Genomic DNA, 72,089 nt, shown 5'->3' on the forward strand with positions numbered 1-72,089 from the left:
GGTTCATTGTCTCCGAGCGGGCATCGAGGCCAACCCGGAGAAGATCGCGGCCATCACCAGCATGGGGCCCATCAAGGACTTGAAAGGCATACAGAGAGTCATGGGATGTCTTGCGGCTCTGAGCCGCTTCATCTCACGCCTCGGCGAAAGAGGCCTGCCTCTGTACCGCCTCTTGAGGAAGGCCGAGTGCTTCACTTGGACCCCTGAGGCCGAGGAAGCCCTCGGGAACCTGAAGGCGCTCCTCACGAACGCGCCCATCTTGGTGCCCCCCGCTTCCGGAGAAGCCCTCTTGATCTACGTCACCGCGACCACTCAGGTGGTTAGCGCCGCGATTGTGGTTGAGAGACGAGAAGAGGGGCATGCATTGCCCGTCCAGAGGCTAGTCTACTTCATCAGCGAGGTACTGTCCGAGACCAAGATCTGCTACCCACAAATTCAGAAGCTGCTGTACGCGGTGATCCTGACGCGGCGGAAGTTGCAACACTACTTTGAGTCTCATCCGGTAACTGTGGTGTCATCCTTCCCCCTGGGGGAGATCATCCAGTGCCGAGAGGCCTCGGGTAGAATCGCAAAGTGGGCGGTGGAAATCATGGGCGAAACAATCTCGTTCGCCCCTCGGAAGGCCATCAAGTCCCAGGTCTTGGCGGACTTCGTGGCTGAATGGTTCGACACCCAGCTCCCAACAGTTCCGATCCAGCCGAAACTCTGGACCATGTTCTTCGATGGGTCGCTGATGAAGACAGGAGCCGGCGCAGGCCTACTCTTCATCTCGCCCCTCGGGAAGCACCTACGCAACGTGCTACGCCTTGATTTCCCGGCGTCCAACAATGTGGCTGAGTACGAGGCTCTGGTCAACGGGATGCGCATCGCCATCGAGCTAGGGGTCCGACGCCTCGACGCTCGCGGTGACTCGCAACTCGTCATCAACCAAGTCATGAAGAACTCCCACTGCCGCGACCCGAAGATGGAGGCCTACTGCGATGAGGTTCGGCGCCTGGAAGACAAATTCTACGGGCTCGAGCTCAACCACATCGCCCGGCGCTACAACGAGACTGCGGATGAGCTGGCGAAGATAGCCTCGGGGCGAACAATGGTTCCCTCGGACGTCTTCTCCCGAGACCTGCATCAACCCTCCGTCAAGATCGACGACACGCCCGAGCCCGAGGCACCCTCGGCCCAGCCCGAGGTACCCTCGGCTCAGTCCAAGGCACCCTCGGCTCGGCCCAAAGCACCCTCAGCTCGGCCCGAGGCACCCTCGGTTCAGCCCGAGGCACCCTCGGCCCCCGAGGGTGAGGCACTGCGCGTCGAGGAGGAGCGAAGCGGGGTCACGCCTAATCGAAACTGGCAGACCTCGTACTTGCAATATCTCCACCGAGGAGAGCTACCCCCCGACCGAGCCGAAGCTCGGCGGTTGGCACGACGCGCCAAGTCGTTCGTCTTGCTGGGAGATGGGAAGGAGCTCTACCATCGCAGCCCCTCAGGCATCCTCCAACGATGCATCCCCATCGTCGAAGGTCAGGAGCTCCTACGAGAGATACACTTGGGGGCTTGCGGCCATCACGCAGCACCTCAAGCCCTTGTTGGAAATGCCTTCCGACAAGGTTTCTACTGGCCAACAGCGATGACCGACACCACTAGAATTGTCCGCACCTGCGAAGGGTGTCAGTTCTATGCGAGGCAGACCCACCTGCCCGCTCAGGCTCTACAGACGATACCCATCACCTGGCCTTTTGCTGTGTGGGGTCTGGACCTCATCGGCCCCTTGCAGAAGGCACCCGGGGGCTACACGCACCTGTTGGTCGCCATCGACAAATTCTCCAAGTGGATCGAGGTCCGACCCCTAAACAGCATCAGGTCCGAACAGGCGGTGGCGTTCTTCACCAACATCATCCATCGTTTTGGGGTCCCGAACTCCATCATCACCGACAACGGCACCCAGTTCACCGGCAGAAAGTTCCCGAACTTCTGTGAGGATCACCACATCCGGGTGGACTGGGCCGCCGTGGCTCACCCCATGACGAATGGGCAAGTAGAGCATGCTAACGACATGATTCTACAAGGACTCAAGCCTCGGATCTACAACGACCTCAACAAGTTCGGCAAGCGATGGATGAAGGAACTCCCCTCGGTGGTCTAGAGTCTGAGGACAACGCCGAGCCGAGCCACGAGCTTCACGCCGTTCTTTCTAGTCTATGGGGTCGAGGCCATCTTGCCCACAGACTTAGAATACGGTTCCCCGAGGACGAGGGCCTACGCCGACCAAAGCAACCAAGCTAATCGAGAAGACTCGCTGGACCAGCTGGAAGAGGCTCGGGACATGGCCTTACTACACTCGGCGCGGTACCAGCAGTCCCTGAGACGCTACCACGCCCAAGGGGTCCGGTCCCGAGACCTCTAGGTGGGCGACCTGGTGCTTCGGCTGAGACAGGACGCCCGAGGGCGGCACAAGCTCACACCTCCCTGGGAAGGGCCGTTCGTCATCGCCAAAGTTCTGAAGCCCGGAACGTACAAGCTGGCCAACAGTCAAGGCGAGGTCTACAGCAACGCTTGGAACATCCAACAGCTACGTCGCTTCTATCCTTAAGATGCTTTCAAGTTGTTCATATACCTCGCTCCCACGCAAAGTTTAGTCATCAAGGAAGGGTCAGCCTTGCCTCGGCAAAGCCCGACCCTCCCTCGGGGGCTAAAAAGGGGGAACCCCCTCTGCGTCGAAATTTTCCTCGAAAAAAGATCCTTTCTGCCAGAATGTCTTTCGTGCTTTTCGACTACTTCGAAAGTGGATCCTGAAAACGACGGAGTACACGTAAGCAGCCAAGGCTGACCGAGCCGAGGGACTCTTACGCCTCTGGGATACGAATACCTCACTCATCACCTTCTGCGATAAGTAACTCGCGTTCGGATAAGTGATTCCACGGACCGAACAAGTCTTCACGTTCGAAAGCTCCTCTGCCGAAGCGATTCTTCGGGCCTTCTCGACTGCGTCGGTGACAGAACCCTATGGATGGGCAAGAGTGCGCGTAAGTGGCAAGGCCGACCGAGCCGAGGGATTCCTACGCCTCCGGGATACGGATACCCCACTCATCGCCTCCCGTGAAAAGCAACTCTCGCTCGCACAGACAATTCTGTTACCGACGAAAAAGTCCTGATACTCGAAACAAGAGGAAAAGAAGCGCAGCTTTACAACACGGCGAGGGTGTGTGTGGGCCTCGACGGCCGCAGAAAACACACACTACAAGATAATCTGATCCTGCAGGCTCGAATCTTGACAGTTGAAGGGAGCAGCAGCACCCTCAGCGTCAACTACACCTTCGGCGAGGTCCGACCTAGCCTCGGACGGCGACGCGGTCCGAGGATCTCCACTCTGAAGGACGACGTCATCATCACGCCCGGGCCATCGCCGCCAGGGTCTTCTACAAGAATCCGGCTCGAGCAGGCGGCTCGGCTGGTCACCCCGAGGCCTCGGCCAGCTGTCCCCCGAAGACATCAGCCCGGCCCGAGGCCTCGACAGATCAACTCCGGCGTCGGTCCTGCTAACGGACGACCTGGCCAGGCTCTGGCCGACCAAGTCTTCTTTTCGAGCCAACTCTGCCTCTGTCCGTGCTGACACCGCTACCCCTGGCTTCGGCTCATCGAAGAGCGGTCGAGGGGTTCCTTTAACTAAGCAAGAGAAGCCTCGGACAGCAAGGCCGACCGAGCCGAGGGACTCCTACGCCTCCGGGATACGAATACCTCACTCGTCACCTTTGCACGGGGCGACTCACGCTTGGTGAAGCGGTTCAGACAACCAACAGGCGAGTCTTAGTGCTCGAAAATGAGGAAAAAACACGGCTCCGCGCCAAAAATACATACATGTTCAGGCCCCGACAGCCGCAATGAACAAAACACTGGCATTCAAGATGCCATTACAAACGGAACTCCGGTTCCGTCCCCGCGGGTATGAACAACCTCCACACCGGGGAGCCTGCGGGGCGACAAGTTCCAGGCGACTCGCCAGCGACCTCTGCAGCAGCAGCTATGGTCCCAGGACGGACGCGGCCACCGAGAGGCGGTCGTTCGTGTCCCCACTCAAGGGACGCGAACCAGACATCAAAGCCAAAGAGCGGGCCGCTCCAAAGCGCACCGGCAGGTCCTCGCTCCTGTCCTCGCCACGAAAACGAGGAAGAGGGCGGAATGTTGCATCCTAGCTGGGCAGCAACAGTTCGCCTTCCCCGGCATGGCTGGAGGACACCTCCTCCGCAGAGCTGGGGGATGGTTTCCACCACCAGAAGCTGGAAGAGGAGGTGGCCAGCCGACCCGTGCGCGAGGTAGAGCCCCGGCTCGCCTCGCTCTCCACCCCAGCAAGGATGGTAAGCATCCTTGAAGCTGAGGGAGGGGCGGGGGCTGCAGCCCGGCTTGCCTCTCCCCATCCAGGGGCCAGTGGTCACCGTCCTAGGTGACCACCGGCGAGGGGGTGCAGCCGGGCCGCGTGATGAAAATCCTTGAAGCCGAACGATGGCTGAAAGGTACCAACTCCCACAGAGTTGCATTCCTCCAACTGCAAGGCGGAAGGATTGCAGGTGTCCCCCATCCAGGGGCTCAGAAGGTGGAAAGACACGATGCATAAGGGAGCGCGAAGACATGGTCGGCTTTCAAGGGGGTCACCCTCCTTTTAAAGGCGACTCTCCCTACTTGCGTCCCCAGCCATCATGGGCTAAGTCTTCTCCAACACGCTCCAAGGTCCTCCCCCTACGGCGCAGGGGCTGGGTCCCACGCGTCATGCAAGCTAGCCCAGAGCAGAAGAAGACAAACCGCCGCGCGCGGTGCATGCAACCGCCCAGCGGTTACGAGCATTCCTCCACTTTCGCCCAGACCAGCGGGCGAAAGGGCGGGCAGCCATGCAGGCGGCATGCAACCGCGCCAAGTGGGCGCGCCCCTCTGACTTCCAACGCACCCAACATGGGGGCCCACGCCCACGCGTCATGCAACCGGCGCGCCGGTCGCTACGTGCAAGCAACTGCACCGCCACTCGCACCACTGCCACGCCTCCTCGACTGTGGAACCAGTACCGCGACTCGAGGCAACCCTGCGTACGACCCAGCAGTGCCAGCCAGGTGCGACGGTTAATACGGCCAAAAATGGGCCGGCAGTAAAGGCGGTGGCAGGCGGGCAGGAGCAGCGGTCACGTCGTCAGCCAAGCTCACGTCTCGTCCAGAGGCAGCGGGAGAACCCTCTCTCACGGCGTGAAGACGGCGCGCCCGCGTTTCGTTCCTCGAACGGCTCGCGCACACGCAACGGCCGCCCCGCGAACTACTCGCCCCGTCGCATTAACTCCGCGGCGGGACAGGCGGCGCCTCTGGCAGGGGAAGCGAGCGACGCTTCGCCTTCGCCATAATGAGCGCGTCCAAAAAGGTACGCCGCGTCATTCGATTTCACATCCTTTTCCTTTTCCTCTTTCTCTCTCTTACAACAGGGACCGGGAAAGGGGGATACCCCGAAAAGGATCCTTCTCCGTGAAGGAAACAGGCTCTGAGCCTCCCTACTGATCAGAGGTTCGAAGGCTGGCCCCTCGGAGGGGTTTAACAGCCGCCTCAGAGCGCGTGGGCCCCGCACCCACTACTGGTCAGAGGTTCGAAGGCTGGCCCCTCGGAAGGGTTCAACGGCCGCCTCAGGCTACTCGGGCTCCGCGCCCACTACTGATCAGGGGTTCGTAGGCTGGCCCTCGAAGGGTTCACAGCCGCCTCAGACACAGAGCGAGGGATGGCCATGGGTACGTTCGATACATAACCAAGGCTCGGGCTACGCTCCCGAGGTACCCTAGGACATTTCCGAGACCAGCGGGAATGATCTTGTAATGGAATCCCATCAGAGGGAGGCATCGAGCCCTCGGACCCCATCGACAGGGGACTGGGTCCGGCAGATCACCCGCAGGTACTTTTGAGTGCGCCTCCGGGCCTCTAGCCGACCCCTAACAAATGGGGCACGGGCGTCCACTCGGATTACCCGCCAGCAGCTCACCGGAGACACCATGTTTGGCGCCCTCCGAGGGCAACATGGCGCTTTCCCCCCTCCTCCTTGTGGAAAGGCGACGCAGGGGCGTATGTAAAAAAGTCGAGTCTGTCCTTGACCGTCCTCTCGCCCTGTGCGGAGGCTCGGGGGCTGCTCTCGCAAACCCGGCTCCGGCCAAACCATTGACAGCGTCAACATACCAGCCCGAGAACTTGGGACCCGACCGTGCGCCCGGGCTACGGCCAGCTCGCATGAGGGAACGACCAGACCAGCCGAAGCATTGCGCGAGGCATTAAGACCTCAGAGGAGCCAAACCACTCCTCCGAGGCCTCGGGGGCTACACCCGGCGGGTGCGCTCGCGCGCACCCACCGGAACAAAACGCAACCGAGAAAGGCTGGTCCCCTTGCAAAAAAGTGCGACAAAAGCCTCCAAGCGAGTGTTAACACTCCCTTCGAGGCTCGGGGGCTACTGTCGGGGACCATAATTAGGGGTACCCTCAAGACTCCTAATTCTCACCTGGTAACCCCCATCAGCACAAAGCTACAAAGGCCTGATGGGTGCGACTAAGTCAGGGATCGGTCCATTCGAGGGACTCGATCACGCCTTGCCCGAGCCCAGCCTCGGGCAAGGGCAGCCGACCCCGGAGGATCTACGTCTCGCCCGAGGCCCCCCTCCAGCGACGAACATACTTTCGGCTCGCCCGAGGCCCAGTCTTCGCCAAGAAGCAACCCTGGCCAAATCGCCACGCCAACCGACCAAATCGCAGGGGCATTTAATGCAAAGGCGGCTTGACACCTTTATCCTGACGCACGTCCTCCAGTCGACAGAGCCGAAGTGACCGCAATCACTTCGCCGCTCCACTGACCGACCTGACAGAAGGACAGCGCCGCCTGCGCCGCTCCGACTGCTGTGCCACTCGACAGAGTGAGGCTGACAGGCTGCCAGGCCTGGCCTCAGGCACCGTAGGAAACTCCGCTTCGCCCGACCCAGGGCTCGGACTCGGGCTCAGCCCCGGAAGACGACGAACTCCGCTCCACCCGACCCAGGGCTCGGACTCGGGCTCAGCCCCGAAAGACGGTGAACTCCACTCCGCCCGACCCAGGGCTCGGACTCGGGCTCAGCCCCGGAAGACGGCAAACTCCGCTCCGCCCGACCCAGGGCTCGGACTCGGGCTCAGCCCCGGAAGACGGCGAACTCCGCTCCGCCCGACCCAGGGCTCAGACTCGGGCTCAGCCCCGGAAGGCGACGAACTCTGCTCCGCTCGATCCAGGGCTTGGACTCGGGCTCAACCCCGGAAGGCGACGAACTTCGTTTCGCCCGATCCCAGGGCTCGGACTCAGCCCTGGCCACAGCCGACAGTCTCCGCCTCGCTCGACCCAAGGGCTCGGACTCGACCTCGGCCTCGGAAGACAGACTCGACCTCGACCTCGGAGGAGCCTCCACATCACCCAACCTAGGGCACGGACCGACCACATCAACAGGAGGCGCCATCATTACCCTGCCCCAAGCTGACTCAGGCTACGGGGAACAAGACCGGCGCCCCATTTGGCTCGCTCCGCCAGACAAGTAATGATGGCGCCCCGCACGCTCCATGACGACGGCGGCTCTCAGCCCCCTTACGGAAGCAAGAGGACGTCAGCAAGGACTCAACAGCCTTGACAGCTGTCCTTCCGCCAGGCTCCAGCGCTCCTCCGACGGCCACGACACCACACGAACCGGGTGCCAAAACCTCTCCGGCTGCCACGATGGCATGTACTTAGGGCGCTAGCTCTCCTCCGCTAGACACGTTAGCACTCTGCTACACCCCCCATTGTACACCTGGATCCTCTTCTTACGCCTATAAAAGGAAGGACCAAGGCCCTCTAACAGAGGGTTGGCCGCGCGGGGAAGAGGACGGGGCTGGCGCTCGCGTGAGGCCGCTCGCTCCCTCCCGCGTGGACGCTTGTAACCCCCTACTGCAAGCGCACCTGACCTAGGCGCGGGACAAACACGAAGGCCGCGAGATTTCCACCTCTCTCTCTCCGGCTGCCTTTTTCCCCCCTTCACGCTCCGTCTCGCGCCGACCCATCTGGGCTGGGGCACGCGGCGACATTTTCACTCGTCGGCCCAGGGACCCCCCGGTCTCGAAACGCCGACAGGTTTCTTCAATCAATAGCAAAGATCAATACAGAGAAGATCACTAAGGAGATTTTGGAGGGTTTATCTGAAGACACTGGTGACTGTGACAACTATGATGTAGAAAGTGGGGGTGAAGACTCCGAAGATCGACCGTGGCGACCAAGTCACACAGTCTTCGGAAAATCGAGCATTAAATAGAGTCATCTTGATAACATGAGGGGAAGATATTTTCGAGACATGTCTACTGTGAGGGTAGATGACGGTGAGAAGACTGTGCCTACTCCCAAAGAGAATGAAGTCGTAATCTTCCGAAGCTTCTTAAAGGTTGGACTGCGGTTTCCCTTGAGCAGTTTTGTCGTGGAAGTATTGAAGATATTTGAAATCTACCTTCATCAACTTACTCCCGAATCAATCATAAGAATGGGCATCTTCGTTTGGGCCGTGAGGAGCCAAGGTTTAGATCCAAATGCAAAAAGTTTCTGCAACATACATGAGCTATTGTATGAGACAAAACCCTGGGGTAAAGAGCAATATCACAACAATTTTGGCTGCTACAGCTTCGGCGCCCGGTCTGGGTCAAGCTGTCCCGTGCCAACCTTTCGAAAGAGGTGGCCCGACGACTGGATGACGGAATGGTTTTATGTGAAGAATGACTTGAAAACATGGGAAGATATTAAAGATATCATTATGCGCCCTATCTGGCAACGCTTCGGCCTTTGGAGGCCGAAGGTGGAAATGAATGAAGCAGCCGAAGAATGCCAGAGAGCCTTCGGCGTGGTTTGCTCTTTTATTGGGACAAGGGATTTGGTCCAAGAACACATTGCCTTCAGAATATGGCCACTTGTAGAAAAGTGGGAAATGCCGAAGGAGACCGTTAGAGAAACTGACGAAGGTGGATTAGTTAGGCTAAAATACACATTCCAATATGGAGATAAATTCGTCGAGCCAGATGATGACTGGCTAAAAAGTATTGAGGCCATAAGTGATGAATTGCTTGGATTATACTCGAAGGCTGAAGACACTGCACTAGCAGTGGCCTTCGGAGGCCAGAAGAAGAAGAGACTCAACCGAGTATTTGATGCAATTGGGTTTGTCTACCCCGACTACTGTTATCCGACGCGGGGTCAAAAAAGAAAGAATACATCTTCTGCGAAGGAAGCTGCTTCAGCCGCTCCTAGCAAGCCGGCGCCGAAGAGGAAAAGGGTAAAGGTTCTCACACACCGACCACGTTATATTGAACCGGCCACAGTGCCTAAGTTTGTCGATGAGACCTCTTCGGCCACCGAAGCTAAAGAACCAACTCTCCTGTCAAATATTGAAGGGCCAGCCAAAGTGCCGGCGTCGGAAAAAATAGAAGAACCGAGGGCTGAAGAACCAAAGACATCAGAAGTTCTAAGTCCTTCAGCAAAAATTGAGGCAGCAACAAGCCAAAAGGGTCCAGCAGTGACCCCCAAAAGAAAAAGGATGGTTAATGTGCTAGATGTTTTGGAGACAATAAAGTCTTCAAGCACAAGTCCGAAGAAAATTGTCGAATCTTCCGAAGTGCATATTGAAGCACTTGATGCCGAAGTTTCAAAACATCAATCTGAGACTGAAGCTGGGCCTTCAGAGCCCACCAAGGTGAAATCCTTGGAAACCGAAGAAACAAAAACAGCAGAACAAATTTCGGCTGAAGAAACTGGTACTGCCGCCCCCGAAGCATCTTCCGAAGCCTTCGATTATATTTTACGTCATGCTTCGGGGAAAAATTTGACTGAAAAAGAAAAGCGAGAGGCCCAGTTTTACGCTCAAAAGCTGAAATATCCAAAGGGGGCGTTGATATTCAACGGCAGTGGAGAAGAAGACTTTTTGTATTGTCTCCCTGACAGCAAGGAGATTTCTGTCTGTCGGGAGATGAGCAAGAGCTTCGGATTCCCAATACTAGAAAACGGGCTCTCGGTGTTATCAAAAGACGATCTAGCCGACAGCTTGGCGTACAATAGCTTAAAGGTGCGAAAATAAGGTTTTTTGTTATTATGTCTTGGAATCAAAATTTTTCATTTGTTTAAACTTATTGAAACCAAACTTTTTTGCAGGGTCTTATACTTAGCAATGCCCTTAGGGCCCAAAAAGATGCTGAAGACGAAGGGTGTGTTATGGCCCTGAGCAACCTTCGTTCCGAAGTAATTGAACTAAGGAACGAAGGTCTCGAAAAAGATAAAATATTGCATTCATTGATAAATAGAATAAAAGAAGATGAAGTTACTTTTAAAGTTCAATCTGAGGCTCAGAGGCATGAAATTGAAGATCTCCGAAAACAACTAGGCAGAGCTAAAGAGGAACGCACACTTGAAGAAACAAAACGAAAAATTAGTGAACAATGGGCCAACCATTTGGAAAAAAGCGTTGAAGAGCTTCATGCATCTGAGAAAAGATGCTATGAAAAATCTGTGGAATGTGTTAAAAAAGTAAAAACCAGCTTTGCCAGCGTTGGCGCATTCTCAAGTGAGGAAAACTTCCCAAGGGGTGACCCCGAAGGTCTAATCGAATGGATCAGCCACGAGGCTGAGGCCTTTGAAGAAATTTTGAATAGCCGCGGAGACATATGTGCCTTCTCGGGTGCTAGGGGGATTGCTACCATTTTGGAGAGGAAAGGTTGTGAGCATGTGAAATTCTTGGCACAATCCGAAGCCGCCTTATCCTCCGAAGATATAAAAGACCCCTCGGCCGAAGCAAGCCTGGTCAGTGGAAAATTTTTCACCGACATCTGGGACAATGGTGGCCGAGAAATGGCCCAAGAAATTATTAGAAAAAGCGAAAAAGGCATTCATGATGCTAGGAAAGTAGCAGAGGCCGTTGAGAAAAGTGTAGAGCCCGAAGGGCAAATAGGTATTGACTAGTGGTTTTTGACTCTTTGTTGTAATTTTTTGACTTCGAACTTGTTCACGGTTTGTAATATTCACGATTTGTAATAGTAATATAGCCGTATCTTCTCCTCCCTCAGAACCTGCCGAGCCATCTACGGACCTCCACACGAAGGGGGACGACGAAATTAGGAAAATGGCTGAAGCCATCATGGATAAAGTTGTTGATCAACTTCTAAACGAAGCTGCAGAGATAGTTCTAAGGGAAGATTAGCTATTATTGTAAAAAACATTTAGAATGTAACATTTGTTGTGTGTAATATTCTGTAACTTTGAATGTAATATATTAGCTGTTTATAGTTCTATTCTTTACGGTGCATGAAACATCATATACATACCGTTTTTGAGCCTTCGGCGAAAAAACACCTTCCCTTCTTTTCATGCTTCATAAATAATATCCGTGTTCTCATAAAATCAGTAACCAATCCTCGTAAAATCAATAATCAATAGATCTTTCCATTTTAGAGTTTGATGAAGGTATAACTCTTCAATAGCTATTTTTGTGCCTTGTCACTATTTCTTCAAAACAATCTTCGAATATCAATATTGAGACCCCCTTCTTGCGTTGTTGATGCAATATGATGTATGATGTTATGCTATGCAAATGATGTAATGATGTGATGTTATGCAAAATGATATTTGCCGAATATTTTTTCACCGCAAGCCTCCCTTAGGAGCTTCTTCGCCTTTTACTTCAGCGGAATCAGCGTTTATTTTTCGCTGTAAGCCTCCCTTAGGAGCTTCTTCGCCTTTTACTTTCAGCAGAATCAGCGCTTATTTTTCACTGTAAGCCTCCCTTAGGAGCTTCTTCGCCTTTTACTTTCAGCGGAATCAGCGTTTATTTTTCGCTGTAAGCTCTGCATTCCCTTCGGAACGACTTTTGAGCAGAAAACTTACACTGCGCTCCCTTAGGAACGACTTTTTGCTGCGTTGAAGAATTTACACTACGTTCCTTTAGAATATTTTTTTGATAATTCGAAGGTCCTCCTTGCCACCATAAATTCTTAAGCTTCAGCAACTTAAGCCTATGGAGAAGATATATTCTTTCATTATGGTAGAAAGCGAAACTGTTACAAGAAATTAAAAACGACAAAAAGGACTTAACCCTCCCATAATTGTTCCTTATTAAGAAGAAAATAATACTGAATGCGAAAAGCTGCTGTTGGAGTAGGATATTTGTCAGTAAATATGCTTCGACTCTGGCACAGTGCTATTGACTGTGCGGGCTTTGGACTCTTCTCTGAAGTCCCGCTGAAGGTGAGTGTGCTGACTCCCTTCTGGCTGCTGGCCTCGTTGCGTTGGTGGTGGAGGTGGAGGCTGTTGCCAAGATGCTTGGGGTTGGCTTGCCGAAGCAACGGAAGCTGCAGGGTGGTTGCCTACATATTCTGGAATGTAAGGCGAATGGTACGAAGTAGTATGCATGACTTGCTTCGGCTGACTCTGTTGTGCTGCAGCTTCTGCTATCTCCTTTTGCTTCTGGATGGTGACATGGCACATCCTGGTGGTATGGCCGTTGTCCTCACCATAGAATAGACAATAAATTTTCCTTGGCTGATCCCCAAATCTTCCTCCGAAGCCCCTGGCGCCTCTGCCCCTTGGAGCTAGTGGCCGAAAAGAGCATTGCTGCTGCCCCGAAGCTTGCGAGGAGTACTGTGGCCTTTGTTGTTGACTCCCTCTATCATCACTCTGAGTAGAGTTGTGAATTGACCTGACGTGCCTCGGATGGAATCTTCCTCCGAAGCCCCTGGTCATTTCAGAGAACCTGTATGCTTCCTCCCTTCTTTGGTGGAAGTCATTGTCAGCTCAAATATACTCATCCATCTTCTGGAGCAGCTTCTCCAAAGTTTGAGGAGGCTTCCTGGCAAAGTATTGGGCTGAAGGTCCTGGCCGAAGCCCCTTAATCATGGCCTCAATGACAATTTCATTGGGCACTGTTGGTGCCTGAGCCCTCAGACGCAGGGACCTTCGGACATACGCCTGAAGGTATTCTTCGTGGTCCTGGGTGCACTGAAATAAAGCTTGAGCAGTGACCGGCTTCGTTTGAAACCCTTGGAAGCTGGTTATCAGCATGTCCTTCAGCTTTTGCCATGAGGTGATTGTTCCTGGCCGAAGAGAGGAATACCAGGTTTGTGCAACACTCTTGACAGCCATGACGAAAGACTTTGCCATGACTGCAGTATTGCCACCATACGAAGATATGGTTGCTTCATAACTCATCAAGAATTGCTTCGGGTCTGAATGATCGTCGTACATGGGGAGCTGGGGTGGCTTGTAAGACTGGGGCCAAGGTATAGCCTGCAGTTCTGTTGACAGAGGAGAAGTATCATCAAAAGCAAAATTTCCATGATGGAAATCTTCATACCAGTCATCCTCGTTGTAGAAGCCCTCCTGATGAAGCTCTCTGTGCTGAGGCCTTCGGTTCTGGTCATCTTGAGCAAGATGACGAACTTCTTCAGAAGCTTCGTCTATCTGCCTTTGCAGGTCAGCTAGACGAGCCATCTTTTCCTTCTTCCGTTGGACCTGTTGATGGAGCATATCCAAGTTTTGGATTTCTTGATCCAAATCGTCCTCCGGAGGCGTTGGACTGGTGGCCTTCCTCTTCTGGCTTCGGGCCTCCCTAAGAGAAAGGACATCCTGATTGGGGTCCAGCGGCTGCAGAGTAGCATCCCCTGTTGCTGAAGCTTTCTTCGGCGGCATGACGAAGGTGGTGCTTGTCGAAGGTGTTCAAAACTCAAAAAATGGAAGTGAGTTCACCGGCGGTGGGCGCCAATGTTGGGGACTTGTTCTCAAATGCTAAGAGTTAAGAACAAGGCAACATGAAAGGTGTTAAGTATAAAAATCCTTCGTCCTTCAAGACATTATATCCCTTCGGATATAATGAATTCCGGATGAAGGTTATGAAGAAAGAAACCTTCGTAAGCTCGATAGATGATAAGGAAGAATTCATCTACGGAATACAAAGAATAATATAGATATTATCATCAACTTATTTTTATTTTCATTATTATATTCAGAATAACAAATTACAAAAGTACCTTCGGATTGACAGAAAGCAAAGGTACAGGCGTGATGCGAAAAGCGAATGCCAAGTCAGCGTGAACAGTACGGGAGTACTGTTCATCTATTTATAGGCACGGGACGCAGCCCATGTAGAATTACATTCATGCCCTTTACATTTATCAATAACTCTATAGTAATTCTTCGGGGTCTAATTTGCCTTTTCATCTTTAAGTCGGTTCCCCTTTTCTGTTGTCATGCCGAAGCTTTTCTACGCATAGCTTCGTGATCATCTTATCCTTCGTTATAATCGCCTTCCGTCTCACTCAAGCTTCGTCCTGACCGTACTCTTGTATACTCATAACCCGATTCTGAAGATACCTGTTCACATATTTCACTTGGAAAACATTGTCAAATCATGTTTTTGAGGACCTTCGGAAGCCGAAGGCCCCCAACAGAAAGGCTTTGACCATTTGGAGGTGCAGACGACAACCAAGCGTTGGTATGGACTTGGATAACCTATGAGTCGCTCCTCCCATCAATTAAGTTGCTTGAGCTAACGTCGTGTGGTCCTTGCGTGCTCTGCTCTGCCGTCGCCGCCAGGCTGATCCCCGACACTCTCTATATAGTGGTCGCAACATGCCTAATGTTGTGGATGGATCCAGGGGCCACGCTAGGCGTGCTGCGTGCTCCCCGGGACCACCGTGTTGTGGTCCCGCGTGGACCTCCTCCAAACCGCCAATGAGCTCGGTGTCATGCGCCGCACCGATGACCTCACTGTCACGTGGTCACGCTCGCGGTCTACAACGAGGCACTGTTCTCGATGGTGCGGCGTTGCCCAGGTGGTGCGCGACCGAGCTCGCAACAATGTCACCCTGTTCCACAAGATTTATTAGTTTTATTTGAGCAAAAGTGGAACTAGGTTCATGATATGTGTATTGATTGTCTAAATTCAACATATCAAGGTTGCTAGTGGATAATTCTTCATGCACTGCAAATTAGTGATAGTGTTCTTATCCACCACATTGATTACAGATTGTCCGACTAATTTGCGATTAGTCGGTCTGATCGGATATCAGGTCTCGATCAGAGGTATTGATTCGATCAGAGTACCTAATCGTCCCTATTGCCCGCCTAATCGTGATAAAGATCGATTAATCGACCTAGTGGGCGATCAACTGATCAACTTAATTGCGCTTTGGGTAGTCCAAAAGCCATTTTAGGCTCAAATGCACTCTGGGTAGTCCAAACGCCCCCTAGTCTCTTCAACTCCCTCTACAGGCGCCTCTTCTGCTTCCAGTCTCTTCAAATCCCTGTCTAGGCACAGCAGCTCCAAGTTGGTATGTCTGCTACTCTGCTTGCTTCCTAGAGCCTCCAACTCCATTTCCATTCTCTTCTGTTCTTCACTCTTCTCTTCTCTGTTCTTCACTCTTCAACAACAACAACACTCTAGAGATGAGCAACTCTTCCGATGGACTCATGGTCTACTACTCTACTAGTCTAGTAAGTTGTAGACTTGCAGTTTCATAGTCTTATATAAAATTGTTGTTGTTGTGTTGTTATGAACTATTTAAGTATTGAATAAACTTGTTGTTGTTGTGCTAGTCTAGTAAGCTGGATGTACTGCTGTTTTGGACTTCAAGTTATGAATATTGATATTGTTGTGCTGTTATGGACTATTTAAGTATTTATACTGCTGAAAGTCTCTATACTATATAAGTATATATCCATATATAGTGCTATATATGACTATATATATGCCTTGGAAATACACAGGACGACCAGTGGGTGATTAGAGTCGATCAGGGGAGCCTAATCACCCTAATCGATGCCTAATCGTGACTAATCGCCCAGTGGCATCGATCAAGCGATTAGGGGATCTAAAACTATGATCCACCAATATGACCTTCAGATTATATAACCTTTATTCCTATAAACAGTCAGGGAGTGATATATATCATTATCAGTGGTCATATGGTAAGGTTTTCATTACCCATTTCTAATGTGGAACTTTACATTGTCCCATTTACATTCTTTTCAAGTGAACATGCTAATAGGAGTGCGACTAAGAATTTGATATAAGTTTTTTGTTTTTGCTGTAGGTTCTACCATTGGACTTGGAACAATTGATGAATAAGAATAAAGATTTTTCTTTACAATGACAAATTCCGTATGTTGTCTATCTTTGCATTATTTTATCATGTATTTTTTGAAGTGTATCATTTTTGGCATACTTTTGTGACAACTCTAACATAATATGGCCTGGGGCTTCACTCAATCTTGGTTCCACCACTAGTTGTGGGAGTCTTGGGTCAGTCGTCGCCTCCTCTTTTTGAGTTGAATGTGAACTCAACCTCTTCATTTAGAAAACTAATGTTTAGATAGGTATTTTATTTATTGTATACCCACATTTTATTTACTTTATTTATGTTTTAAGTTTAAAAACACAAATAATGGGCACTGGTATTCACTATATAACACAAGTTAATTTCCCTTTTAAGAGGTTTTTATGGTTAACAATCAGCAGGATGCCTGATGTATATATTCTTGTAGCATATCTTTTGTATTAATTTTCTTTACCTTTGATATAATGACATATTACTTCCATGTAACAGAAAGAAAACTCTTGGTCATCATATAAGCTGCTGTAAATGCCAGATTGTCCAAGGCCAGTTCTGTGGAGATTGTTGTATATGAGGTGAGCATTTTCTTTTTAGTAATAGTAATAGAAATTTTAATTCCTCATTGTTTTGGTTAAATGTTTACTTGCTCTTCTGCTAGACAAAATTAAGCATATAATTATCAATTGTACATTAATGATCTTTTTCGTCTCTGTCATTTTACGAAGGACATGTGTTAGACGCAATTTATGACTTGCAACAAATTCCCTGTTATACGTATACTAGGTGAGATTTGCTCATGAACTGTTGGCAGCGTATCAACTCATGTAGTTTTGGCTGCTTAGCTGAACATTCTGTTCCTTGCAGAGTTGCAGCTGAAATTATTTGAACAAATTGGTTCCAAAGTTGCTACTACTAGGTCTAGTTTATGCCATGTAAATAATCTATTCTTGTTTTGTACCGATGTTGGACGGTTGGAGTGTATTTGCTATGGCTAAAGTTGAATATAGTTTCATACACAGTACTTATTTCCATGATTCTGTATGCTGTATTTATTTACCTATATATTCTCTCTTTTTTGTTACACTACACTAAGTTTTAATCATGATGCTAGGATGGTATGGAAGCAATTGTGGCAGCACCAGCTGAGGATAGACAACTTGCAAAGTCTTCTACACAAGTTTCCCATGTCTTGTTAAGCTCAAGTAAATTTCTTCATAACGTTTGCCTTCAGTCTGCCTCCAAGACAAACTCAGTTTCAACAAAGGTGCAAGGGCTCCAATCTCAATTAGAGACTTGGAGGCAAGAAAAAAGATATACATAGAAATAGAAAGCTTGAAGGCTATGTCACAAGAATTTGTAGCCATCATAACTAATCAGTCAACTGAGATCGAAGATTTAAATAAGTCACCAATAAAAAATAATACTTGATGTCCATTTGGTCTGATCATATTGTTAATATAGTAGTTGTGCTCTCAACTGTATCTTGTGGCTTCTAAACATGTTCTACATGCTTTTGGATTTAAGTTATATGATATTTAAATATTTGCTATTTAATATTTGTGTTGCATGATTTATGCTTCAATTATGTGGATGTTAGAAAGGTTGTATATACTCATGTTGTTGATGAAACTATATGCACGATTTGGATTGAAATTCAATTATATGTTGATTTTTATTAATTGATGATGAACTTAAAACATCACAATTTGTTTGACACGTCATCAACCATGTCATTTGCAACCTCATTATGCTTGTGATGAAATTAATCATCACATTTTTTGGTCATGTCACCTGCCATGTTAGACATTTGTGATGAATATATCCATCACAAAATTACCACATGTCAATGGTCTAATGCTACACTTTATGACATTTTTGGGCACTGTTTATGACGATTTAGAAAGTCATAGATTTTATGATGAATATAATTTTGTCATTATATTTATGACGGTTTTTTGTCTTTCGTCACAAAAGTTCTTTTAACATGCACCTTCTGTGATGATGGTTCTTTCGTAATGAAGTCGTCACAACAAATACTACGGCAAAAAACCTATTTTTATGACGTATTGAGAATATCATAGAAGGTCATATGTGTTGTAGTGACGCGTGAGGCATAGTCTAATGCTAATGTCTTCACATGCTAAAAAAGAAGGAAAAGTCAAAGATCACACATACCGTCAAATTCAAGAAGATAAATATGGAAGATGTCATCTGCTATGTTTGTGGCAAGCCTAGGCATCTCGCCAAAAAATACCACAACAGGACGGGCAACAAGAAGAGTCAACAAGAGTAGAATAATTATGCCATCATGGTTGTTAGTGATGCTCGGACAACAAGGTAAGGTATGGTAATACATGTCCTATTTTTTTGGTATGCCAATCTACTGAATGTTGGGTTGATACAGGGGTTAACATTCATGTTTGTGTTAACATATCTCAGTTTTGTTCTTATCGGACCATAAACGATGCCTCTGTCTTGTTGGGAAACAACTCGTATACTTTGTCTTCATGGTGTTAGTATGGTTGACCTCAAGTTTACTTTGAGAAAGTTTGTGTGACTATTGAACATGCAACATGCAATGTCTAACCCACACATTTGCGACCTAACTGAAAGGAAGTAACTGTAGAGGACCTATTTCCCTATGGATCAATCTTTTTATTGAGGAATGACCATATAGAACATAAAATCATAGCATTAAGGCCATAAAGCGACCTACACTTATATTGCAAAGTGTTTCCCATATGCAACACAAAGGCTTGGAGGTGATCTTGCTCTTCTATAAGGCTATGACCAGCAGGTCATGCATATGGTCATACAAAACACTATTTGACACTATAGAGTGCCATGTTTACATAGTATAGTTTGAAATAGGAGATGTGGATGAGTAACCTGCCAAATATATGGCTACTAAACTGGTTAAACCAAGATGAGAGCATTGATCTGGCTTAACAGTAGAGTCGCTAGAGACTGATAATGACTTAGTTAGGACACTAAGTTATTCAAAATACTTGGCTCAAACTGTCTAGGGCAGTTAGAGAGGTCTAAAAAACTTGTCGTGGTTTCGGAAACTGGGGGACAATAAGATTTGTGTTCGATGGGGGATGCTAGCGTTGACTCACTTCGAATGGTGAATCGTTGGGATTCAACGAGAGATCTGAGACAAGAGAGGTTATACTGGTTTGGATTCGCACCCTACTCCGGTGTAGTGCTGATCATAGTATTGCTTTGAGCGTGTTACAACAAGTGTGCTTATGTGCCTAGAGGAAAGAGGGCCTACCCTTTTATAGCTCAAGGGTTGGACCTTACAGAGGATATCTATTTTCTACGAGAGAGAGAGAGAGAGAGCTAGAGTGAGAGAGAGATCGGCTCCTTCGGGTAGTCGTGTGGGTCCTCCGTAGGGTCGTTTGTAGCCATGCTCCTGGTATGGCGTATTGTCTCGCTCGTTCACCATACAGATCGATGTAGCTAGTCCATCGCTGACACCTTCATAGTAGTGTGCGGTGGGTCCCATGGGTCAATACCATGGTGTGGTAGTGCGTGGCATGATTTTGTCTATCGTCACGAGCCTGCATCACCCGTCGGTGTGTGTAGGCATACACCCTGGTATGGTGTATCCGTTGCGTTCTTTTGAGAATGCGGGTCAATGTAGAGACTCCGACGCTGAGGCCCTTACGACTAGAGTTGACTAGCCCGATACGTCAGTAGGGGCTTTCTTGAGACAAGTACGTGATGTGTATCATCAGTGTTTGATAGGGACCTTTCAACACCGTACCCGAGGTCCAGACATGGTTTGGTGGTGACGCATCTTGTCATGCTTGATGTGGGTCAGCAGCATTGGGTTAGTCCGTCGATCAGGTTGACTCAGGGTCTGATCGTCTGCCTCGCCTCGCGGGGTCGCTCGGTAGGGACTTGGTCGTCTGCTCCGCCTCGTGGGGTTTGCTTGGCAGGGACTTGGTCGCCTGCTCCGCTTTGTAAGGTACGGTAGAGACTTGGTCATTCGCTCCGCCTGAGAAGGTTGTTCGATAGTGACTTGGTCATCCGCTCTACTTTGAGGGGGTTTGCTCGGCAGGGACTTGGTCGCTTGCTCCGCCTCGTAAGGTTGCTCGACAGGGACTTGGTCGTCCGCTCCGCCTTACAACATTGTTCGATAGTGACTGGGTCGCTCGCTCTGCTTTTGTGGGGGTTGCTCGACAGGTACTTGGTCGCCCGCCCCGCCTCGTGGGTTTGCTTCATAGGGACTTGGTCGCCCTTTCTGCCTCGCGGGTTCGCTCGGCACGGACTTGGTTGCCTGCTCCGCCTCGTAAGGTTGCTCGGCAGGGACTTGGTCGTCCGCTCTACCTCACAAGGTTGTTCGACATGGACTTCTTTAGTATTTGTTTGGGCACCGTTCCAGGGTGCCCAACAAAACTTAAAAGGGAAGTCCTTTACTATAAGGGATGCTAACCATTTTTTATATTTGATTGCTTGTAACATAAAGATATATAAATTATTTAAAAGTGTCCCTCATCTAATTGACTAAGGTTTAACTTAAGGGTTCATTAAGGACTAGGTTTCGAGAGATCAAATAAACTTGATGAGATAAAGAGGTTCATAATCTCAAGCAGCGTGGAGCAAAAGATTTATCCAAGCTAGGTTTCTAGACACCCATGGCTCTTTTTTGACAACTAGTAAGGTACCCGTGCTAACGAAACAAAAAATCTAAAAGGCAATAAAATTGATTAGGATAACGAGAGGTGCAAAAAATATGAATCTTTGTTTCTTATCATAAGCTCTGAAATCTTGCTAAGGTGACAAATTAAAATGAAGTGAATATACATTAAGGATAATAATTTTAAGAAAAACTTGAGTATCATTACAAATAAAATCACATCTATTAAACCATATCCACATTGATACAACAAATCTAAAAGGTAATAAAATTAATAGCCGTGGTAAAATTGATTAGGATAACAAGATGTACAATAAACATGATTCTATTATCATAAGCGTTGAAATCTCACTAAGGCGACAAATTAACAAACCTTGCAGATTGAACCACTTCTCCATTCGAAATCTCATAGTCAGCTTGTTGGTTGTCTTCATCCAAATAATAATGAGCTGCATGATTGTAAATTATATTAACCATTATCCAAATAATCGATGAATGTTTATAGACTGCTATATCCTTCCTCCCTGATCCATGACATGTGCAAAAACAATTATGCACGTATCTGTATGTTCATTATTAGCAGATGGAGTGTCATTGTAGTCAGGAGCATTGAATGTACCATGTACTGTAGGGGTTTCATTTTATGGCATAAAGTGATTCCAGCCAGTTTGGCCTCGAGGAAAAATAATGGATATGCTAATGGTCGTAACAACCATGGTATGTTTTGATACATATAGGCTGATCTCCTGTAGCATATATGATCACACTTCTATCGAAACTTCTTTGCGGGTCATTTCCTTCGAACCAGATAGCAACAACTTGTGAGGCAGTGGGTGCATTGTACCTTGCTTATGCAGAAAGAAACATGTTAAAAATCATGTATTACAAAAAGAAATGTGCTACAAGTAAACAACAAAGAAATGTGATGCATACTCATGTACCTTCGTTGGTCAGGCGTTACATTAGTGTTGAGTTCAATAACATAGTCATCTAGACTTAGAATGGCTCCAAGTCTATTGAAAGTTTGTACATATAGATTTCCCTCTAATATTGTCAAGATATTTCTAATGACATTAATATCAAGGTATGGTGATCTCCATGCCCTGTGGGCCAATGTAGCATCTTCTGTATCATAGAAGTAAAGTTGCAAATGACGAGGGCCTTGAGAACCTGACACTAAATGGTCGAGACAATGATACAAGGCACCTTGGACACGAAATGTATATATACCCGTATTAGCTGCCGTGCTAACTCGTTGGTCCAATGTAACTCCAAGACTGGTGAAGGAGAAATGATAGTTGAAGTACCATATGTTTTTTCTAAAATATTTTGCATCGTCATCTCCCTGACTGGTGAACAACCTTTTCAACTCAGTAGGCACATCAGGTATGTGCACTTTAATCTTTCCCTTTCTGCAACACATTCCACGTGGCTCAAATTGAAATTTCATGGCTCCGCAATAACAACAATCAGGTATTTTTCGTAGGACATGGTGTCTATCTGGCAAGTTATGGTAGACATAGTCATATGGGTCTTCGGTATGACTAGAGTACCCAAGCAGGGGATATGATTCAAATGCATCATCTATGTTAAAAAATAAATACACTATTTGCAGTTATTAAAAATAGAAATGAACCATTTCTGGGTAATGTGACACCCCAGGTGTCTATTTCATGATATGTCGTGGATTTATCCTAATCTTGGATGCTCAGTAAAAATTTCTATTCTCGATCGTGCCTATCTCTGTTTATCAGGCTTTCTCTCGGAAGTTCACCGAATTCAGAGTTAATCGATCGCGAGAAACAACCAATTTCGGAGCGTGTTAAAACTTTTAATTCTCAGAACTCATGCAGACTCGAAGATCATTCTCGAATTTTAAATCTCATCTGAAGCTCTTTAAATCAAACTCTCAACGACTGTTATCTGATCTGAGCCCAAATCTAGCTCCTCGAACTTCGATCTATGTTCGACTATTTTATCCAGGTCCGTTTTCTCCAACGGGATACTCAGTACGTCGCCCTCTAATTAATTCTTATCCGACTCGACTTCATACCTCTGTGTTCGATCCCGATTTAAAAATCGACATCGGCGATAATTTTAAACGTCGTGGTTTGTCTCCTTCAATCAAAAATCCGAAAGCCGGCCGTATCTCAAGGCGATTTATTTTCGAATCACGCGTAGGTAATTATTCTCGAGCGAAATCAAATTAGACTCTCGACCGAATTAATCGCTCAACCTTCCGTTCGTCCGAACTCTTTTCGCTCTGTTTTTCCGTAGCGACGAATTCCGCGAGAGCATTTTTATTCCGGAAAAATAAATTAGCGCAGCCCGATAACGTGTTTGGGCCAGCCCAACCCAGCCCATTTGGCCCAATTGAAACCCTAACCCTAGGGTTTCTCTATAAATACGGATCCCTCTCCCTTGCCCTTGGTCATTTTGCATTCCCACCCCTCCACTTTTTCCAGCTGCCACAGCCTTCTTCCTCCTCTCCCCACACGCACAGCTCTCTTCTTCCCTGTGCATGGCGCAGAAAAATCTCCCAGCCGTGCAGCAGCTCTGCGCGCTCCCCTCGGCCACCATGGCGCCCTCCTCCCTACTCCCTGCTGGCGAGCAGCAGCTCCATGGCGCCCAGATTTTTTTTCCAGCAGAGAGCTTCTTCCCTGCAGGTTGCCAGCAGCCTTCTCCCTGGCCGCCGAGCTCCCTGTTCCCCTGCTCCAAGGGCGCGCACCCACCTCCCAGCGCCCTTCTTCCCCCTAGCGCTCGCTCCCTGCAGGCGAGCAGCTCGACCCCTTCCTCCCTGCGCAGCAGCTCTGCCCACTCCACCTTGGTCAGCGCAGGGCCCCTCTGATCCGAGCTCGAGCAGTGAGCTCACCGTCGCTCATGGAGCCCCCACTCCCTGCTACACTTTCTCCCGGCCTCCTCTGCCCAGCGCCCCTTTTTCCCTGTTGGCCGTGGATGTTGGCGCCCTCTCTAAAACAGCAAGTTTCCAGCGCCCCCTACATCTCCTATGGAAAACAGCAAGCCCCCACGGCGTCCTGGTGTTCTCGCTGCTCGACTTGGCCTCGCGAGCTCGCTGTCGGGACACCCTAGCCGCTGCTCCACCGCGCGCACTACCTGCTCGACGATATGCGCAGCCGACTGCATGCTGTCTTGCTTGTGTTGTGCGCAGCCCTGCTCGCCTCTTTTCGGTGTTGTCAAACTGTCGGTGTGGAGCACTGTGTCGGGGACAACATCGTCAACTTTTATTCTGGCGTGCTGCTCAATCCGTGCTGTCCCGCTGTGCGTCGTAGCGCTGTGAATCCACGGCATGGTCTCGACGTCGCTCTCCTTGCAACGCCCCCTTGCAGCCACACCCCTGCAGCTCCCGCACGCCGCACCACAAAAAAAATCCCGCAACCACGCCTCTCCTCGCGCTTGCCGTGCTGTCGCGCGCAGCGAGAACCATAGCGCCATGACTTGTTCCGGCTCGGCGAGAGCAGCCGCGTCGTCAATCCGTGCAGCCCCGACGTCTCCACGTCTCACTTTGCCGGGTCTGCACAGCCTCTTCGCGCCATGCGAACAGCAGCAACAACTAAGTTATTTTTGGTAAGTTGATTTGTTGTTTTGGGTAAAGTTAATAAATAAATAGAGGTATGGTGATCGTGATGATTCTCGAGCAATAAGTGATGATTTAATAGTATCGTTTAGTATTCGGTAGTTGTAGATTATATAAAGGGTGCTCGAAGACTGTATTTGTCGAATATGGTTAACTAGATGCTATGCACATAATAATTGGTAACGATGATTTGGTGTAGAACGTTAAGGAGATGATCGCCTCTATGGTTAAAATGTTTGGTGGTAGGTCATAATTGGTTGTGTTAGCAACGTGGAATTATGGTAGGCATCGTCAGTATCCATGATGTATTAGATTAAGCGTTGTTATACGATAAAACTAAAAACGTGAATGTCATATGTTGTGTTCCAATTGAGTTAGCCCGTAGATTTAATATGTGTCGTTCGCAATGAATTATTAGTAGGGCCTAAATGGTGAGTTATGTGTGAACTGTGTTAGAGCCCTTCCGAGATAAATAGATTTAACCTATGCTATGTTGTCATGCAAATAACCTAGAAAGGTGGTATATGTTAATAATTGGAAGGACAGTCGTTCAAATTGGTCAGTCCAATTAAGAATGATTTTGCGTGTGAGGTGAGGTGGTGACATGCCAAAGTAGTCATCGCTTCCCTATGTTTATAAGTTGAGTCAATACCCATTAGGCGTTCATTAAATTTCACGTCGCACATAGTGTATGGTTGTATTCGTGACAAGGAGGTATAGGTTTTACTCAATTAGAAGTTTGGTTGATGTGGCTAGGAAATTTGTTTCGGTTTGGGTAATGAAGTGGTGACGTGACCAAGTAGTTCCCCCCCGGTTATGAGTCGAGTCTAGATGTGTTATGCCTTCGCCGTGATACCCATCGCATATACTAATTGGATGTATATAAAAAAAATGAAATAGGTGCATCATATGATTTAGTGGTACTGGGATTGTGATCTAAGTGCATTATATATGTGTGATGAGTGTTGGGCTTGAGGATTGTCATTCGGGCGAAGAAGGTGTAATATACTTATATGCGTAGTATGATTAAGCTAGTAATACAAAATGACATGAATAAAAATTAGTAAGTCTACTTGTTAGTCCTCATTTAATTAATTTAACTCTAAGAAATGGTAAAGTGCTAGAATGATTCAAGTCTCTAGAATGCTGCAATTCTTGAATTATATAGAAACTGGGATTTATTGATTGCTGTTTTGGGCTGCACGCACTGTTTTCGTTGTGCTGTTGGTTTGATAAACAAAATCATGTTTTCTGTAGAAAAGTCATATAGAAGAGTTGTAGATAACATGATTATCTTGCTTGTACTGAAATTTGACAGCCATAAACCTGATTGTTTAGGAGTTGTGCTTTTCACAAGCCCAGCACCTGAATCTGTCGAATTTCTGAACAGATTTCAGAGATTACAATGGTTGCTTAAGTTAATCTTGAAATTAGTTATTGGTGGTCACAAGAAAGTTGTAGATAACTTCATTATCTTACTTGTGTTAAAATTTGACAGCCACAGGTCTGACAGTTTAGGAGTTAGGATTTTTACAAATTCAGTAACTAAATCTGTCCAAATTCTGTACAGATTTCAGAAACTGCATTGTTTGCCTAATTTAATGTTACAATCTGTTCATGGTCATTATAAGAAAGTTGTAGATGCTTTTCTAATCTTGCTTGTGTTAAAATTTCATAAACACAGGCCTGATAGTTTAAGAGTTATGAATTTTACAAACTGCTTGCTGTGTTCTGTCCACCGTCAGAACAGATTTCGAAAACTGTGTTGTTTGATTTAGTTAAACATTGAATCACTTCTTAGTGATTATAAAAGTTATGTAGTGTTTTTGCTGAGCTTTTCAAAAAGTCTTGGATCACTCTTTTTGGTGGTCTGAAGATTAAGTTATGGATGTTTGAAGTCTGAAGACTGAATCTGTCCAATTCTGGACAGCAAAGCCTTCTAGTGTATTTTATCCTTAGTTAACTATTGAGTCACCTTAAGATGTTTATAAGTGATATGTAGACACTTTTATTACCTTTCCAGAAAGTCTAGGATCACCTTGTTTGGATGCCTGAATCTTCAGTTATGAATTTTTAAAGTCATAAGTCTGAATCTGTCCAAATCTGGACAGCGCTGTTGTGTTAACACCTTTTGACCTTGCTAAGTGTTTAATCGTGCTGTGATGACAATACCAATGTTGTAGAGAACTTTTTAAGCTTTCCAGAAAGTCCTAGCTTGCTATTTTTGGATTAATCTTTGAAAAGTTATGATTAAAACAAGTGACTGCTGTACTGCTGTCCTAAAAATCTGCATGTGCTCAATTGATTGTTAGTTCACCCTTTTTGGCTAAAAATGGTTGGTTAGCACTAAATTCATATAGAATAACCATGGTTAAGCTAGAGATGATATGTGTGTCTTGTTTTATATGTTTCTTCTTTAGTTGATTGTGATATAGAATTTCCATAGCCATTGATGCCTATGTCATCGGTTAAACTGGTGTTGGATGCTTTTGTGTGATAAATAGAAGAACTAATGAAAAGCCGTAGCAAATTAAATAAACGCTTGTACTTATGGGGTCGTATTTGTGTTGCGTAAGTGTACAAAATGTTTGTCGTCTTTTAGTGGTGTTAACGTTGTGCGCTCGATGATAGGTAGTTAGCTAACGCTAGTGTGTGTGGTTGCTTGGGATGTCTCGCTACTTGGTGTTTAATTCACTAGCAGGTACTTGAAATATCTTGTGCTATTCCATTATATTCATACATATGCATCTTGCACCTCATATAGGACCGAGAGATGATGGTCGAGCCAGTGATGTGGTGCCAACCACAAGACGCAGTTGGTGGACGGCCTAAAGAATGGACTTAACCAGTGGATGCTCGCCAAGCGAGTATCCTCCCCCAACAAACACTATCTAAGTGTTAAATTAAAGGCAAGCCCCGGTTTTATGCATAACCGTTATATATGCTATTTTACTGCACTTAATGATTGTAGGTTTGTGCTGTGCACTTAAGTGTAGGAGTTGTTTGAAACCCTAGTTGCATGATCTCAGGAATCCTATTGAGATGGATACTAGTATGCTAGGTCGAGTAGCTGCTTTACTAATTAGGGATCTCGGTAGAAGTCGAGTGATTTTTCTAGCACTCGCGCGAGGTCAGGAATTGCTTGTATCCATTTACATATCGTATTGATGATGGTCTGTGGACAACGGTCCATGGGGATGCGTTGTCTACGAGACGGAAATTGGAATAAGGATTAAGGTGTGGTACCGTGAGTCAAGCGTTTGAACGTACTAAGCACATGCCGAGAAATATGGTAAATCGGTAAGCCTAGTACCTGAGTGAACCTGGCAGTGGACATATCCCCTCACGCGACCTGAGACGAGGTCTCCCATTCCGGTTATGGTGGGTACAAGTGCGGTCACTGCACGACGGCAGTCGGGGTCAGTGAGGCATTGTACGCCAAGGCGGTGAGCCCTGATCTGCTGACGGGGAATCGATGGGGACGGTTGATGTGTGTGGGGACGGAGTGCCCCTACATGTCGTGTGTTTAGGTTTACCTTGCAAGGATAAAAACTCGATTCGAATCGTCTGCTTCTCGCAGCTAATGAGACTGCTTGATCCATGCTGCTACATTGAGTAATAAGTGGGAAATGAGGTGACTGGCAAAATGATGTTGATTTATAAAATGTTTGATATCATGTATGAATAGCTAGGTACACATCTAGTTAAAAGGATCATACTAAAACTTGAAAAGCTAAAACTTGATTTTAGACTCAGCTAGTGCTTTTGGCAAACCAAACCCCTCATCCAAACAGCTGCATGTCTAGAGGTAGAGGAGTAGACTCCTCACACCGGGTAAGTCTAGCTGAGTATTAGTATACTCAGCCTTGCTTGTGGCATAATTTTTGCAGGTACCTCCTTGTTTTGGTTGATGGTGTGACTTGGCCTTCGTCCCTGCCACCGGGACAGACGGTCGAGTGGGTTACTGCTTCCGCAGGAGAGGACCAGGAGGAGTAGCGTGGCCAGGCTTCGCCATGTTACTCGGTTCTTCTCCGTTAGTTATTTCCGCTGCATTAAAATTTATGGTTATTATTTCTGAAACTCCGATAATGTAATCACTATTGATACTTATTAAATTTGTGGTATTATGCTTTATTGTCTTTATCTGTGCCTCACCTTCGAGTGAGCTAGTGGTATTCGATCCTGGTTAAGTGGCTTTATCGGACTAGATCCGAGGGACTGACGGGTTATTCCTGTTTAAGTGTGTTGCTGCCCTTAAGGGTGCGACTTGGGCACTTAAGCTGGAATAATTCGGGCGGTTCCGCCACAGCTGGTATCGGAGCGAATACCAGTACAGAGAAGTCAATAAGTCATGATTACCAACCTTTTCTAAAGTAAAACTTGCTAGAAACCAATGTTGGATAGATCGTCAGGACGATAAGGATAGACCTAGGACGTGAAGCCTTAGGAAATAGATGGGTAGCTAGGTGGCTATTTATATAGGCCATAAAGGCTACTACTACTATTAATAAGGATGTTGTAGAAGCACCCGAAAAATTAGTTAGGTCTGAGAAGACGACTAGAATGAGCATGCATGCATCATGATTGTTGCATTATAATTGTCTCTTATGCATTAACATGCCTCTCTCACCTTTATTCCAATAATAATAACTTGTGAATAATGTGATGTACTGCTATGTTTGGAGCTATAAGAAGTGCCTTGTCCTGTGTTGTTATGATAATCTTGATTAGGTTGTGTTATGTGTTCTTCTTGCCATGCTGTCTAGGAGGTACGGTAACGATTTAGTACATTTTTGCCTCTAACCAATAAAAATTGTTGCCTGTTTGGCCCATAAAAAGACCCCCCCACTTTAACCAACCTAGTGGTTAGCAAGTGAAACCTCAAAAAAAAATTCATGCTTGAGCTGGTATTTTTGTTAACCCTTGTGTGTTTTACGCTTCAAGTTACGCCTGCACAGCTTATAGACCCCCACAGCTTGACCCCTAAATCGACTAAAACTTCCTTGTGCACTTGTTGTGTCAAAAAAAAAATTTTTATTGGTGTCTAGTTGCGCAAACCCTATCAAGGCCATGTCTCTTTCCATAAATCCTTGCCCCTAAAACTTCATAGCATTTCTGTCGATCATCCTAGCTGATCCTGTTTGCCTACCTCTCCTTTCGCCTGGATCTAATAATCCTTTTTCTTGTGAATCATGTTTGCTTTATCATCCGAATCTCTGGATCCCTTAATGATTCTGCCTCGTTATCTGGTTATCTGCTATGACCCGTTCTCAAGTATCGGATGTTGATCTTGCCTAAATCTCTCATTTTTGGTCATTCTCATACCCCTTCTCCGAGGATCATGATGCTTGTTTTATCAACTTATCTCTAAACGACATATCCATGTGGAGTAATGGATGTTGTTGTTATCTTTGGATCGCTCATGTCTCTAAAAAGCTTATCAATCTCGATCTCTTGGTTAGTCCCTTCTCATGTTAAATATCGTATTGATCTTTGGCTGATAATCCCGTGATGATCATAAGATAAGTCTCTGACTTGAAGAAAATTCTCATGTGATGCTCTTTTGCCAACAATCTTTGCTTCAACTCTGGTCACATTCTTATTTTCTGAGCCATACTCTCATGGGCTCCGTCTATCTGTGCTATGTGGATTTCTCATTGGTTGGTTTGGTAATAGTGTTATGACTAACGACCGATGGTGCCGCGACGAGACCGAGAGCCTACTATGGTGCACACATGGTTGAGCTACTCGGCACGCGCTGGTATCGTGGTTAATAGTCGTGATCCATTACAAGACTATACTGATGTGCTATCTTTTGTGAACATTCTCTCAAAGGGATCGCTGCATTTTGTCTCAACATGTCACGATATTCTATCCAAATCTATCTTCCGTATCTTGTCAGATCCCATCTCATGAATTTGCTTCTATCTTCAGCCCGGGAGTTACATGCTTCTCCACCCTTGAAGATCCTCATTCGAATCTCGGGACGAGATTCCGTTTAAGGGGGGAAGGCTGTGACACCCCAGGTGTCTATTTCATGATATGCCGTGGATTTATCCTAATCTTGGATGCTCAGTAAAAATTTCTATTCTCGATCGTGCCTATCTCTGTTTATCAGGCTTTCTCTCGGAAGTTCACCGAATTCAGAGTTAATCGATCGCGAGAAACAACCAATTTCGGAGCGTGTTAAAACTTTTAATTCTCAGAACTCATGCAGACTCGAAGATCATTCTCGAATTTTAAATCTCATCTGAAGCTCTTTAAATCAAACTCTCAACGACTGTTATCTGATCTGAGCCCAAATCTAGCTCCTCGAACTTCGATCTACGTTCGACTATTTTATCCAGGTCCGTTTTCTCCAACGGGATACTCAGTACGTCGCCCTCTAATTAATTCTTATCCGACTCGACTTCATACCTCTGTGTTCGATCCCGATTTAAAAATCGACATCGGCGATAATTTTAAACGTCGCGGTTTGTCTCCTTCAATCAAAAATCCGAAAGCCGGCCGTATCTCAAGGCGATTTATTTTCGAATCACGCGTAGGTAATTATTCTCGAGCGAAATCAAATTAGACTCTCGACCGAATTAATCGCTCAACCTTCCGTTCGTCCGAACTCTTTTCGCTCTGTTTTTCCGTAGCGACGAATTCCGCGAGAGCATTTTTATTCCGGAAAAATAAATTAGCGCAGCCCGATAACGTGTTTGGGCCAGCCCAACCCAGCCCATTTGGCCCAATTGAAACCCTAACCCTAGGGTTTCTCTATAAATACGGATCCCTCTCCCTTGCCCTTGGTCATTTTGCATTCCCACCCCTCCACTTTTTCCAGCCGCCACAGCCTTCTTCCTCCTCTCCCCACACGCACAGCTCTCTTCTTCCCTGTGCATGGCGCAGAAAAATCTCCCAGCCGTGCAGCAGCTCTGCACGCTCCCCTCGGCCACCATGGCGCCCTCCTCCCTACTCCCTGCTGGCGAGCAGCAGCTCCATGGCGCCCAGATTTTTTTTTCCAGGAGAGAGCTTCTTCCCTGCAGGTTGCCAGCAGCCTTCTCCCTGGCCGCCGAGCTCCCTGTTCCCCTGCTCCAAGGGCGCGCACCCACCTCCCAGCGCCCTTCTTCCCCCTAGCGCTCGCTCCCTGCAGGCGAGCAGCTCGACCCCTTCCTCCCTGCGCAGCAGCTCTGCCCACTCCACCTTGGTCAGCGCAGGGCCCCTCTGATCCGAGCTCGAGCAGTGAGCTCACCGTCGCTCATGGAGCCCCCACTCCCTGCTACACTTTCTCCCGGCCTCCTCTGCCCAGCGCCCCTTTTTCCCTGTTGGCCGTGGATGTTGGCGCCCTCTCTAAAACAGCAAGTTTCCAGCGCCCCCTACATCTCCTATGGAAAACAGCAAGCCCCCACGGCGTCCTGGTGTTCTCGCTGCTCGACTTGGCCTCGCGAGCTCGCTGTCGGGACACCCTAGCCGCTGCTCCACCGCGCGCACTACCTGCTCGACGATATGCGCAGCCGACTGCATGCTGTCTTGCTTGTGTTGTGCGCAGCCCTGCTCGCCTCTTTTCGGTGTTGTCAAACTGTCGGTGTGGAGCACTGTGTCGGGGACAACATCGTCAACTTTTATTCTGGCGTGCTGCTCAATCCGTGCTGTCCCGCTGTGCGTCGTAGCGCTGTGAATCCACGGCATGGTCTCGACGTCGCTCTCCTTGCAACGCCCCCTTGCAGCCACACCCCTGCAGCTCCCGCACGCCGCACCACAAAAAAAATCCCGCAACCACGCCTCTCCTCGCGCTTGCCGTGCTGTCGCGCGCAGCGAGAACCATAGCGCCATGACTTGTTCCGGCTCGGCGAGAGCAGCCGCGTCGTCAATCCGTGCAGCCCCGACGTCTCCACGTCTCACTTTGCCGGGTCTGCACAGCCTCTTCGCGCCATGCGAACAGCAGCAACAACTAAGTTATTTTTGGTAAGTTGATTTGTTGTTTTGGGTAAAGTTAATAAATAAATAGAGGTATGGTGATCGTGATGATTCTCGAGCAATAAGTGATGATTTAATAGTATCGTTTAGTATTCGGTAGTTGTAGATTATATAAAGGGTGCTCGAAGACTGTATTTGTCGAATATGGTTAACTAGATGCTATGCACATAATAATTGGTAACGATGATTTGGTGTAGAACGTTAAGGAGATGATCGCCTCTATGGTTAAAATGTTTGGTGGTAGGTCATAATTGGTTGTGTTAGCAACGTGGAATTATGGTAGGCATCGTCAGTATCCATGATGTATTAGATTAAGCGTTGTTATACGATAAAACTAAAAACTTGAATGTCATATGTTGTGTTCCAATTGAGTTAGCCCGTAGATTTAATATGTGTCGTTCGCAATGAATTATTAGTAGGGCCTAAATGGTGAGTTATGTGTGAACTGTGTTAGAGCCCTTCCGAGATAAATAGATTTAACCTATGCTATGTTGTCATGCAAATAACCTAGAAAGGTGGTATATGTTAATAATTGGAAGGACAGTCGTTCAAATTGGTCAGTCCAATTAAGAATGATTTTGCGTGTGAGGTGAGGTGGTGACATGCCAAAGTAGTCATCGCTTCCCTATGTTTATAAGTTGAGTCAATACCCATTAGGCGTTCATTAAATTTCACGTCGCACATAGTGTATGGTTGTATTCGTGACAAGGAGGTATAGGTTTTACTCAATTAGAAGTTTGGTTGATGTGGCTAGGAAATTTGTTTCGGTTTGGGTAATGAAGTGGTGACGTGACCAAGTAGTTCCCCCCCGGTTATGAGTCGAGTCTAGATGTGTTATGCCTTCGCCGTGATACCCATCGCATATACTAATTGGATGTATATAAAAAAAATGAAATAGGTGCATCATATGATTTAGTGGTACTGGGATTGTGATCTAAGTGCATTATATATGTGTGATGAGTGTTGGGCTTGAGGATTGTCATTCGGGCGAAGAAGGTGTAATATACTTATATGCGTAGTATGATTAAGCTAGTAATACAAAATGACATGAATAAAAATTAGTAAGTCTACTTGTTAGTCCTCATTTAATTAATTTAACTCTAAGAAATGGTAAAGTGCTAGAATGATTCAAGTCTCTAGAATGCTGCAATTCTTGAATTATATAGAAACTGGGATTTATTGATTGCTGTTTTGGGCTGCACGCACTGTTTTCGTTGTGCTGTTGGTTTGATAAACAAAATCATGTTTTCTGTAGAAAAGTCATATAGAAGAGTTGTAGATAACATGATTATCTTGCTTGTACTGAAATTTGACAGCCATAAACCTGATTGTTTAGGAGTTGTGCTTTTCACAAGCCCAGCACCTGAATCTGTCGAATTTCTGAACAGATTTCAGAGATTACAATGGTTGCTTAAGTTAATCTTGAAATTAGTTATTGGTGGTCACAAGAAAGTTGTAGATAACTTCATTATCTTACTTGTGTTAAAATTTGACAGCCACAGGTCTGACAGTTTAGGAGTTAGGATTTTTACAAATTCAGTAACTAAATCTGTCCAAATTCTGTACAGATTTCAGAAACTGCATTGTTTGCCTAATTTAATGTTACAATCTGTTCATGGTCATTATAAGAAAGTTGTAGATGCTTTTCTAATCTTGCTTGTGTTAAAATTTCATAAACACAGGCCTGATAGTTTAAGAGTTATGAATTTTACAAACTGCTTGCTGTGTTCTGTCCACCGTCAGAACAGATTTCGAAAACTGTGTTGTTTGATTTAGTTAAACATTGAATCACTTCTTAGTGATTATAAAAGTTATGTAGTGTTTTTGCTGAGCTTTTCAAAAAGTCTTGGATCACTCTTTTTGGTGGTCTGAAGATTAAGTTATGGATGTTTGAAGTCTGAAGACTGAATCTGTCCAATTCTGGACAGCAAAGCCTTCTAGTGTATTTTATCCTTAGTTAACTATTGAGTCACCTTAAGATGTTTATAAGTGATATGTAGACACTTTTATTACCTTTCCAGAAAGTCTAGGATCACCTTGTTTGGATGCCTGAATCTTCAGTTATGAATTTTTAAAGTCATAAGTCTGAATCTGTCCAAATCTGGACAGCGCTGTTGTGTTAACACCTTTTGACCTTGCTAAGTGTTTAATCGTGCTGTGATGACAATACCAATGTTGTAGAGAACTTTTTAAGCTTTCCAGAAAGTCCTAGCTTGCTATTTTTGGATTAATCTTTGAAAAGTTATGATTAAAACAAGTGACTGCTGTACTGCTGTCCTAAAAATCTGCATGTGCTCAATTGATTGTTAGTTCACCCTTTTTGGCTAAAAATGGTTGGTTAGCACTAAATTCATATAGAATAACCATGGTTAAGCTAGAGATGATATGTGTGTCTTGTTTTATATGTTTCTTCTTTAGTTGATTGTGATATAGAATTTCCATAGCCATTGATGCCTATGTCATCGGTTAAACTGGTGTTGGATGCTTTTGTGTGATAAATAGAAGAACTAATGAAAAGCCGTAGCAAATTAAATAAACGCTTGTACTTATGGGGTCGTATTTGTGTTGCGTAAGTGTACAAAATGTTTGTCGTCTTTTAGTGGTGTTAACGTTGTGCGCTCGATGATAGGTAGTTAGCTAACGCTAGTGTGTGTGGTTGCTTGGGATGTCTCGCTACTTGGTGTTTAATTCACTAGCAGGTACTTGAAATATCTTGTGCTATTCCATTATATTCATACATATGCATCTTGCACCTCATATAGGACCGAGAGATGATGGTCGAGCCAGTGATGTGGTGCCAACCACAAGACGCAGTTGGTGGACGGCCTGAAGAATGGACTTAACCAGTGGATGCTCGCCAAGCGAGTACCCTCCCCCAACAAACACTATCTAAGTGTTAAATTAAAGGCAAGCCCCGGTTTTATGCATAACCGTTATATATGCTATTTTACTGCACTTAATGATTGTAGGTTTGTGCTGTGCACTTAAGTGTAGGAGTTGTTTGAAACCCTAGTTGCATGATCTCAGGAATCCTATTGAGATGGATACTAGTATGCTAGGTCGAGTAGCTGCTTTACTAATTAGAGATCTCGGTAGAAGTCGAGTGATTTTTCTAGCACTCGCGCGAGGTCAGGAATTGCTTGTATCCATTTACATATCGTATTGATGATGGTCTGTGGACAACGGTCCATGGGGATGCGTTGTCTACGAGACGGAAATTGGAATAAGGATTAAGGTGTGGTACCGTGAGTCAAGCGTTTGAACGTACTAAGCACATGCCGAGAAATATGGTAAATCGGTAAGCCTAGTACCTGAGTGAACCTGGCAGTGGACATATCCCCTCACGCGACCTGAGACGAGGTCTCCCATTCCGGTTATGGTGGGTACAAGTGCGGTCACTGCACGACGGCAGTCGGGGTCAGTGAGGCATTGTACGCCAAGGCGGTGAGCCCTGATCTGCTGACGGGGAATCGATGGGGACGGTTGATGTGTGTGGGGACGGAGTGCCCCTACATGTCGTGTGTTTAGGTTTACCTTGCAAGGATAAAAACTCGATTCGAATCGTCTGCTTCTCGCAGCTAATGAGACTGCTTGATCCATGCTGCTACATTGAGTAATAAGTGGGAAATGAGGTGACTGGCAAAATGATGTTGATTTATAAAATGTTTGATATCATGTATGAATAGCTAGGTACACATCTAGTTAAAAGGATCATACTAAAACTTGAAAAGCTAAAACTTGATTTTAGACTCAGCTAGTGCTTTTGGCAAACCAAACCCCTCAGCCAAACAGCTGCATGTCTAGAGGTAGAGGAGTAGACTCCTCACACCGGGTAAGTCTAGCTGAGTATTAGTATACTCAGCCTTGCTTGTGGCATAATTTTTGCAGGTACCTCCTTGTTTTGGTTGATGGTGTGACTTGGCCTTCGTCCCTGCCACCGGGACAGACGGTCGAGTGGGTTACTGCTTCCGCAGGAGAGGATCAGGAGGAGTAGCGTGGCCAGGCTTCGCCATGTTACTCGGTTCTTCTCCGTTAGTTATTTCCGCTGCATTAAAATTTATGGTTATTATTTCTGAAACTCCGATAATGTAATCACTATTGATACTTATTAAATTTGTGGTATTATGCTTTATTGTCTTTATCTGTGCCTCACCTTCGAGTGAGCTAGTGGTATTCGATCCTGGTTAAGTGGCTTTATCGGACTAGATCCGAGGGACTGACGGGTTATTCCTGTTTAAGTGTGTTGCTGCCCTTAAGGGTGCGACTTGGGCACTTAAGCTGGAATAATTCGGGCGGTTCCGCCACAGGTAAAATAATAGAAATTATAATTTATGGTTACCTTCTCCATGAAATTCCCTGCTTGTAGTATATTCATTATGTTGAGCAATATTCAAATCATGTGGTGATATTGGATGCTCTAATGTGTAAACCAGACATTAGAAATGTGTTAATGATGTAAAGGTAAATAACGGGATTATATACCAGTATATAGTATAAAAGTATATACCCATATGTAACCGTCCAGTTTGAACGATGCAAACCCCCATAAAGAAAATGACCCAAACAACCATTTCTCAAGGATCTCTAATTCTTTTATACTCACACATGCAATGCAACCATCATACACAGAAGGCTATAAAAGGGACCCCTAGGCGCATGGAACACAACACCAAGCCTCCATTGAACATCCTAAGATGGCTAGACTCCGCAAACACGCATTCAGATCATCGTGACTTAGATTTGAGCACTTTGTGAGCTGTAGACTTGTTGCACTATTCTTGTGTGCTCTCTTCTTGACTTGTGTGCGTGGGATTGGTGTGACTCTAGCTCTTGCATGTGTTTATTTCCCTCCCTTACTCTTGTGGTTTTCATTGTGATCAACATTGTAAGGGTGAGAGGCTCCAGCTTGTGGAGATTCCTCACAAACGGGAAACAACTATAAGGAAGAAAATCACAGTATTCAAGTGGATCATTGGATCACTTGAAAGGGGTTGAGTGCAACCCTCGTCCATTGGGACGCCACAACGTGAAGTAGGCAAGTGTTCTTCTTGGCCAAACCATGGGATAAAATCACCGTGTCTCTTATGTCTCTTTCCTTTGTGATTGGTTTCTCTTCTAAAGTTCTTACTTAATCACTTGTGCTATTGTTGCAAAGTTCAATACTCATTCAAAAGGAACAATCAAGTGAAGAACTCTTGCTATAGCAACTTGGTTTTAATCTTACTAACATTTCATAACCAAGTGTGTGATATTTAGTGTTGAATTTTATAGGATCACCTATTCACCCCCCTCTAGGTTCTCTCAATTGGTATCAGAATCGTACTCTTCATTAAGGGACTAATCGCCCGAAGAGATGGATCCTAAGGGCAAGGGGATGGTGATCAACGACAAGGAGAAGGAGACTCTCTTCAATGAGCCAAGAGATGACAAGCCCACTGATTCAGGCTCGAGTCACTGACAGCGACGTCTCCTCTTCTTCACCAAGGGATGCCGACGATGAGGACTCTTCGTCGAAAAAGAAAATGGTTAATCGAAACTATTCCTTTGATTACTCTCGCATCCCTAACAATTCAAATGCCATTTGCTATCTATTATTCTTGGAAAACCCCCACACTTTGATGGAGAGGATTATTCATTTTGGAGTCATAAAATGCGTAGTCACTTATTTTCCCTCCATCCTAGTATTTGGGAAACTGTCGAAAATGGAATGCATTTCGATAGTACTGATAATCCTGTATTTATCAATGAGCAAATACATAAAAATGCCCAAGCCACTACTATTTTGCTAGCATCTCTATGCAGGGATGAATATAACAAAGTCAGCGGCTTGGACAATGCCAAGCAAATATGGGACACCCTCAAGATCTCTCACGAGGGTAATGACGCCACCATGATTACCAAGATGGAACTAGTGGAAGGCGAGCTGGGGAGATTCGCCATGATAAGGGGAGAAGAGCCAACTCAAACATACAAAAGGCTCAAGACTCTTATCAACAAAATTCGAAGCTATGGAAGCACAAGATGGACGGATCATGATGTCGTCCAACTCATGCTAAGGTCATTTACTGTTTTGTAAATCTTATTCGTGAGAACCCTAGGTACACCAAGATGACGCCCGAGGAAATCCTCGGAAAATTCGTGAGCGGGCGCATGATGGTGAAGGAAGTAAGGTATGTGGACGATGCCTTAAACGGATCGCTTCCTCTACCCGAGCCGCATCCCGTTGCTCTCAAAGCAACCAGCAGCAAGGAGGCACTACCTAACAAGGTAGCACAAGTGGAGGTTGTCAGGCTCAACGAGGACGAAATGGCACTCATCATCAAGTGCTTCAAGACTTCCTTGAAGGGACTCAAGGAGTACCCTAACAAGAACAAATTGAGGGGAAAGCGCTCCTGCCTCAAATGTGGTAAGTCTAGTCATTTCATAGCACAATGTCCCGACAATAACAATGACCAGGCATAAGAAAAGTATGGGAAGAAGGAAAGGAAGAAGAACTATAGGAAGGCGAAGGACGAGGCGCACATTGGAAAAGAATGGGACTCCGACTGTTCTTCATCCGACGACGATGATGAAGGACTAGCTGCCTCAGCTTTCAACAAGTCTTCTCTCTTCCCCAACAAACGACACACGTGCCTCATGGCTAAAGAGAAGAAGGTACGTATACGATATACACCTAAGTACACTTCTTCTAGTGATGAGGAATTTTCTGATGATGATGAAATAGACTATATTGATCTGTTTAAAGGATTAGATAGATCTAAGGTAGACAAGATAAATGAATTGATTGATGCTCTTAGTGAAAAAGACAAGCTACTAGAAAAACAAGAAGATATTCTCTATGAGGAACATGATAAGTTTATTAGTGTTCAAAAATCTCTTGCACTAGAAGTTAAGAAAAATGAACTATTGTCTTCTGAATTGTCTACCTATCATGATTCTATTTCTAGTATAAAAGATTTGAATGTTGATTTAAATACTAAGCTAGAAAAAGTTAATGTGGCTAGATCATGTGTAGAGCATGTTGTAATTTGCAATAGGTGTAAAGATTTTGATATTGATGCTTGTAATGAACATGCCTCTACTATTCTTAAATTAAACAATGATGTTGCAAGTCTTAATGCTCAACTTAAGACTTGCCAGGACAACTATGAGAAACTAAAATTTGCTAGAGATGCCTACACCATTGGTAGACACCCCTCAATTAAGTATGAACTTGGTTTTCAAAAGGAAACCAAGAACTTTATAAGCCATAGGACTTCCAATCTCAACAAGGAGAAAGGGAAGGCTCCTATGGATAATAGTTCTCAAAAGAACCATGCCTATCTTTATAAGAAAATTCCTAATGTTGCTCATCATGATAAGTGTCATAATCACTCTGTATGTTATGATGATGTATTTAGTACTCATGCCATGTTTGCAACTAGCTCCTCTAATGCTCATGGTAGAAATAGGACTAGGCGTAATCATGTTGTTTCTCATGTGCCTAGGAAAGTATCCACTGGTCCAACTGCTATTTATCATGCATGTGATGCTATATTTGAACTGTCATGTAAAAATGCTAAATTAGTTGCTAGAAAGTTGGGATCTAAATGCAAGAGAGAAAAAACTTGCATTTGGGTTCCAAAATTTGTTGTAACTAACCTTGTAGGACCCAATAAGAGTTGGGTACCTAAAACCCAAGCTTAAATACCTTGCAGGTTTATGCATCCGGGGGCTCAAGCTGGATTATTGATAGCGGATGCACAAACCACATGACGGGGGAGAAGAATATGTTCACCTCCTACGTCAAGAACAAGGATTCCCAAGACACTATCATCTTTGGAGATGAGAACCAAGGCAAGATAGCCATCACAATCGAGCATTCAATCTCTAATGTGTTTTTAGTAGAATCGCTCGGGTACAATCTGTTGTCTATAAGCCAATTATGGGCTATAATTGTTTATTTACAAATATTGATGTATCTGTCTTTAGAAGATGTGATGGTTCATTAGCTTTTAAGGGTGTATTAAACGACAAGCTCTACTTAGTTGATTTCTCAAAAGAGAATGCCGATCTAGATGCGTGCTTAATTGCTAAGACTAATATGGGCTGGCTCTGGCACCACCGTCTAGCACATGTTGGAATGAAAAACATACCTTGTGCAGTGTGCCAAGCAGGGAAGCAGGTAGGAAGTACTCATCAAAGCAAGAATGTGATGACAACATCAAGACCACTGGAACTACTACACATGGATCTCTTCGGGCCCGTTGCTTATCTCGACATCGGGGGAAGTAAGTATGGTCTTGTTATTGTAGATGAATTTTCCCGCTTCACTTGGGCTCTCTTTTTGCAGGATAAATCTGAGACCCAAGGAACCCTAAAGCGCTTCTTAAGGAGAGCTCAAAATGAATTTGAGCTAAAGTTGAAAAAGATAAGGAGCGATAATGAATTGGAATTCAAGAACGTTCAAGTCGAAGATTATCTTGAGGAGGAAGGCATCAAGCACGAGTTCTCCGCTCCCTACACACCATAGCAAAATGGTGTGTGAATGTCGCCTAGAGGGGGGTGGATAGGCGAAACCTGAAAATTATAACTCTAAAACCAAACTAGATCCCTTGATTAGTGGTTAGATCAAGATTCACAATTATCGGAGTATAAAACTAAGTCCTTTGCTTGCAACGAGTATTGTTTTCAAAGAGTACAGAATTTAATCAATAGCAATACTACTAGAAATGTTAGAGGAGAATAATGCAAGAGGGCTTAGATAAGAAGAGGAGAAACACAAGTTCTTTCTTGCAAGGAGTTGCTTCTCTAAATGTGAATTTAACTTGAAGCAACACAAAATAATATTAGCAAAGAGTAGCACAAGAGAACTTAGAAGGGGAGAGAACAAACAAATCACAAACAATAAACACAAGACACACGGGTGATTTGTTTTACCGAGGTTCGGCCCTCGAAGGCCTAATCCCCGTTGAGGAGTCCACTAAGGACGGGTCTCTTTCAACCCTTTCCCTCTCTCCATCGATCACCAAGACCGGCGAGCTCTTCTTCTTCTCAAGGATCACTTAAGACCCCGCAAGGATCACCACACTCTTAGGTGTCTCTTGCTAGCTTTACAAGCCTCCAAAACTTTGGAGGAAGTTCAATGGGAGTCAAAACTCCACGCACAAATGATCACAAGATGTACCACACACTTTCTCTCGATGAATCTCACAAGGCACTATTGCTAAACTCACACGAGAAGCTTGCTTTTGCTTGCTCTCTCTTTTGTGGCACTTGTGTAGGTTGAAGTGGTCTAAATCTTATGTATAGGATGGATCAATGAATAGAGGTGGTTTGGAGGGCTTGGATATGTCAACTATATGACTTGGAATGTTGCTTGGGCTCCCACACCTTGAAGTGGCCGGTTGGGGTGGTATTTATAGCCACCAACCAAATTGTAGCCGTTGGAGAGGGTTGCTGGCGATGGGCGCACCGGACAGTGTCCGGTGCGCCGCCATGTCACCATGTCGTTAGGGCTTCAAGCTGGTCGACCTTTGGAGGCTTTGTCCTCATGCGGCACCGGACAGTCCGGTGCCCCTCTGACCTTCTGCTCTGACTTCTGCCGCGTTACTGTGCTGCACTGTTCATCCGTTAGAGTCGACCATTGCGCACAGATAGTCGTTGCTCTGCTGGTGCACCGGACAGTCCGGTGGTGCACCGGACAGTCCGGTGAATTATAGCGGAGCTGCGCCTGGGAAACCCAAAGCCGAGGGGTTTGGAGTGTACGGCCCCTGGTGCACCGGACACTGTCCGGTGCGCCAGACCAGGGAACACTTCAGTTTCCTTTTTGCTCCTTTCTTTTGAACCCTAACTTGTTCTTTTTATTGGTTTGTGTTGAACCTTTGGCACCTGTAGAATGTATAATCTAGAGCAAACTAGTTAGTCCAATTACTTGTGTTGGGCAATTCAACCACCAAAATCATTTAGGAAAAGGTTTGACCCTATTTCCCTTTCAATCTCCCCGTTTTTGGTGATTGATGCCAACACAAACCAAAGCAAAATATATCAGTGCATAATTGAACTAGTTTGCATAAGGCAAGTGCAAAGGTTGCTTGGAATTAAACCAATTAATACTTTCATTAGATATGCATGGATTGCTTTCTTTCTTTTAATATTTTGGACCACGCTTGCACCACTTGTTTTGTTTTTGCAAATTCTTTTGGAAAATCTTTTCAAAGTCCATTTGCAATTTGTCAAAGGTATATGAATAAGATTTCGAGAAGCATTTTTCGGATTTGAAATTTTCTCCCCCTGTTTCAAATGCTTTTCCTTTGACTTAACAAAACTCCCCCTTAATGAAATTCTTCTCTTAGTGTTCAAGAGGGTTTTGACCATTTGGAAGAAGATCAAATATTTTAGATACTAATTTTTGAAAAACTCCTCTTTAAAATATAGATATCAATTGAGATAGAATTTCTTAGAGGAATACTAATTTGAAAGATACCAATTGAAAACATTAAAACTTAAACTTTGTTTCGAAAATTTTTGAAATTGGCGTGGTGGTGGTGCGGTCCTTTTGCTTTGGGCTAATACTATCTCCCCCTTTGGCATTAATCGCCAAAACGGAGTCTTTAGAGCCCTTTTTACTTTCTCCCTAATGGTACAAATGAATATGAGTGAAGATTATACCAATTTTGAGAGATGGCGGAATACCGACAAAAGGATAGATAATACCGATTGTGTAGAGTGGAAGCGATGTCTTTGCCGAATACTCCATTTCCCTTTCAATCTAAGACTTGATACAGAAGATACTCATGGAAACATATTAGTCTTAGCCTTGGCACAAGAGAGATAGGAAATATGTAAATGTACCAAAGGAAAGAGACATGGTTAAAAGGATATGTCAATTAAGCTTATACGGTTCTATATAATATAGATTGCTCCCCCTAAATATGTGCCTTGAGAGGAATGTAGATTTTGGCCTTAAATGCCAAGTGCACATAAATAGGTTAATGAGAATATATCTATATCATAGAAAATGTGAAGTGCAATGTGTCATAATAAAAGTGTGATGCTCACGACGGACTATGCACTTATGAAAGCATGTTGGAACCATTTTAAGCAATTACCCTTAAGAATTTCAAAGAGACTTAAGGAACCTCCACCTTTGGAACAAAGGTAGCTTATCCTCGCTACAAGGTTAAGCTTTAAGCTCTTCGACAATAAAATCACTTCACCTAGTTTTAACAAAAAAATACATAAATGCAGGAATGGAATTTTTGAGAGGTTAAACTAGGTGTGAAGCAGGGATATGCATAGACATGCTCTCTTCCTTTTATACAAGATATGCAAGGAATGTATAGAAGAGGAAGATTTAGGTACATGTGTAAATGTGAGGAAGTAGTTTTACCCTTTTGTACCTTCACATAGAGATGCTCTCTTCATTGTGCTTTGTCCTTAGTCTTAGTTACTTAAGACCTATATTCAAGACAGTGTATGAAAATATTTTGCACAAGAGAGGGTTCTACAACTAGTGATCCTTTTCTAAGTCATTGTTATTATATATCAAGTAGATCATAAATTGCATGAATGTATCATGAATTCTCCTTTTAACTTAGTGCATATCAAGAGAGATATCGATTGAAATTATATGAGGCACTAAGAAACATAAGTGTTAATTGAAGTTATTCAATGATCAAACAAATAACAGATGCGATCAAAAGAACAACATATGCATTAGATTATCAAACAATCTTAAAATAGGAGAATCCAGTAAATATGCTACTTTAACAGTGAAAGTTACAATCCTTTGATAAAGGTGACATTACTTTACCAAGTTGGATTGAAATGTAGTGGCATACTTCATGAGAAACTTATTCTCATACTTGAGACTATATGAGATTACCAAGATAAAATGTTAGTCTCAATATAATCAAGATATAGAAATAGGCCCCCCTAAAGATATGCAAAGAATTGGATAGATGCATTCACTTTTAAAGACAAATAGGGAGAAGCATTATTCATCTTGATCAAGGCTTTATAAAATTTGCAATAAACTGAGAGCACCTAGAGGGGGGTAAATAGGTGATCCTGTAAAATTCAACACTAATAGCCACAAAACTTTGTTTTGTAAGTTAGAACGGCTAAGTAGCTTGAAACGAGTTCTTGTGAACACAGATAATCCAAGGTAAAGCACACAAGAGACACGTGATTTTTATCCCGTGGTTCGGCCAAGTAACACTTGCCTACTTCCATGTTGTGGCATCCCAATGGACGAGGGTTGCACTCAACCCCTTTCAAGTGATCCGATGATCAACTTGAATACCACGGTTTTTCCTTTCTTTGTCTTTCTCCCGTTTGTGAGGAATCTCCACAACTTGGAGCCTCTCGCCCTTACAATGAAGATCACAAAAGATGTACGAAAGTAAGGGAGGGGAGAGCAACACACACAAGACTCAAAACACAGCACACTCACGCACACAAGTCACAACTTGAGCTCAAAACACAACTCTCGGAGTTCACAACTCAAATGGAGCTCAAGTCACTATCTCAAAGAATCAAATGCGCGAAGTTGATGTCTTGGAGGCTTAGAATGTTTCTTGAATGCTTGGATATCTCCTCCATGCGCCTAGGGGTCCCTTTTATAGCCCCAAGGCAGCTAGGAGCCGTTGGAGGCCAACAAAGAAGGCCAAAGTTGCCTTCTGTCGGGTGGTGCACCGGACAGTCCGGTGCACCACCGGACAGTCCGGTGCACCACCGGACAGTCCGGTGCACCACCGGACAGTCACTGTAGACGGTCTGGTGCAGATATGTTTCCTTTTCTGGCTCAGATGACTGTTGCAGCGCCGTGGCAGTTGGCGCACCGGACACTGTCCGGTGCACATCGGACAGTCCGGTGCCCCCTGCCGACTGTTGGCGCGGGCCACGCGTCGCCCGCGGATTGCGCGACCGACCATTGCGCTGGCGGTCGTTGGCTCACCGGACGGTCCGGTGCACCATCGGACAGTCCGGTGAATTATAGTCGTACGCCGCCAAATTCTCCCGAGAGCGGCCTGTTCACCAGAGGCTGGCCTGGCGCACCGGACACTGTCCGGTGCACCACCGGACAGTCCGGTGTGCCAAGCTGAGCAGGACTTTGGCTGTACCAAGCCAAGTCTTTTGCATTTCTTTTCTTCTCTTCTTTTCTCTGTTTCTAGCACTTAGACAATATGTGTTAGTACTCAAAACAATGTACTAAGTCTAGAAACATACCTTGTTACATGATTTGCACCTTTTGCTTGTTTGGCACATAATATCTCACTCACTATGTGTTGGACACTTAATCACCAAAACATTATAGAAATGGCCCAAGGGCACATTTCCCTTTCAATCTCCCCCTTTTTGGTGATTTATGCCAACACATCAAAAAGCAATGCAAAACATGCAACATCGATTCAAATTGAAGACCAAATTGTTTTTGACTCTAATTTGGCATATTTGGATCATTCTTTGCCATCACTTGGTTTGATTTTGCAAATCAAATTCATTTTCTTATCTCTAAGTCAAACTCACTTGTTTGGGCATAAAGAGAGATATTCCAAGAGTGAAATTGATCAAGACCCAAAAACTCCCCCTTTTTCCCATAATCATAAAATCTCCCCACAAGAGACCAAATTTTGCAATAAGAGTATTTTGACAAATCAAAAGTTCTAACTCTACTATTTTCAAAATTCTCAAGTGGTAGTTGATCCATTTGCTTTGGCCTTAATTTCTCCCCCTTTAGCATTAAGCACCAAAACGGGATCATTTTTGGCCCTCTAACCCCATTGCCTTACCAAAAATGTCAATTAAGAGCACAAAGGCAATAAGAGCATAAGAATGAACTTGGAGGTGAGTACACTAATACCGGAGTGCAGTGGAAGTCTTTGCATGATCCAAGTTCACCTTTTCCCTTTCAATGCACCTTTGAGACTACATCAAGTACACTTAAACACAAAGGTTAGTCTCAAAGGGTCAAGTTGTAGAACATCTCCCCCTAAATATGTGCATCATTCACACATGGACTTTTGAGGTCCGGGGATCCCTTGCACAACTTGGGCACCATAAATAAGCAACAAATTTCATAAATTCATAAAGTAACATGATCAAAGGCATAAAACACATGTATGCTATAGATCAATCCAAGTTACGTGAATCTAAGACATTTAGCTCACTACGCATCCTGCAAAAGGTTTTCTCATCTAATGGATTGGTAAAGATATCGGCTAGCTGGTTCTCGGTGCTAATATGGAATACCTCGATATCTCCCTTTTGCTGGTGGTCTCTCAGAAAGTGATGCCGGATGTCTATATGCTGAGTGCGGCTGTGTTCAACAGGATTATCTGCCATACAGATTGCACTCTCATTGTCACATAGAAGTGGGACTTTGCTCAGATTGTAGCCAAAGTCCCGGAGGGTTTGCCTCATCCAAAGTAGTTGCGCGCAACACTGTCCTGCGGCAACATACTCGGCTTCAGCAGTGGATAGGGCAACAGAAGTTTGTTTCTTAGAACACCAGGACACCAGGGACCTTCCCAGAAACTGACAAGTCTCTGATGTACTCTTCCTATCAACCTTGCACCCAGCATAGTCGGAATCCGAGTATCCGATTAAGTCAAAGGTAGACCCCTTTGGATACCAGATCCCGAAGCAAGGCGTAGAGACTAAATATCTAAGAATTCGCTTAACGGCCACAAGGTGACACTCCTTGGGGTCAGATTGAAATCTAGCACACATGCATACACTTAGCATAATATCCGGTCTACTAGCACAAAGATAAAGTAACGATCCTATCATAGACCGGTATGCCTTTTGATCAACGGACTTACCTCCCGTGTTGAGGTCAAGATGTCCATCCGTTCCCATCGGTGTCAGCGGTGGATAGGGCAACAGAGGTTTGTTTCTTTGAACTCCAAGACACCAGGAACCTTCCTAGGAATTGGCATGTCCCTGATGTACTCTTTCTATCAACCTTGCATCCAGCATAATCGGAGTCTGAATATCCAATTAAGTCAAAGGTTGACCCCTTTGGATACTAGATCCCGAAGCAAGGCGTAGAAACTAAATATCTAAGAATCCGCTTAACGGCCACAAGGTGACATTCCCTTGGGTCGGATTGATATCTAGCACACATGCATATGCTAAACATAATATCCGGTCTACTAGCACATAAATAAAGTAATGACCCTATCATAGACCGGTATGCCTTTTGATCAACGGACTTACCTCCTTTGTTGAGGTCGACATGTCCGTCGGTTCCCATAGGTGTCTTCGCGGGCTTAGCGTCCTTCATCCCAAACCGCTTAAGAAGATCTTGAGTGTACTTCGTTTGGGAGATGAAGGTGTCATCCTTGAGTTGCTTCACTTGGAACCCAAGGAAGTAGTTCAACTCGCCCATCATTGCATCTCAAACTTTTGAGTCATCACCTTGCTAAACTCCTCACAAGACTTTTGATTAGTAGAACCAAATATTATGTCATCGACATAAATTTGGCACACAAAAAGATCACTGTTACAAGTCTTAGTGAAAAGAGTGGGATCGGCTTTCCCAACCTTGAAAGAATTAGCAATTAAGAAATCTCTAAGGCATTCATACCATGCTCTTAGGGCTTGCTTAAGTCCATAGAGCGCCTTAGAGAGCTTACACACATGGTCGAGGTACCTATCATCCTCAAAGCCAGGGGGTTGTTCCACATATACCTCCTCCTTTATTGGCTTGTTGAGGAAAGCGCTCTTCACATCCATTTGAAACAACCTGAAAGAGTGGTGAGCGGCATAGGCTAATAATATTCTAATGGACTCTAGCCTAGCCACAGGAGCAAAAGTCTCCTCGAAATCCAAACCTATGACTTGGGCATAACCTTTTGCCACAAGTCGAGCCTTGTTCCTTGTCACCACCCCGTGCTCGTCTTGCTTGTTGCGGAACACCCACTTGGTTCCCACAACGTTTTGCTTTGGACGTGGCACCAAGCTCCAAACTTCATTCCTCTTGAAGTTGTTGAGCTCTTCCTGCATGGCCAACACCTAGTCCGGATCTTGAAAGGCCTCTTCTACCCTGAAAGGCTCAATAGAAGAGACAAACAAGTAATGCTCACAAAAATTAGCTAATCTTGAGCGAGTAGTTACTCCCTTGCTTATGTCACGCAGAATCTGATCGACGGGGTGATTCCTTTGAATTGTCGCTCGGACTTGAGTTGGAGGGGCAAGTGGTGCTTCTTCCTCCATAACTTGTTCTTCTTGTGCTCCCCCTTGATCACACACCTCTTCTTGATAACCTGTTCATCATCTTGAGTTGGGAGATGCACCATCATTGAGGAAGAAGGTTGATGTTGCTCTTGTTGTTCCTGTGGTCGCACATCTCCAATAGCCACGATGTGTATTGCGGCCGTTGGAACATCATCTTCATCTATATCATCAAGATCAACTTGCTCTCTTGGAGAGCCATTAGTCTCATCAAATACAACATCGCTAGAGACTTCAACCAAACCCGATGATTTGTTGAAGACTCTATACGCCTTTGTATTTGAGTCATATCCTAGTAAAAACCCTTCTATAGCTTTGGGAGCAAATTTGGAATGTCTACCTTTCTTCACCAAAATGTAGCATTTGCTCCCAAATACACGAAAGTAAGATACATTGGGTTTGTTACCAGTAAGGAGTTCGTAGGAGGTCTTCTTGAGGAGACGATGCATATAGAGCCGGTTTATGGTGTGGCAAGCTATGTTCACAGCTTCCGACCAAAACCGCTCGGGCGTCTTGAACTCTCCAAGCATCGTCCTCGCCATGTCGATAAGCGTCCTGTTCTTCCTCTCTACCACACTGTTTTGTTATAGTGTGTAGGGAGCGAAGAACTCATGCTTGACACCTTCCTCCTCAAGATACTCCTCAACTTGTAAGTTCTTGAACTCGGACCCATTGTCGTTCCTTATCTTTTTCACCTTGAGCTCAAATTCATTTTGAGCCCTCCTTAGAAAGCGCTTTAGGGTCCCTTGGGTTTCTGATTTATCCTGCAAAAAGAACACCCAAGTGAAGCAGGAAAAGTCATCTACAATTACAAGACCATACTTACTTCCCCGATGCTAAGGTAGGCGACGGGTCCGAAGAGGTCCATGTGGAGAAGCTCCAGTTGTCTTGACGTTGTCATCACATTCTTGCTGTGATGAGTGCTTCCCACCTGTTTCCCTGCCTAACAAGTTGCACAAGGTCTATCTTTTTCGAAGCAAACATTGGTTAGTCCTAACACATGTTCTCCCTTTAGAAGTTTATGAAGGTTCTTCATCCCAACATATGCTAGACGGCGATGCCACAGCCAGCCCATACTAGTCTTAGCTATTAAGCATGCATCTAGATCGGCCTCCTCTTTCGAAAAATCAACTAAGTAGAGTTTGCCGTCTAATACACCCTTAAAAGCTAATGAACCATCACTCCTTCTAAAGACAGAAACATCAACATTTGTAAACAAACAATTGTAGCCCATGTGGCACAATTGACTTACAGACAGGAGATTATACCCTAATGACTCTACTAAGAATACATTTGAAATAGAGTGCTCGCTTGTGATGGCTATCTTTCCCAAACCTTTAACCTTGCCTTGGTTCCCATCTCCAAAAATAATCGTATCCTGGGAATCCTGGTTCTTGACATAGGAGGTGAACATCTTCTTCTCCCCCGTCATGTGGTTTATGCATCCGCTGTCGATAATCCAGCTTGAGCCCCCGGATGCATAAACCTGCAAGGCAATTTACACTTGGGTTTTAGGTACCCAACTCTTGTTGGGTCCTACAAGGTTAGTCACAATAGCCTTTGGAACCCAAATGCAAGTCTTGTCTCCCTTGCATTTGGATCCCAATTTCCTAGCCACTACTTTTGCATTCTTACACAAAAGCGCAAATGAAGTATTGCAAGCATGGTAAATGGTAGAAGGTTCATTACATACTCTCCTAGGAACATGATGCACAACATTAATTTTCCTAGGCCTACCCTGCACAAAAGTAGAGCTAGAGGCAAACATAGCATGTGAATCATGATCATAACTCCTATGAGCATTCCTAGAATATCTTCTATCATTATAAATGAAAGCATGATTCCTTTGAGTAATACTAGCCATAGGAGCCTTCCCTTTCTCCTTGTTGAGAACGGGAGCCTTTTGGCTTGTTAAGTTCTTGGTTTCCTTTTGAAAACCAAATCCATCCTTAATAGAGGGGTGTCTACCCATGGTGTAGGCATCCCTAGCAAATTTTAATTGATCAAAATTAATTTTGCAAGTCTTAAGTTGAGCATTAAGACTTGCCACCTCATCATTTAATTTGGTAATAGACATAAGGTGTTCATTACAAGCATCAACATCAAAATCCTTACATCTATTACATATTACTAACATGCTCTACACATGAACTAGATTTATTTGCTTCCTCTAGCTTAGCATTTAAATCATCATTTACACTCTTTAAGCTAGACACAGTTTCATGGCAAGCAGATAATTCAGAAGATAACATTTCATTCCTTTTAATTTCTAAAGCAAGAGATTTTTGCACACTAACAAACTTATCATGCTCTTCATACAAAATATCCTCTTGTTTTTCTAAAAGTCTATCCTTTTCATTTAAAGCATCAATTAGTTCATTAATCTTTTCTACTTTAGCTCTATCTAATCCTTTGAACAAGCTAGAGTAATCTACTTCACATCACTAGAATCCTCATCACTAGAAGTAGAGTACTTGGGAGAATCTCGAACACTCACCTTCTTTTCCTTGGCCATGAGGCAGGTGTGGCGTTCGTTGGGGAAGAGCGAAGATTTGTTGAAGGCTAAGGCTGCCAGTCCTTCATCGTCGGAGTCGGATGAAGAGCAGTCCGAATCCCATTCTTTACCAAGGTGCGCCTCGCCCTTTGCCTTCTTATAGACCTTCTTCTTCTCCCTCTTCCCGTGCTTTTCTTGTTCCTGGTCATCATTATTATCGGGGCATTGTGCTATGAAGTGACCAGTCTTACCACATCTGAAGCAGGAGCGCTTTCCCTTTGCTTTGTTCTTGTTGGGGTACTCCTTGCGTCCTTTCAAAGCGGTCTTGAAGCACTTGATGATAAGCGCCATCTCATCTTCATTGAGGCCCGCGACCTCCACTTGTGCCACCTTGCTTGGTAGCGTCTCCCTGCTGCTAGTAGCCTTAAGTGCCACATGTTGAGGCTCGTAGACCGGGAGTGGACCATTTAGTGCATCGTCCACATATCGAGCCTCCTTCACCATCATGCGCCCGCTCACAAACTTCCCAAGAATCTCCTTGGGCGTCATCTTGGTGTACCTGGGATTCTCACGAATAAGGTTGACAAGATGGGGGTCAATTACGGTAAATGACCTTAGCATTAGTCGGACGACGTCGTGATCCGTCCATCTTGTACTTCCATAGCTTCTAATCTTGTTGACCAGGGTCTTGAGCCTGTTGTATGTTTGAGTTGGCTCCTCTCCCTGATCATGGCAAACCTCCCTAGCTCGCCTTCCACCAGTTCCATCTTTGTGATCATGGTGGCATCATTTCCCTCATGTGAGATTTTGAGGGTATACCAGATTTGCTTGGCGTTGTCCAAGCCGCTAACTTTGTTATATTCATCCCTGCACAAAGATGCTAGCAAAATAGTGGTAGCTTGTGCATTCTTATGAATTTGTTCATTAATTATCACAGGATTATCCGTACTATCAAAGTGCATTCCATTTTCCACTATTTCCCAAATGCTAGGATGGAGAGAAAATAGATGACTACGCATTTTATGACTCCAAAATGAGTAATCCTCTCCATCAAAGTGTGGGGGTTTTCCAAGAGGAATAGAAAGTAAATGAGCATTTGAATTGTACGGAATGCGGGAATAATCAAAGGAATAGTTTTGATTAACTGTCTTTTTCTTTGACGAAGAGTCGTCATCGTCGTCGTCTCTTGGTGAAGAAGAAGATTCATCGTTGTCGTAGTAGACGATCTTCTTGATGCGCCTCTTCTTCTTCCCGTCCTTCTTCTTATGACTTGAGCCAGAGTCAGTGGGTTTGTCGTCCCTTGGCTCGTTGAAGAAGGACTCCTTCTCCTTGTCGTTGACCACCATCCCCTTTCCCTTAGGATCCATCTCTTCGGGCGATTAGTCCCTTAGATGAAGAGAACAGCTCCGATACCAAATGAGAGCACCTAGAGGGGGGGTGAATAGGTGATCCTGTAAAATTCAACACTAATAGCCACAAAACTTTGTTATGTAAGTTAGAACGGCTAAGTAGCTTGAAACGAGTTCTTGCAAACACAGATAATCCAAGGTAAAGCACACAAGAGACACACGATTTTTATCCCGTGGTTCGGCCAAGTAACACTTGCCTACTTCCACGTTGTGGCGTCCCAATGGACGAGGGTTGCACTCAACCCCTTTCAAGTGATCCGATGATCAACTTGAATACCATGATTTTTCCTTTCTTTATCTTTCTCCCGTTTGCGAGGAATCTCCACAACTTGGAGCCTCTCGCCCTTTCAATGAAGATCACAAAAGATGTACAAAATTAAGGGAGGGGAGAGCAACACACACAAGACTCAAAACACAGCACACTCACGCACACAAGTCACAACTTGAGCTCAAAACACAACTCTCGGAGTTCACAACTCAAATGGAGCTCAAGTCACTATCTCAAAGAATCAAATGCGTGAAGTTGAAGTCTTGGAGGCTTAGAATGTTTCTTGAATGCTTGGGTATCTTCTCCATGCGCCTAGGAGTCCCTTTTATAGCCCCAAGGCAGCTAGGAGCCGTTGGAGGCCAACAAGGAAGGCCAAAGTTGCCTTCTGTCGGGTGGTGCACCGGACAGTCCGATGCACCACCGGACAGTCACTGTAGACGGTCCAGTGCGGATCTGTTTCCTTTTCTAGCGCAGATGACTGTTGCAGCGCCATGGCAGTTGGCGCACCGGATAGTCCGGTGCCCCCTGCCGACTGTTGCCGCGGGCCACGCGTCGCCTGCGGATTGCGCGGCCGACCGTTGCGCTTACGACCGTTGGCTCACCGGACGGTCCGGTGCACCACCGGACAGTCCGATGAATTATAGCCGTACGTCGCCAAATTCTCCCGAGAGCGGCCTGTTCACCGGAGGCTAGCCTGGCGCACCGGACACTGTCTGACGCACCACCGGACAGTCCAGTGTGCCAAGCCGAGCAGGACTTTGGCTATACCAAGCCAAGTCTTTTGCATTTCTTTTCTCTGTTTCTAGCACTTAGACAATATGTGTTAGTACTCAAAACAATGTACTAAGTCTAGAAACATACCTTGTTACATGATTTGCACCTTTTGCTTGTTTGGCACATAATATCTCACTCACTATGTGTTGGACACTTAATCACCAAAACATTATAGAAATGGCCCAAGGGCACATTTACCTTTCATAAACAACTTATGACTAGTATTCTCACAATGAAAAAGATTTAGAATGCTTACAACCACACCATTGATTGTTTTGAAGATCTTATTGTCCAAGTAGGTGTTGTTGTTCTTGATGTCTTCCTCTTTCATTTGAGTGTCCTCCCTTTGTAGTTGTCTCTTTTTCCTTCCAAACTTATTGAAAATACTCAAGTGAGATGTTAATAGCACAAGGGAGCATATGATGAAGGATGATTTCTTTAGAAATATAAACAATTCATCATCCATAAGTTACAAAGACATGAAGTAAGAATCCTTAACATTAGTGCACATCATTAGAAAAGAAGAATATGCACCTTTGAAACATTTTGATCAATCATAGGAAATTTACTTCTTCATATTGAATTTATTATCATAACTTAAAAGCATATCAATATGAGGACAGATCTAGCAAAGGCATGAATTAGATTCTAATGGACAAGTGCATTTATGAGAACTAGATTGAATGCACATCTAGCTGGTTTAAGTCCAATAAAGAATCTATTCTTCACATAGGTAGAATATGATAAGTTAGAGTAAATAACCATTGATGGGAACTATATTTGTTTAAGAAGATAAGTTCCCATACCTTTGCTTTTACCTTTCTTCCTTTGGGTGAAGAGTAACCCTTGAGGCTTGTGGCTTGCACTTACTCTCTTGTAGATTTTCATAAGTAAGCTCAAGAGATATATCATTAGTAACACAAGCACTAGTTTCCCTTTTCGTAATCGTTTTTGACAAGGAATGAAAAGTGGATTACTGAAGCACGGAAACTTTATAATATGAACTAGATTATTCCATGATGTATGCTTATTTTAACTTATAAAACAAGCATAGTTAATTCTTTAAGATTATGGGAATAAATCTAAGTCATAACATGGAGAGCGATGAACGTAGAAGAATCATATCCAAATTAAGCAAGAAGAAATACAACATAAATCATTGGATTTGATTTTTCTTTTCATGTTAGATTACGCATTTCCATAGAGAAACTTATTCTCTATACGAGAGACTACTTAGGTTAGATGGACAAAAGCATTAGTCTCACGGGTCTAGTCATAAAGAGATATTCCCTTTAGAAGTGCCCTAGGGATTTGAATTCCTTATATGACACTTTAATCTTTTAAGAACTTGGAATATGTCTTTATGTCTAGACTATGGCAATAAAGGGATGATTAATGTAGATCATGCCATAAGGTAGTTAAAACAATTTAAAGTATGTAGATTGTCATAATATAGAATTGATAAATATGCAATCTACCATATGAGAGGAATTTCTTCAAAGAATGGTGACATAATTTAAAAACATTTGGATTGCTTCCTTTTTCTATGTGACTACACAAGACACATGAAATGATAATTTAAGATACTTACACTTAAAAACATAAATGTTACCATCCTTTGGCTTTCCTCCATGTTGTAGGCCTTGATTTTTCCGCACAGGATAATTCTTTATTTCCTACAACATCAATATCTTCCCTGAGATGATATGAGTTTTAGACATAATAATTCAAAACAACTTTGAGTCAATCTTGGATATATAAATCATTGAAGATTGATAGCTTGAGTTAATATGAATTGAATTGACTCTCTCAAGCACCCCAAAGCTTCATATCATCTCCTTCTCCTGCAAAGCTTGTCAAGCATATTTTGGTACCCATCGCTTGATGGGTCCATCAAGGTTAGTCAATAAAGATCTAGGAACCCAAAAGTCCTTTGTGTTAGCACTTGGTAAACTCATTACCTTTCTAGCACAAGTTGCAATTTTGGGTTGCCTAGTTACATGTGAAATAATTGACAATCTAGAAGTGGGATAGTTACCAATGGGACAATCCTTGCATTGATGTCCCTTCTTTCGGCATATGTAGCAAAGGTGATCTTCAAGTCTTGAAGATTTCTTCTTTCCTTGTTTTTTGCTTTCTACATGGTTAGTTAATATTTTCTTTTCTAACATTATGCCTTTTTGTTTCAAATGGGGACAAGACTTAATTAAGTGTCCCTTCTTTGAGCATTTGAAACAAAGTTTATCATCCTTGTTAATAATCAAGCCATTTTTAATATAGGGACATGACCTAATCGAGTGTCCCTTTTCAAAGCATTCACTACACTTTTTACTTCTCTTAGTGTGAAGTGTGGCTTGATCATTACCTTGGATGTTACCTTGCATGGAGGCATGGTTGAGGCTTTTGGCAGAGGTATTGATTTTCTTCTTTTGTTCCTTCCTCTTGGCAATCCTCAAGTCCTTGACATTTTCTTCAAGGGATTTAGTGCATGCCACGGTTGTTCCCGTCTCAAGCTTCTTCACCTTGTGATCACGATTATCTTGAGAAGGTTGAGCAGTGCACTTCCTTTTTAGTTGTGTCAAGCTCATCTTTAGCCTCTCATTTTCTTCTTTGAGCTCTTGACATGTATCATCTTTTGTTCCTAAAAATTCTAGCTCAAAGGAGGATTTGCTTGTCAATGGACAACAAGCATTAGCACATGGTAAAATAGTTTTAATTTGAATACATGTGCATGAGTGAGGTTGTTGGGATTTTAAGTTTTCTATCACAACCACATGAGCAATATTTAAAATGATATGATCATCCATAAGATTTTCATTAGAACATAGAAGCATATCATATTTTTCTTGAAAAGCTAGATTTTCAACTTTTAGCTTTTCTACTTGGTCCTTGAGCAAGGCATTCCTATTTACTAGTTGAGCGATACAATGTAAGGAGTTATCTTGCTCAATTGAAATAGTTTCATACCTTTGGACCAAATCAACATGAGAGCACTTTAGCTCCTCATGTTCTTTAGTCAACTCGTCAAAGCTTAGCATTTTTATGGGGAGAATATCTTCTAGCATTTGACGAGCTTCGCTTTGCTCTCTCGCTCTTTTTAGAAGTTTGAGCATGACCGCCTTATCTTCTAGGCTTAGATGAGCGTAGAGTTGCATGAAGCTTCTTTCATCCTCCTCATCCTCATTTGTGCTTCCACTATCATTTTCATTAGCCACACAACATATGTGGGAATCGAAATTGGAAGACAAACCTTTTGGAGAGGTGGATTCATCGTTTGGTCTCCATCGTTCATTTTCTTCTTCCTTCAAAGGGTTAGTTTCACAAGGACCAAAGAAAGTAGAAGCACAAAATGAACCATCGTGTTTGGACTCATCAAATTTATTTTTAATTCTAGTCCAAATATCATGCGCATCATGAATAGATTCATTATAATTCATTATGAAGGCACGATAATCTTCTTTGCTAAGAGAATTACTTAAGATGTCATAAGCTAGATAGTTTAAGCGTATACATCTTTGATCTTCCTCGGAAGCATTTTTCCTATCATAGCTAGAAGAATAGATACTCTTGTCTAAAATTTGTTCAAATTGTGGATCTACAGTTCTAAAAGCATTTATCACCCTAGTAGACCAAGAATCATAATTAGAACAATTGGGAAGTAATATCTCAAGAGTTACCTCCTTCGGGGTTGTCTTCTTGTTCTTTTGGGAACTTCTTCGAGCCATCACTTCGAGTTGTTAGACTCAATATGAAGTGCCTACCTCTGATACCAATTGAAAGTCGCCTAGAGGGGGGTGGATAGGCGAAACCTGAAAATTATAACTCTAAAACAAAACTAGATCCCTTGATTAGTGGTTAGAACAAGATTCACAATTATCGGAGTACAAAACTAAGTCCTTTGCTTGCAACGAGTATTGTTTTCAAAGAGTGCAGAATTTAATCAATAGCAATACTACTAGAAATGTGAGAGGAGAATAATGCAAGAGGGCTTAGATAAGAAGAGGAGAAACACAAGTTCTTTCTTGCAAGGAGTTGCTTCTCTAAATGTGAATTTACCTTGAAGCAACGCAAAATAATATTAGCAAAGAGTAGCGCAAGAGAACTTAGAAGGGGAGAGAACAAATAAATCACAAACAATAAACACAAGAGACACGGGTGATTTGTTTTCCCGAGGTTCGGCCCTCGAAGGCCTAGTCCCCGTTGAGGAGTCCACTAAGAACGGGTCTCTTTCAACCCTTTCCCTCTCTCCACCGATCACCAAGACCGGCGAGCTCTCCTTCTTCTCAAGGATCACTTAAGACCCCGCAAGGATCACCAAACTCTTAGGTGTCTCTTGCTAGCTTTACAAGTCTCCAAAACTTTGGAGGAAGTTCAATGGGAGTCAAAACTCCACGCACAAATGATCACAAGATGTAGCACACACTTTCTCTCGATGAATCTCACAAGGCACTATTGCTAAACTCACACGAGAAGCTTTGTTTTGCTTGCTCTCTCTTTTGTGGCACTTGTGTAGGTTGAAGTGGTCTAAATCTTATGTATAGGATGGATCAATGAATAGAGGTGGTTGGGAGGGCGTGGATATGTCAACTATGACTTGGAATATTGCTTGGGCTCCCACACCTTGAAGTGATCGGTTGGGGTGGTATTTATAGCCACCAACCAAATTGTAGCCGTTGGAGAGGGCTGCTGGCGATGGGCGCACCGAACAGTCCGGTGCGCCACCGGACAGTGTCTGGTGCGCCACCGGACAGTGTCCGGTGCGCCGCCATGTCACCCTGTCGTTAGGGCTTGGAGCTGGTCGACCGTTGGGGGCTTTGTCCTCATGCGGCACCGGACAGTCCGGTGTCCCTATAACCTTCTGCTCTGACTTCTACCGCGTTACTGTGCTACAATGTTCATCCATCAGAGTCAACCGTTGCGCGTAGATAGTCGTTGCTCCGGTGGTGCACCGGACAGTCCGGTGAATTATAGCGGAGCTGCGCCTGGGAAACCCGAAGCCGAGGGGTTGGAGTGTACGGCCCCTGGTGCACCAGACACTGTCCGGTGGTGCACCGAACAGTCCGGTGCGCCAGACCAGGGAACACTTCGGTTTCCTTTTTGCTCCTTTCTTTTGAACCCTAACCTGTTCTTTTTATTGGTTTGTGTTGAACCTTTGACACCTGTAGAATGTATAATCTAGAGCAAACTAGTTAGTCCAATTACTTGTGTTGGGCAATTCAACCGCCAAAATCATTTAGGAAAAGGTTTGGCCCTATTTCCCTTTCAGTGTGGTAGAGAGGAAGGACAGGACACTAATTGATATGGCAAGGACTATGCTTGGCGAATACAAGATGCCTGAGCGGTTTTGGTCGGAAGCTGTGAATACAACCTGCCATGCCATAAACTGGCTCTACCTCCATCGCCTCCTCAAGAAGACATCATATGAACTCTTAACTGGTAACAAACCTAATGTTTCTTATTTTCGTGTATTTGGGAGCAAGTGCTACATCTTGGTAAAGAAAGGTAGACATTCGAAGTTTGCTCCCAAAGCTGTAGAAGGGTTTTTACTAGGGTATGACTCAAATACAAAAGCGTATAGGGTCTTTAACAAATCATCAGTATTAGTTGAAGTCTCTAGTGACGTTGTATTTGATGAAACTAATGGCTCTCCAAGAGAGCAGGTTGATCTTGATGATGTAGACAAAGATGAAGTTCCGACGACCGCAATATGTATAATGTCGATAGGTGATGTGCGACCATAGGAATCACAAGAGCAAGATCAACCTTCTTCATCAATGTTAGTGCATCCCCCAACTCAAGACGATGAACAGGTACCTCAAGAAGAAGGGCAGGATCAAGGGGGAGCACATGAAGAACAGGATAAGGAGGAAGAAGCTTCACAAATTTCTCCAACTCAAGTCCGGTCAACAATCCAAAGAAATCATCCAGTGGATCAAATTCTGGGTGATATTAGCAAGGGAGTAACAACTCGCTCATGTCTAGCTAGTTTTTGTGAGCATTACTCGTTTGTTTCTTCTATTGAGCCTTTCAGGGTAGAAGAAGCCTTGCAGGATCCGGACTGGGTGTTGGCCATGCAGGAAGAGCTCAACAACTTCAAACGAAATGAAGTATGGAGCCTGGTGCCATGTCCAAAGCAAAATGTTGTGGGAACCAAGTGGGTGTTCTGCAACAAGCAAGATGAGCACGGTGTGGTGACAAGAAACAAGGCTCGACTTATGGCAAAAGGTTATGCCCAAGTCGCAGGTTTTGATTTTGAGGAGACTTTTGCTCCTGTGGCTAGGTTAGAATCAATTCGGATTTTATTGGCCTATGCTGCTCACCACTCCTTTATGATTTTTCAAATGGACGTGAAGAGTGCTTTCCTCAATGGACCAATCAAGGAGGAGGTATACGTGGAACAACCCCTTGGCTTTAAGGATGACAGGTATCCCGACCACGTCTACAAGCTCTCTAAGGCACTCTATGGACTTAAGCAAGCCCTAAGAGCATGGTATGTGTGGCGGAACTGCCCGAATTATTCCAACTTAAGTGCCTAAGCCCCGCCTTAGAGGCTAGACCACACTTAAATGGGAATAACCCGTCAATCCCTCGGATCTAGTCCGACACGGCCACTGACAGGATCAAGTACCACAATCTCACTCGATGGTGAGTCACATAGCAAATACAATAAAGCATAAAACCATGCATGTAAGAGTATTAAAATTATTACATCACCATCAGAGTTTTGCAAAAGTAGTCATCATTGTTCGAAGTGCAGCGGAATAAAACTAACGGTAAATAAACAGAGAGATGGGGAAGCCTGTCCCATCACTCCTCATGCTCCTCCTCAGCCGAGGTAGGGTCCCACTCGACAGTCCAACCCGGTGGCAAGATGGACGGCCAAGTCACTCCAGCAACCATGTCCTCCAGAGAACCTATAAAATTATGCCACAAGCAAGGCTGAGTATACTAATACTCAGCTAGACTTACCCGGTGTGAGGAGTCTACTCCTCTACCTCTAGACATGCAGATGTTTGGCTGTGGGGTTTGGTTGCCAAAAGCACTAGCTGGGTTTCTAAATCAAGTTTTTAACCTTATCAAATTAAGTGTGACTCTCTTAAGGCTAAAGATGTACTATCTACTCATACATGGTAGCAAACATTTTTAGCAATCAACATTTGGTATCATCTCATCATAATTCCACTTGTTACTCAATGTAGCAGCATGGATCAAGCAGTCTCATTAGCTGCGAGAAGCAGACGATTCGAATCGAGTTTTTAAACCTTGCAAGATAAACCTAAACACACGACATGTAGGGGCACTCCGTCCCCACACACATCAACCGTCCCCATCGATTCCCCGTCAGCAGATCAGGGCTCACCGCCTTGGCGTACAATGCCTCACTGACCCCGACTGCCGTCGTGCAGTGACCGCACTTGTACCCACCATAACCGGAATGGGAGACCACGTCTCAGGTCGCGTGAGGGGCAAAGTCTACTGCCAGGTTCAATCAGGTACTAGGCTTACCGATTTACCATATTTCTCGGTATGTGTTTAGTACGTTCAAACGCTTGACTCACGGTACCACACCTTAATCCTTATTCAAATTTTCATCCCGTGGACAACCAATCCCCATGGATTGTTGCCCACAAACCAACATCAATATGATAAGAAAGTGGATACAGCTAATTCCTGACCTCGCGCGAGTGCTAGAAAAATCACTCGACTTCTACCGAGATCCTGATTAATAAAGCAGCTACTCGACTTAGCATACTAGTATTCATCTCAATGGGGTTCCTGAGATCATGCAACTAGGGTTTCAAACAACTCCTACACTTAAGTGCACAATCAATCCTACAATCATTAAGTATAGTAAAATAGCATAAATAACAGGTTATGCATAAAACCGGGGCTTGCCTTCCAAAGCAGTGGCAGGCAGGTCCTCTGGTGCAGGCTCTGGTGCTGGATCTGGGGCTACCTCCTGAGCAGCTCCTTGCTCCGGCACGAGGACATACTCTCCGTCAGCAAGGTTACAGTCTATCGAAATGCAATGAACATGTATGTCATGATTATGCAGGATTTAATAACATTATGCTAAGAGAAGAAAAACTAAGTTAATGAGTAACTTAGGGTTTCCGGGTCATATGTGGCTTTTAATGGTTGATGCTTATCACTTCTAGGTTTAGGTTTTGCTAGGGATAGGCATAGGGAATTTGTATTGCCTCTATATATTTCAGTGGACAAGTTAATAAGGGTTTTAGGATGACACTAGTTCCTCTTATTCATTTTTCCCTTTCTTTATTTCCTATTTAGGGTTTCTAGTGTAGGTTTGAACTACAACAGTGGTCTAATATTTTCCAAAAATTCTGTAAAAATTACAGTGGGTTGCCAAGGGTCATTATAGCCTATTCTAGGAATTTGGGGTTTAAAATAGAAAGGCTATGCTTTAGACAAAAATGACAACAGTTGTGTAAAATGGGCCACTTTGCACTACATCTCTCAATTAGGGTTGGGTTCTGCCCTAAGGGTTATTTTTGTTGGCATTTAACAGTAATAATAGTCTTCTGTGCAAAAAAAGTCACAGAAAGTTAAGGGATGGTCATTTAGTTGTGATTTTCTATTTTTCCTAACCTTAAGCATTTTGTAAATTTAATGGCAAAAACTAGCTTAATGGGTTGGACAGAGAAGTTTAGCATTTTTAAACAGGTCAGTAGGTGGATATAAACTTCTCCAAATTTTTCTAATCCTAGCCAAATAGTGCAACTATTTTTATCCCTATTATTTAGCTTTTGGTTAAAACCATAATTAAATCAGAACCCTAAAGTTTTCTGTAGTACATAGGGGTTTTATATTTTTCCTAAGTAGTTTACATTATTTAGAGTCTGACAAAATTGGTTTGAGCAAATTTGGATGAACTAAACAGAAGTTATGAATTATTCAAGTTTCTATTCAAATTTAAAATCAGATTATTAAAGGTTTCCTGGAAAAGCAGTTTACACCGAGTACCCTGGGGTATTCCCAAACTAACTCTCTCAGTTATTGTAACACCCGGGTTTTAGGGGTCCAAAGCCCGGGCGTAAACATAATCACCAGGTGTGCTGGGACCAAGTCTCACACATATGATGAATCATGGCACAGGATCGAATGTCACATCTTTACTATATAACAGGAGTTCTATACAAAATAAATAATTACATTATAAGGAGACAACGGTCCAGCAAACCAAAGTTGACTGGGAGACGACGACCTAGACCACTCACGAACACATCGCAGCATCCTCCAAGCGCCTCATCCTGTGGTACCTGCTCTTGACCTGTGGGGGGGGTGTGAGACAGCAAGAGTGAGCTCACATACGTTCATCGCTCAACAAGTTGTGGGGAATAATGTGCATGAACTCGCCAAAGGTGGGAGCTCATGTGAAGTGTAAGGCTTACCAAAGAGGATGGTTAGAGCTGAGCATTGCTTTTAAAGTTGGTCAAAATTTTATTAGCAATTACTAAGTATAAGTAAATACCAACCCAATTAAATAGTAGAACAAAAGTAACAACCTCACCTGCGATGCAATGCATATGACAAATTGAGTTTAGGTTCCATAATTTAATCATGTGAGGGTCCGAGCTGCTCATGACCGTGAGCACGGCTAGTATACTAGTTTTACACTCTGCAGAGGTGGCGCATCTTTACCCACAAGTCATGTTACCCATCTGCCAAGGGATCGCGACTTCCCGTACACCTCTACCGAGGAGGCGAGGCAGGGTAACACTACGAGGCCTTTACAAAGTTCCACTAGCTTCAGAAAACCCGCTACAGTTTATAGGAAGCTCCAATGCAGGAATTCCCTTGCAGGACCGCCATCGCAGCAAAATCCTCCCGAGGGTCTCCCTACACTGACCACTCCCCTACTGCCCTTGCCCCTTTCGGGTAAGGTAGTCCTCCACTAGCTTTCCTAATTAATCAGCCAAGGGCGTCCCATTATACCCTTGTGGTAGCACTGTTTTCCCGGGTGGTCGCTCCATGTTCCAATTAACATAATGATCTTATCATGAACGATAAATAACAACGGATAACAAAAGTATAATCATGAGTAATGTATCTTCATACCCAAAACCACATAAAGCACTAGCAAGTACTACCCAAAAAGTTCAGTGGTAACAAGGTATAAAGATAATCAAACTAGGGTAACCTATTGGGTCCCATCAAAATTAACCTATGCAGATCATTATGATTAATTAGAACATGGCTGGGTAAAAAGAAGTGATCAAGGGCACAACTTGCCTGGCACTTGAGATTCCAGGTACCAACTTGCTCTTCAGATGACACGTGTCCTCACTGCTAAACGTAGCAATATAGACAAACATGGTATAGGCAAAATGAACATCACATCAAACATATAAACAAAATACACAGTAATAATCTACATATTAAAATAGAATTCTAGGAACAGGAATCATAATTTTTGGAGTTATAGATTTTAAGTTATGAATTTCCTAAGGTTTAATGTGATTAAAATAGGATTAGATGAGAAATTAATTTTCTAACTGTTTTCATGTCAAAACAGAGACACTAAGTGGTAGAGAATAAAATTATAAAATTTTAGGAACTGGAATGGAGTAATTTGGGGTTCATATGCATTTTCTATGGAATAAACAAGTTCTAGGGTTTATTTTCATATTAAAAATCCAATTTCTAATTCATTTAATCAATTTAAATAGGCTCTGGACTGGGCGCCAAATACTAGAAACGGTAGGGTCTCTGGCGCAAGAATCCGCAAGACTCAAAGCACAACCGCGGGTTGATTTGATAAAAGGACAGGGGCTATTTTATAAAGCTAGCCAGCTGAATGGGTATGGTGAGTTCTGGGCCGCTGGATTCAAATCGTGTGACCAGGATTAGATCTACTCCCTTAATGAATCGGTACGCAGTGTGGTTCCTCGGATCCAGATCCGACGGTGCCCATCACCCCATCACCCGATCCGTCCAATCAACCGCCAACGCTCTAGATCAACCCAGTGAACTGGTACGCTAAGATCCGATCCAGACCGCACGTATTCTGATCAACGCCCCCTCATCAACCAACGTCCAGATTCGATCGGAGCCGTGCATCTATGATCTAATGGTCCACCGTTGTCTTCCATCTCTAGACTCCAGGCCATGACAATGACGGTCTGCACGCCATGGAGGTGCCATGGCCGAGCTTCCCAGTCACGTCCTGGTGACTCGACCCCAACCGAAACGAGGCTATGCGGAGCCATGATCAATAAGGGACCATGTAATGGGGATCTTACCTCATTGCTGGATGATTGTGACTCCGACCACGCCACAGTGGTGTCACGACGGAATCTCAAACACCGGCGACGAATTCCACGACCCCTTCATCCTACTGCTATCCGAGCTCGACGGAGCTTCAGCCCCCATGGCGGCGCACGCCGAGCCGTCCCGCCGAAACCTGCTCTCGATGAACGCTCGAATGCCACCTTCGCGAATCCGCCCAATGGCCGACTGCAGTCGCGGAGGAATCCCGACAGCGGCGGAGGTCAACCCGAGCTCAAATCCCGCCGGTTCGAGCTCGCAATTTCTCCAACGTTGCAGGGTCACGGCGCACGGCGGCCAGGCGGAGAAGCGCGCACTCCGGCGACGAATTCCAAAATCACCAGCCGCCAAACCCCCGCCGCGAGGCCACCGACGATCCAGGCGAGCGCGTGGAAATTTATAGGAGTTCGGCTGGCAAGATTTCCGCCTATGGTCGATGCCAGAGTTCTCGGTGGCTTCAGTTGCGGCGCGACAACCAGGAAGTCATAGACACAGGGCGGATGACGGACGAGAGCAGCGACGCTCATTTCTATAGTCCCCAGGATCCGCGAATCGCGCGGAGTTACGACGGACCGCCAAATTTGTGGAGATTGGTTGCGAACAGAGTCCGATTTTAGGGGGAGAATCGGTCATCGGAGAGCGAGATGTGTGTGATGCCTGTTACGAACGACTTGAGCCGAATGCCACGGGGAAGATGACAACCCTGTCGAGTGGGGCCCACAAGTCAGTGCTTGACGCGAGTGCAGACATAGGTGGCCAGGGCGCACGAATTGGGCCGGCGGGGCACGTTTCAGCCCACCACGCGAAAGTGAAGAGGGAGTGGGCGTGGGCTGGTGGTGAGGAATTGGCCCAGGTCGAGGTAAGTCAGTTCTTTTCTCTTTTTCTTTCCTTTTCAAATTCAAATTCAAAATTTGAGTTTATATTTGTGGAGTTCATATTTAGGTTAAATTTAAATAACCAAATCTAGTTATTTTATATATCTATTTTATCTCATTTGTATAGTATTTCTTCTCTTTTCTCAATTCCCCAAATTCTAAATTTCCTTTAGAACTTAAATTCCACTTTTGGACTTTTTAATATATTTTTTTGTCACATTATTATTTTTTTTAGGTTGTCACAGAATGCACACCACATGAAAACCCAACATGATGCATATTTTGGTAGCATATATCTTAATAGTTATTTGTTTTTAAATATGGTGTTCTCATGTGATGGTACATAAATGTCAAACTCGCATAAAGAGAAATTGTTTCTCCATTTATATTATTTCTAGCAAATTGCAAATTGGGTATTACAAATCCTACCCCCTTAAAAATAATCTCGTCCTCGAGATTTGTAAGATAAGGGATATAATAGGTTTGGTGTAGAATTTTAGTTTCTCACTTGGTTTTGGGAATCAAAGTTTTGTTCAAGTTTTTTTTAACAGTTAGTAGATGATATGAATATTGTATCTTCATACCCAAAACCACATAAAGCACTAGCAAGTACTACCCAAAAAGTTCAGTGGTAACAAGGTATAAAGATAATCAAACTAGGGTAACCTATAGGGTCCCATCAAAATTAACCTATGCAGATCATTATGATTAATTAGAACATGGCTGGGTAAAAAGAAGTGATCAAGGGCACAACTTGCCTGGCACTTGAGATTCCAGGTACCAACTTGCTCTTCAGATGACACGTGTCCTCACTGCTAAACGTAGCAATACAGACAAACATGGTATAGGCAAAATGAACATCACATCAAACATATAAACAAAATACACAGTAATAATCTACATATTAAAATAGAATTCTAGGAACAGGAATCATAATTTTTGGAGTTATAGATTTTAAGTTATGAATTTCCTAAGGTTTAATGTGATTAAAATAGGATTAGATGAGAAATTAATTTTCTAACTGTTTTCATGTCAAAACAGAGACACTAAGTGGTAGAGAATAAAATTATAAAATTTTAGGAACTGGAATGGAGTAATTTGGGGTTCATATGCATTTTCTATGGAATAAACAAGTTCTAGGGTTTATTTTCATATTAAAAATCCAATTTCTAATTCATTTAATCAATTTAAATAGGCTCTGGACTGGGCGCCAAATACTAGAAACGGTAGGGTCTCTGGCGCAAGAATCCGCAAGACTCAAAGCACAACCGCGGGTTGATTTGATAAAAGGACAGGGGCTATTTTATAAAGCTAGCCAGCTGAATGGGTATGGTGAGTTCTGGGCCGCTGGATTCAAATTGTGTGACCAGGATTAGATCTACTCCCTTAATGAATCGGTACACAGTGTGGTTCCTCGGATCCAGATCCGACGGTGCCCATCACCCCATCACCCGATCCGTCCGATCAACCGCCAACGCTCTAGATCAACCCAGTGAACTGGTACGCTAAGATCCGATCCAGACCGCACGTATTCTGATCAACGCCCCCCCCATCAACCAACGTCCAGATTCGATCGGAGCCGTGCATCTATGATCTAATGGTCCACCGTTGTCTTCCATCTCTAGACTCCAGGCCATGACAATGACGGTCTGCACGCCATGGAGGTGCCATGGCCGAGCTTCCCAGTCACGTCCTGGTGACTCGACCCCAACCGAAACGAGGCTATGCGGAGCCATGATCAATAAGGGACCATGTAATGGGGATCTTACCTCATTGCTGGATGATTGTGACTCCGACCACGCCACAGTGGTGTCACGACGGAATCTCAAACACCGGCGACGAATTCCACGACCCCTTCATCCTACTGCTATCCGAGCTCGACGGAGCTTCAGCCCCCATGGCGGCGCACGCCGAGCCGCCCCGCCGAAACCTGCTCTCGATGAACGCTCGAATGCCACCTTCGCGAATCCGCCCAATGGCCGACTGCAGTCGCGGAGGAATCCCGACAGCGGCGGAGGTCAACCCGAGCTCAAATCCCGCCGGTTCGAGCTCGCAATTTCTCCAACGTTGCAGGGTCACGGCGCACGGCGGCCAGGCGGAGAAGCGCGCACTCCGGCGACGAATTCCAAAATCACCAGCCGCCAAACCCCCGCCGCGAGGCCACCGACGATCCAGGCGAGCGCGTGGAAATTTATAGGAGTTCGGCTGGCAAGATTTCCGCCTATGGTCGATGCCAGAGTTCTCGGTGGCTTCAGTTGCGGCGCGGCAACCAGGAAGTCATAGACACAGGGCGGATGACGGACGAGAGCAGCGACGCTCATTTCTATAGTCCCCAGGATCCGCGAATCGCGCGGAGTTACGACGGACCGCCAAATTTGTGGAGATTGGTTGCGAACGGAGTCCGATTTTAGGGGGAGAATCGGTCATCGGAGAGCGAGATGTGCGTGATGCCTGTTACGAACGACCTGAGCCGAATGCCACGGGGAAGATGACAACCCTGTCGAGTGGGGCCCACAAGTCAGTGCCTGACGCGAGTGCAGACATAGGTGGCCAGGGCGCACGAATTGGGCCGGCGGGGCACGTTTCAGCCCACCACGCGAAAGTGAAGAGGGAGTGGGCGTGGGCTGGTGGTGAGGAATTGGCCCAGGTCGAGGTAAGTCAGTTCTTTTCTCTTTTTCTTTCCTTTTCAAATTCAAATTCAAAATTTGAGTTTATATTTGTGGAGTTCATATTTAGGTTAAATTTAAATAACCAAATCTAGTTATTTTATATATCTATTTTATCTCATTTGTATAGTATTTCTTCTCTTTTCTCAATTCCCCAAATTCTAAATTTCCTTTAGAACTTAAATTCCACTTTTGGACTTTTTAATATATTTTTTTGTCACATTATTATTATTTTTTAGGTTGTCACAGAATGCACACCACATGAAAACCCAACATGATGCATATTTTGGTAGCATATATCTTAATAGTTATTTGTTTTTAAATATGGTGTTCTCATGTGATGGTACATAAATGTCAAACTCGCATAAAGAGAAATTGTTTCTCCATTTATATTATTTCTAGCAAATTGCAAATTGGGTATTACAGTTATACCCCCGCGCTACTATTCATTTGAGTCTCTGACATTTCACAAAACCCCCCAGACTTCTTTCCTTCTCCCCCGCGGTCCTTCCCTAGGTTTAAACAGTACCCGCAAGAAAGAAAAGGGTGGCGCGGCTTACCGGCGGTGAGATAGGTCCGGCGAGGGGCGGGGTTGGTTCGGGGAGGCTCTGGCGGTCACAGCGATGTACGGCTCGACGGCGGGGGTGGCTGGAATCGCTCGGTCCACGTGCGCAGGCGGGTGTCTTCGTCGGCGGCGGGTGTGCCGGCCAAATCACGGCGATCTGGTTCAATCCAAGGGCACGGTGAGCTTCACGGAGTGACGTAGAGACCGTGTGCACAAGGAATCGGAAAATGGTTCAGTGGATTACCCGGTCCACGCACTCCGGCGAGGTTGTGAACTCCGGCAACCGTGGACTGGCCTCTCCGGCGAAGCAGGCTTCGATTCCTCGCTCGGGGAGCTTCACTGAGATGTGCTCAGTCGTCTCCGAGGGTCGGACGGGGTTTGGAAAGGCTGGGCTGGCCGGTCTACGGCGGCAGGGGCTCGGGTGGCCGCGGACACGTCGTGCACGGGCAAACGACGGTGAGCTGAGCTCCGGTGAGGTTTGAGCGTGCGCGGAAGAGTGTGGTCGACGCCCGAGCGGGCTTTATAGGCGCGGGCGCGGGCCATGGCGTCGGCTGGCCGTTGGCGCGACGCGGGGCGCGCGCGGGCGTGCTCTGGCGTGCACAGAGCGCGTCGAACACGTGGAGCTTTTCTTCTGCCCGTGTTCCACAGCTCACCCAAGTCGCAAACGTGCGAATCTTGGCAAAAATCCGGCGCGAGTCTTTTCCTGGCACCTAGGGCTGTCTCTCATCCGTGAGTTGCCATGGTAGATATGGCCTAGGTAGGGAGATCTTCGGTCGCCAAATCAGGTATGTCACTTTGCCCACCTCGCGACAAAAACCATGCCAAGGCATGTCAAACGTCAAGATCTCGGGCTCAGCTTTTTTCAGTGGGTGCCCTAGGTGGTATGCCACATTTTTGGTATAGAACTTAGGTGGTTTTGGTGCCAGCTTCGAGGTGAACACGGTTGATCTTTAGTGTAGGTGTAGTTTTTAACTTAGAGAGAATTAGAGAGCTCTAGCTCTCTCTCTACTCAGGGAATGGATTTGGGGTTTCTCCAGGGGTCTTTTTGCAATATTTCCTTCCCACCATTGCTGGTTATAAGGTTACTTAAAGTTTGGTTAAAGATTACTCATGGTTTGCACATTTGCTCACTCTCTCCCCCCTCTTAACCATGGCTTTGGGAGATAGGGTTCAAGAGAGGTCTAGGGTTTTCCTCCTCTTGCCCAAGGTAGCAAGTGCACAAAGGTTTGAGTAATACTTCTTAGGTCATTAGCAATCTTGGTTAACACATGGTCTCCAAGGTTCTTATGTTCTCCTTAAGTTATTACCACATGTGATCATAGTCCTTAGCACCAAGGTGTGCTCAAGCCATGGTAACACCTGAGGTGTTATAGTATGAATGCCTTAGAGATTTCCTTATTACTAATGCTTTCAAGGTTAAGAAAACTGATCCTACTCTCTTTACTAAGACTTGCAATGGTGATCTTTTTGTAAGCCAAATATATGTCGATGACATTATATTTGGTTCTACTAATCAAAAGTCTTGTGAGGAGTTTGGGCAGGGTGATGATGCAAAAGTTTGAGATGTCAATGATGGGCGAGTTGAAATACTTCCTTGGTTTTCATGTGAAGCAACTCAAAGAAGGAACCTTCATCTCTCAAACGAAGTACACTCAAGATTTCCTCAAGAGGTTTGGGATGAAGGATGCAAAGCCCGCAAAGACACCGATGGGAACGGACGAACATCTTGACCTCAACACGGGAGGTAAGTCCGTTGATCAAAAGGCATACCGATCTATGATAGGATCATTACTTTATCTTTGTGCTAGTAGACCGGATATTATGCTAAGTGTATGCATGTGTGTTAGATTTCAATCCGACCCCAAGGAGTGTCACCTTGTGGCCGTTAAGCGAATTCTTAGATATTTAGTCCTTACGCCTTGCTTCGGGATCTGGTATCCAAAGGGGTCTACCTTTGACTTAATCGAATACTCGGATTCCGACTATGCTGGGTGCAAGGTTGATAGGAAGAGTACATCAGGGACTTGTCAGTTTCTGGGAAGGTCCCTGGTGTCCTGGTGTTCTAAGAAACAAACTTCTGTTGCCCTATCCACTGCTGAAGCCGAGTATGTTGCCGCAGGACAGTGTTGCACGCAACTACTTTGGATGAGGCAAACTGAAAGGGAAATAGGGTCAAACCTTTTTCCTAAATGATTTTGGAGGTTGAATTGCCCAACACAAATAATTGGACTAACTAGTTTGCTCTAGATTATATGTTCTACAGGTGCCAAAGGTTCATCTACAACTATTCTAAATCGACTGTCCGTAATACCGTAGATTATTCCGGACAGGAGAAGCTTTTTGGAAAAAATAGACTAAGCGTGGTGTTGGGGGCCTTCGACTTCCGAAGGTCCTCAAAAACATGATTTAACAATGTTTCTGGAAGTATAATGCATAAATAGGTACCTTCGGCCTTGAATCGAAACCACCGCGTGAAGAAGCACAAATAGAGTATGAAGGATAACGCAAAGCCGAAGCTGTGCGCAGGAAGGCTTCGGCATGATAGCAGAAAGGGAAACCGACTTAGAGATGAAAAGGCTATTTAAACCTCGATGGAATACTATAGAGTTATTAGCAAATGTAAAGGGCATGAGTGTAATTTTACACGAGCTGCGTCTCGTGCCTATAAATATTCACGCTGACTGGGCATTTGCTTTTGCGTCACACTTGTATTCTTTATCTTCCTTCAAGCCGAAGGTACACTTGTAATAAATTGTTATCTTTACTTATTCATAGTAATAAAATAAAAATAATACAATAATAATAGCATATCTGATGGTTCGTATTGTTCATGTTTCGTATGACTTCTTCTTCATTTTTATATGTCATATTTACGTAGGTATGCTCTCTATAACTTTCGTCCAAAAGTCGTTATATCCTAAGGGAAATAATGCTCCGAAGGACGAAGGACCTTAACGTTTAACATTCTTTATGTTGCCTTGCTCTTAAGCCGAAGCATTTGAGAGCAAGTCACCAACATTGGCGCCCACCTCCGGTGAACCCTTTTCGACCACCTTCGGCAAGCATCGACCTTCGTCATGCCGCCAAAGAAAGTTTCAGCAACAAGGGCTGCCGCTCTGCAGCCGCTGGATCCGAACCAGGAGACCCTTTCTCTTTGGGAGGCCCGAAGCCAGAAGAGGAAGGCCACCAGTCCAAC

The 72,089-nt window shown here is 44.9% G+C and overlaps 2 protein-coding genes across 2 annotated transcripts; both read left to right on the plus strand.

The window, feature by feature from the left end:
* Positions 1-22,894: 22,894 nt before the first annotated feature.
* On the plus strand, positions 22,895-29,624 carry LOC118476307 (uncharacterized). The gene is made up of 2 exons (XM_035965265.1): positions 22,895-24,360; positions 27,135-29,624. The coding sequence occupies exon 1, from the start codon at positions 23,397-23,399 to the stop codon at positions 24,063-24,065; it is 669 nt and encodes a 222-aa protein (XP_035821158.1). The 5' UTR covers positions 22,895-23,396; the 3' UTR covers positions 24,066-24,360; positions 27,135-29,624.
* A 788-nt stretch (positions 29,625-30,412) lies between these two features.
* Positions 30,413-35,238, plus strand: LOC109944171 (uncharacterized). The gene is made up of 3 exons (XM_020548846.3): positions 30,413-30,445; positions 31,126-32,320; positions 35,095-35,238. Exons 1-2 carry the CDS (start codon positions 30,413-30,415, stop codon positions 32,023-32,025), a joined length of 933 nt encoding a protein of 310 aa, XP_020404435.1. The 3' UTR covers positions 32,026-32,320; positions 35,095-35,238.
* The last annotated feature ends 36,851 nt before the right edge of the window (positions 35,239-72,089 follow it).

Source organism: Zea mays, chromosome 2 (genome assembly GCF_902167145.1).
Source record: "Zea mays cultivar B73 chromosome 2, Zm-B73-REFERENCE-NAM-5.0, whole genome shotgun sequence".
NCBI classification, from domain to species: domain Eukaryota; kingdom Viridiplantae; phylum Streptophyta; class Magnoliopsida; order Poales; family Poaceae; genus Zea; species Zea mays.

Coding starts and splice junctions, on each gene's coding strand:
- LOC118476307 (XM_035965265.1), top strand. CDS start 23,397: ATGGCGCCCAGATTTTTTTTCCAGCAGAGAGCTTCTTCCCTGCAGGTT.
- LOC109944171 (XM_020548846.3), top strand. CDS start 30,413: ATGCCGTGGATTTATCCTAATCTTGGATGCTCA. Junction 30,446..31,125: donor ATCCTAATCTTGGATGCTCA/GTAAAAATTTCT, acceptor CCCTAACCCTAG/GGTTTCTCTATAAATACGGA.